This window comes from Siphateles boraxobius, unplaced genomic scaffold (genome assembly GCF_051911475.1).
Source record: "Siphateles boraxobius isolate OS27281-9 unplaced genomic scaffold, OSU_SipBor_1 6, whole genome shotgun sequence".
Lineage (NCBI taxonomy): Eukaryota > Metazoa > Chordata > Actinopteri > Cypriniformes > Leuciscidae > Siphateles > Siphateles boraxobius.
The window spans coordinates 10265389-10320842 of NW_027509186.1; the positions used below are offsets into that span (position 1 = coordinate 10265389).

Consider the following 55454-nt stretch of genomic DNA (forward strand, 5'->3'; position numbering starts at 1 on the left):
CGCACTGCGGGCTCGCCTCGCCGCTTTCGCCGTGAGCGAGCCCATCGCCGCCATCCCTCGTTTCGAGCCGTGCACTAAGAAAAAGCGCCGCTCACAGAGGCTTCCTGAACCTGAGCTCAGTGACGTCACGCCGAGCCAGTCTCCGCGTGCTTCACCGCCGCTCTTGCCTTCCCCACCGCCGGTGCAATCGACGCTGCATCGGACGACTGGCCGGGCTCCACTCTCGACCCCGCCCCGTCGACGCTAGCTAGCGCGAGCGGGGGCTCCACCATGGATAGCGAGATTATCCGCGTTCTCTCTAAGGCCGTGGAACACCTCGGGCTCGATTGGTCTTCTCCCGAAGAACCAACCCGGAGCCGACTGGATGAGTGGTTTCTGCAGGGGCGCCAGCAGGCCCCTCGGCAAAGGCCTTCTCCCTTCTTCCCGGAAGTTCACGACGAACTCACCAAGTCGTGGAAAGCCCCCCACTCTGCGCGCCTAAAGCCTTCTTTTTCTTCCTCGCTCTCCTCTGTGGACGGCGCGAAGGAAAGAGGCTACGAGGGAACACCGCCCCTCGAGGAGGCCGTGGCCAATCATCTCTGCCCGCCCTCCACCACCGGATGGAAAGCCAAAGCTTCCCACCCCTCGAAGCCCTGCCGCACTACTTCAGCTCTCGCCGGTCGCGCCTACGCCGCCGCCGGCCAAGCTGCATCAGCGCTTCACTCTATGGCGGTACTTCAAGTGTTCCAAGCCAAGCTTCTCCGCTCTATGGACGAGTCTGGCCCCGAACCCAAAGCCTTTAAGGACCTACGCAGCGCGACTGACATAGCCCTGCGAGCCACGAAGGCCACCGCCCAGTCTATCGGCCGTGCCATGGCTAATTTGACTGTTCTCGAGCGCCATCTGTGGTTGACTCTGACTGAGATGAAGGACGCGGATAAGGCGCCATTTCTCGACGCGCCTATCTCCACCAGCGGGCTGTTTGGACCGGCGGTTAAGGGTTTCGCCGAACGCTTCACTGAGGCCCAGAATGCTTCACAAGCTATGCGGCATTTCCTGCCCAAGCGCTCCAGCTCATCGCAGAGCAGACAGAGGCCGCCGCAGCCGCAGCGGGCTAGAACAGCCCCCACCGCCTCTCAGCCCGCGCCTCAGGCTGAAGCTCGACGCCGCTCGCGCTCTCACAACCGCAAGCCGCCTTCTGAGCGACGGGGTCCTCGGCCCAAGATTGTGCTGAACCCCGAGCCTCGAAAGCCGTCCTAGCCACAAGAATGAAAAGAGAGAGTGCGTGTCTCGCAAAAGCCGGACCACTCTCTCTGCAAAAGCTCAAGCATTACCCAGTCCCCTTACAGGCGGCTGGATATGTTCATACAGCAGTCAATGGGCCAGTCACAGAGCTCGCTCACCTGCAAACAAACGCCGTTTTTACGGCGACGCACAGAAAACACAAAAAGAGTCTTTTTCTGCCTGTGTCACTAAGGGTTCACATGCCCACAAAGTGTGCATTCCCAGATACTGTCAAAACAGTGCCAAATTCATTCCCAGCTCAAGCTGCGCACCCCATGAATGTAGATCACGTGCCTACGGTCATGTACGCACCACTACACACAAGCACTGTTCACACAGTTATAAATTCATCCCCAGTAAAAGCGGGAAACATTATAAAAGTGACGCGTGTGCCTACCACTGTTTATGCACCCCCACTTATAAACACTGTCCTTACAGTGTCAAACACAACCCCAGCCCAGGCTGCGAGTTTTACAGACACAGCGCGCGCTGCTGTAATCACACACGCGCCCATTCACTCAGCTGCTCAGCGCGCGCCCGCGCCTCTGAGAGCTATGAGCTCAGGCGATTCGCTGGCCGGGTCCCTGCGTCACAGCGGCCCGCCCCTAGCCTGTATTCAGCCCATATCTGTACACGCAGCGGCATGGGAAAATATTCCAGATATGACGAAATGGGTATTGAATATAGTAAAGCACGGATACTCGCTCCAGTTCGCTCGCAGACCACCACGTTTTACGACTGTGGTCGAGACGAAAGTGAGAAAAGAGTGCTCACATGTTCTACGCACCGAGGTGCGCAAACTAATAGAAAAGGGCGCTGTCGAAACTGTTCCCCCCTCTCTGAGCGAGGCAGGTTTTTACAGCCGCTATTTTCTCGTCCCGAAAAAGGATGGCGGTCTCCGCCCCATCCTAGATCTCAGACACCTGAACAAAGCACTAATGATTCGCTCGTTCAGAATGTTAACAACCAAGCATATCCTCGCGCAAGTACGCCCAGGAGATTGGTTTCTCTCAGTGGATCTGAAAGATGCTTACTTTCACATTCCAATAGCGCCTCATCACAGGCCGTTTCTGAGATTCGCTTTCGAGGGACAGTCGTACCAGTACACAGTACTTCCGTTCGGCCTGTCCCTGGCTCCCCGTACATTCACGAAATGTATGGATGCAGCACTTTCCCCCCTAAGGCGAAGGGGAGTGCGAATACTGAATTATCTCGACGATTGGCTGATTTTAGCACAATCAGAGAGTCAGTTAATAACACACGGATCTTGGATTATCAGCCATTTAGAATGCCTGGGTCTAAGAATCAATTTTGCAAAAAGCATACTATCTCCCAGCCAGAGGATTTCTTTCCTGGGAATAGTTCTAGACTCGATGCAAATGACAGCACGTCTCTCATCAGAGCGCGCGCTCACCATCCGGCGCCTTGCAACATCATTCAGAGCGGGCGCGCTCGCCCCCGTCAAGCGGTTTCAGAGGATGCTCGGTCTCATGGCCTCAGCATCGGCCGTACTCCAGCTAGGATTGTTGCATATGCGCCCTCTCCAACGCTGGCTCAAGAGCCGCGTCCCTACTCACGCGTGGCGTTCGGGCCACCTTTTAATCAGAGCGAACCACGGCTGTATAAAAGCCCTGACGCACCGGAAAGCCGCCGACTGGTACCGGTCAGGCGTGAGTCTGGGTGTGAACACAAGGAGAAAGATGATAACGACAGATGCCTCCAAAATAGGTTGGGGGGCCCTTTACGAGGGCAGGCCTGTCTCCGGCTTTTGGTCAAACCCGGAGAAGCGCCTACACATAAACTGTCTGGAAATGAAAGCGGTCGCTTTGGCTCTCAGAGCCCTGCTCCCACAGCTGAGAAACGAACACGTCTTGGTCCGAACGGACAACATGACGATAGTATCGTACATAAATCGCCAGGGTGGACTCAGGTCGAGCTCCATGCATTCAATGGCCAGGAGACTCATTTTATGGTCCCAGCACAACTTGCGCTCGCTGAGAGCAGCGCATGTGCCAGGTGCCCTGAACCAGGGGGCGGACATGCTATCCAGAGACAAAATTCTCCCAGGAGAATGGGCTCTCAACCCGCTGACGATTCACTGGTTATGGAAAACCTTTGGCAAAGCGGAGATCGACCTCTTCGCCTCCAAGGAGAACGCGCACTGCCCTCTTTTCTTCACGAAAAGCATGGATGCGCTCGCCCAGAGCTGGCCGAGCCGTCCCTTATATGCCTTTCCCCCGATCGCGATGCTACCGCAGGTCATCAGTCGGGTCAGAGAGGAGAAAAACGCAGTGCTGCTGATAGCCCCACTCTGGAAGAACCAAACATGGTTTCCAGATCTGATGCAAATGCAATCTGCACCACGGCCGATTCCACTGAGGCCAGACCTCCTCAGTCAGGCCAACGGGATGATATTTCATCCCCGCCCCGATCTGTGGGCCCTTCATGCATGGCCCCTCAACGGGTTCCCAGGAACCTCACGAGCGGAGCACTAAAAACCATCGCTGAGGCGCGGGCGCCCTCCACGAGACGCTTATATGCCCAGAAATGGAAAGTGTTCAGTGTCTGGTGTAATGCCAAGGGCCTGAACCCTGAAACATGCGAGATTACGAACGTACTCGCTTTTCTACAAGGGCTTCTGGAGGCGGGCCGCGCCCCCTCCACGCTCAAAGTATATGTGGCGGCCATCACAGCATCACACGACCCTGTAATGGAACGTCCATTGGGAAGAACCGACCTAATTATTCGTTTCCTAAGGGGCGCTAGGAGGATGAACCCTTCACGCCCCCCCTCAGTGCCGATCTGGGACCTAGCTACTGTCCTAGACGCTCTTAAAGGGCCTCCGTTCGAACCACTCCGAACCGTGCACCTTAAACAGCTCTCGCTCAAGACTGCGCTCTGGCTGGCACTCGCCTCGGTCAAGAGAGTGGGCGACCTGCACGCGCTTTCGACAAGCGCCGCCTGCCTAGAATTCGGACCTAACGACTGCAGGGTCGTCCTTAGACCGAAACATGGGTATATTCCTAAAGTGCTCACCACTCCCTTCAGAGCACAGGTTATCTCCCTAACTGCGCTATCGTCCCCAGCAGACGAACACGACGCTAATCTACTCTGCCCCGTTAGGGCTCTCAGAGTGTATTTGGAGCGTTCTGCCCTATTCAGACAGACAGAACAACTGTTTGTATGCTTTGGCGGCCGTACGAAAGGTTCCGCCGTTTCAAAGCAGAGAATCTCTCACTGGATAGTTGAAGCTATAGCGCTGGCTTATGAAGCTAAGGGACTTCAATGCCCCTGGGGAGTCAAAGCACACTCCACCAGGAGTGTGGCTTCTTCCTGGGCATGGTCGAGCGGGATACCGATCGAGGATATTTGTGCGGCGGCAGGCTGGGCCTCACCGTCCACATTTATCAGGTTCTACAACCTACAGGTCCCGACACTGCATTCCAATGTACTATCAGCATGATGCTAGTTGAACTACGAGTTCGTATCTAGATTATGTATGTGCTTGTGTCACACTGAGCGCCTTCTAGCCGCTCTGTATTCTTTCCCACATATAAAGCTCGCCTCTGCCGGCTAGTTGGATGATAACTTTGCTTTTTTAGCTCAGGCACCTGCCTCTGGCTATCATAAGGCGAAGTTCAGCACGCACGGCGTTTTGCATGGTGTTCCCATAGCGTAAGCTACTTACGCAATAGGAGAGACCTCCCGAAAGGGAACGACTCGGTTACTAACGTAACCTCGGTTCCCTGAGAGGAGGGAACGAGTATTGCGTAAGCTGCCGTGCTTGTGCTTGGTTAGTTCGCTTCAGTCGTTTTAACCTAAAGAACTCTCATGACGGGGCGCCCAATATATAGCTCTTGGCCACGCCCATCTTGGCGGGCTCTGACGCGCGCGGGCGCGAAGCGCGCTCATTGGTCGCGCATTCAGAGTCGCCCCGTCATTGGTTCGAGCAAGTTGCCGCAGCACAGCCAATGACCGAGCTGCCTTCGTTCATTGCTGTCAGCTGTTCAGCTGCAATGCGTTTTACATAAAGACTTCAATATTCTCGAGAAAAGGAGTTTTCCCATAGCGTAAGCTACTTACGCAATACTCGTTCCCTCCTCTCAGGGAACCGAGGTTACGTTAGTAACCGAGTCGTTTTCTTAAACTGCTGATTCAGAGACTGCAACGCAACATACTGTAATGCTTAAACAGTAGGACCGGATAACTCGCTGAACGGTTGTAGCAAAGTGTAAGCAGATTCACGTAACTGCCACAGCGCAGTGGTAATTTATTTTCAGCGTTGTTGATTCCACGCACATAGGGCAGTTCGCAAAATACTAACAACTGCGTTGCCGAACAGAATTAAACAAGTTTAAGAGCAAATTAAATATTAAATAGGCTCTATATATTTTGAGCTCGCGCTCCTCATCTGCTCACTCAACATTGTGAGAGCGCCTTAATTCCATCTTAAAGAAGCAGTAGCCTACCTATCAACTTGTTTAAGCCCTTCTTAAATTCGTTATTGCTTCGGCGTTTATGGAGATCTTTTTGCAAATCACTTCCCAATCACAAAGATCTCTACTTACACCTAGATGATTGCAGACTTCCCAAAAAAAATTAAATAAATAAATAAATCATAAAATGTGAAAAACATGTAAATGCATGACCATATCTTAAAAGAAAGAAGCTGAGCTTAAGAGCAAGTTGGTCATTGGACGTTATTCATGCTTAGTAGATGGTAGCGTATATGTAGGGCTTAATGGGCATGTAGCAGGAGTATATAATACAAAGGAAATAAATTATATATTTACAAGTTCTGATAATTCTCTATAGCAGTTTTACATTATATATATATATATTTATATATATATATATATATATATATATATATATATATATATATATATATATATATATATTTATATATATATTAGTGGCGGCCGTTATCGGCGAGACTCTTATCGGGCTAAAAAAAAAATATTGCCGTTAATCTATTCTCAAAGTTGAGTTGGGATCATAAAATAGCTTTTTCGAATATCGTTATATTTTTCCTGTCAGGGACACAAGGTGTATACTTTTACATATTACGTTGGGCGACGTTCCTCTCGTTACTTTACATGTTGTTAAATGAGTTTATTCCAAGCGCGCTGTATCTTTTTTTTGGGCATGAGCGATGCTCAATTTACAAATGAATCACTCTTTTGGGTCGATTCTGTTCAAAGACTTCATCAAACAAGTTGGCAGTTCTGTCTAAATCGGTTCGCGAATCAGTTCTGTTCGGTTCCTCATGCACTGAATCACTGAAGCGCGTTCAATCACACTCGACACGGAGTCGTAACAGGAAGATTTAAGAACACCAAGAGCTACAGTTTAGTCTAGTGAAAGCAAATCTGCAAATGCATCATATTTTTTGCCAGCGATGAAGATCTTTATTAGTTGAACATCTTCGTAAGCTGTCTGAATGAATGTTTCCACAGGACGATACATTCGATTTCATTTCATTCAGGTAGCCTAATACATTTTATAACCAAACAGATTATTACACCACGATAGCACTACTAAAAAGTATGACATTATCCGTTGGACATATACATTAATTTATAGGCTAAAAAAAAAAAAAAAAAACGCTTCAGAGAGTCGGCGCACTGTCAAAGGTTAACAGGTAAAGCGTACTCGGTTACTAACGTAACCTCGGTTCTCTCTAGAGAGGGAACGAGTACTGCGTAATATCTTACGCTACGGGGGAAAACCTCTTTTCCACGAGATATTGAAGCCAAAAATTATCCTTTAATTTTGATTAATGTAAAACGCTGTGCGGCAGCGTGCAGACATAGGCAAGACGGCTCGCGCGCCTATTGGCTGCCCTGCGGCCACAGCAGCAAGCCTATCGAGAGAGGCCCTGCGTGACGTGACGTCCAATGGGGGTACTTCGCGCCCATTTCGTCGCGTCCCGCCAGAATAGGCGTGGCCTTGGCCTATAAATACGCTCGACAGGCTGATACAAACTGGTTTTCAACGTTGAAGCGAACCAGCGCTGTTGTATGCACGGCAAGATACGCAGTACTCGTTCCCTCTCTAGAGAGAACCTAGGTTACGTTAGTAACCGAGTACGTTCTCTTACGAGAGTATCTCTCGTACTGCGTAATATCTTACGCTATGGGGAACACAATGTAAGACGCCGTGCGTACTGGGATCCGACACCAAAGTCCCAAGGGCAGTAGCCCGGGGCTCATATAGTGCATAATCACCGTAGACTCACAGAGAGTCGGAGAAGAGAGGCTACCAGCATCATTCCCCACGTAATAGCATCCCATAGGAGCTAGTTATGTCAACAATATATCCCGCAGACAGGGTGAACGCGTTCAGCCTGAACTGGGCAAAAATACGGGCCATTCAACACCCATGGAGGTGTTCCATCGATCAGTGAGTGATACTCAATCAAAACTCAGCATTTTGCGCCGGCGCAGCGGGACAGATAGTACTGAATTCTAGACCGACAGCAGCTTGGCCTGTAAGGCGGGAACTTCTAGGTTATAGAACCTTATAAATGTAGACGGCGAGGCCCAGCCTGCCGCCATACAGATATCATGCAAGGAAATCCCACTAGACCACGCCCACGAAGAGGCCACGCCTCTCGTGGAGTGCGCTCTGACACCCAAAGGACACTGCAGGCCCTTAGAGGTGTAAGCCAGCGCTATGGCATCGACTATCCATCTGGATAGGCTCTGTTTTGATGCGGCCAGTCCCTTGGAGCGTCCGCCAAACAAAACAAAGAGCTGCTCGGTCTGCCTGAAGACAGACGAGCGGGACACATAAGCTCTCAGCACCCTGACGGGGCAAAGGAGATTAGCATCCGCTTCCTCATTGTTCACCGGGAGGGCGCACAGGGAAATAACCTGGGCCCTGAACGGTGTGTTGAGGGATTTTGGCACGTACCCGTGCCTTGGTTTGAGTATGACTTTTGAGTCATTAGGCCCAAACTCAATACAGGACGCGCTTACTGAAAGCGCTTGCAAGTCCCCCACGCGCTTCATTGAAGCAAGAGCCACAAGAAATACCGTTTTGAAAGACAGGTGCTTCATGTCTGACAAATGGATTGGCTCGAATGGGGCACCTTTCAGGGCTTCCAGAACCATAGAAAGGTCCCACATAGGGACTGAGGGAGGTCTGGAAGGATTCAGCCTCCGCGCTCCCCTGAGGAATCGCACGACAAGGTCGTTCTTCCCCAGTGACTGGCCAGACGTCGGTTTTGCAAACGCCGCTATGGCCGCCACGTATACTTTGAGCGTGGACGGGGTTCTACCCTTATCCAGCAGCTCCTGAAGGAAGGAGAGCACTTCCGTAACCCCGCAGTCTACGGGTGTAAAGCCCTGAGCTTGACACCAGGTAGAGAACACTGACCATTTCGAGGAGTAGAGCCGTCTAGTAGACGGGGCCCTAGCCTGCGTGATCGTGTTTAACACTCCCTCCGGGAAGTTAGCGGGTACCCGTTGATGGCCCACACATGTAGGGACCATAACTCCGGGCGAGGATGCCAAATCGAGCCCTTTGCCTGAGAGAGGAGGTCTCTCCTCACCGGTATCGGCCACGGGGCAGTGCTGGCCAGCTGCATCAGGACTGGGAACCAGGTTTGGTTCGTCCATAGCGGAGCCACGAGCAGCACTGGGCATCCATTTTCCCTGATTCGTTCCAGCACTTGGGGCAGGAGCGAGACGGGGGGAAAAGCATAGAGGGGGCGTCGGGGCCATACGTGGGCCAGCGCGTCCCTGCTCTTGGAGAAAAAGTCCGGACAGTGAGCGTTTTCCTGGGACGCGAACAGGTCCACCTGCGCTCTGCCGAATGTCTCCCACAGCAGTTGGATCGTCTGCGGGTGCAGCGACCATTCCCCTGCTGGGACATTGTTTCTGGACAGTCTGTCTGGTCCCAGATTCAGGTGACCAGGCACATGCGCTGCTTTCAGTGAAAGCAGGTTGTGCTGAGCCCAGCCCAGGAGGCGTTTCGTCAGCCTGTAAAGGCTTCGGGACCTGGTGCCGCCCTGGTGATTTATGTATGCCACCACTGACATGTTGTCCGACCGGACTAAGACGTGGCGGCCTTTTATCTGGGGACAAAAACGCCTTAGCGCGTTGTCTACTGCCAGCATTTCTAGACAGTTTATGTGTAGGAGCTTCTCCCGTTCTGACCACTGGCCAAAGAACGGTCTGCCCTCGAGCAGTGCTCCCCACCCCGAGGTGGAGGCGTCCGTGGACACCACCATCACACTCGAGGGAGTCCCCAGACTCACGCCTGACTGGTACCAGTCGGCTTTTTTCCAAGGTTTCAGAGCCGAGACGCATTTCCTGTCGACCCTGAGGCGAAACAGACCAGCGGCCCAAGCCCCGGGCGGAACTCGTGCTTTCAGCCATAACTGCAGTGGGCGCATGCGAAGCAGGCCCAGCTGAAGTACTGAAGATGCTGAGGCCATAAGGCCCAGCATTTTCTGAAACCGTTTGAGCTGGACTATAGAGCCGCGGCGGAAGGATTTCACGGCGCGCTGAATGTTCAGTCCTCGCTCCGGCGACAGACGTGCTGTCATAGACAGGGAGTCCATCACTGTTCCCAGGAAGGAGATTTCCTGGCTGGGAGACAGCGAACTCTTCGCCCAATTGACTGTGAGACCCAAATTCTCGAGATGCTCGAGTAATGCGGTCTTGTGTTCTATGAGCTCTGATCGTGATCGAGCTAGAATCAACCAGTCGTCCAAGTAGTTCAAAACTCGCATGCCCTGAAGTCTCAGGGGTGCGAGAGCCGCGTCCATGCACTTCGTGAATATACGGGGTGCTGGAGACAGGCCGAACGGTAGGACTGTGTATTGATATGCCTGGCCCTCGAAGGCGAATCTCAAGAATCGCCTGTGACGTGACGCAATCTGTATTTGGAAATAGGCGTCTTTCAGATCTATTGACATGAACCAGTCTCCCTGGCGCACGTGCGTGAGGATTTTGCTGGTTGTCAGCATTTTGAACTTGCGTTTCAGAAGCGCTTTGTTCAATTGTCGCAGATCTAGAATGGGTCTGAGACCCCCGTCTTTTTTCGGTACCAGAAAATATCTGCTGTATACACCCCCTTCGCTCTGAGCCTGAGATAAAGGTTCTATGGCCCCTTTGCTCAGTAGTTTCGCTATTTCGGTTCGAAGTAGATGAGATACTTCGTTGTCCACCGTGGTTTCGACACGCGCCGTGCAACGGCGGGGACGTCGAGCGAACTGTAGCGAATAGCCTCTCTTTATAGTGTTCAACACCCATTCTGATACCCCGGGAAGCATTGCCCATGCATTCGCGTGAATAGCTATGAATTTCTCTATGACACATTGTGGAGAGAGAACGAGCGGGACAAGCCCCGTAGGGTTCAGCGTGTCTGTGAGTGAATGTGGGCGCGGGACAGCGGGCACATTTACTGCACTGAAAACACCGTCGGCTTGCGCTGACTGAATATGTGTTGGTTTCGTTTTTACAGAAACCGTGGGACACGCACTGTGTAGTGTTTGTGGGCACTGTGTCGTGGGCACATTCACTACGTTTGCACAATCGACATGAGTCGATTTTATTTGTGCTAGCCCTGAACTGTGGCGGGCTGTGTCTGTGTGTGGGAATGGGCACTGTGACGTGGGCATTCTTACAACACTCATAACACCATCGGCTATGGCCGGGACACCAGAAAATACACTCTTTATTGGATTTATCTGGGTAGCCGTAAAAACGGCTGTTGTGTGCAGGCAAGCGGGCAAATGAACCGAGTTGTTGACTGCTAAATACACTGGAACAGTCACATCGCATGGAACTGGACGAGCGAAATGTTTCGGTGAAAATCCGGCCGCAGCGAGATTTGAACACCGTCGCTTTCCTAGGATGGCTAGGAAGGCTTTGAGACCTCGGGCTTGATCTCAATCCTCGGCCGGGGCCCGCGCTGAGGGGGGCGGCGTCCAGCAGAGCGAGAGCGCGGTCTCTGTTCTCGGGCCTGGCGGCGCTGAGAAGCGGCGGCGGGTGGTGCAGGCTGTGGCTGTGAGCTGCGGGCAGACGGCTGTTTCGAGCGACCTGCTGCGGAGCTAGAGCGCTTCGGGAGGAAGTGCTTCATAGCCTGCGATGTCTTCTGAACCTCCTGGAATCTGTCCGCGAAATCTTTGACGGCAGATCCGAAGAGGCCCACTGGCGAAATGGGCGCGTCGAGAAACACAGAGCGCTCCGAATCCGTCATTTCAGACAGCGTTAGCCATAGGTGTCTCTCAGCCACGGTGAGAGAGGCCATGTTCCGCCCAACGGCCTGTGCAGCAGATTTAGCGGCGCGAAGAGCCAGGTCTGTAGCGCTCCTTAAATCCGCAACGCTGATCGATCCCACGCCTTCCTCGTCCATTTTTCGGAGAAGGTCGGCCTGGAAGATCTGCAGGATGGCCATTGTGTGTAGCGCCGACACAGCTTGCCCGACACAGCTTGATTGTGTACAGTTTATGAAATGAGTACATGTGTGTGTATTGCGCAGGGGCATAGTTAGTCACACGAATAGTTTACATTGATTGAAACTAATTTGTTTAAAAAGGAGGAGGCTATTGCCGGTAAAGGCAGGTTCACATAAAATCATTATGACATATGACATTATTTTTTGATCTAAGCATCTGGTTTGGCGATTCAAAAACGGGCTACGCGGTGCTTATTGTTTTTTTCTTCTTCCAATAGCCTACTATGTTAAAAAAAAAAAAAAACGACGAAAACATGTTACTTGTTCAATTAATAAACAGTTTGTTTGATGACAAATCGCTAAAGATGAAATTGGCCCCTTTCTGTCATTGTAATTGTGCGTTTTATTTATTTATTTTATTTTTTATTTATTTTGACCGATATTCGACTTTTGCTCCTCTATTGTCGAATGACATTTTTGGCAGAAATTCACATCCCTATGCGAGGCGAACTATTCTCAAAGACTTACTTTTAGTCATTATTTGGGTAGCACACATATTCTGAATGCCTTCGGCCGAATTTAAATGAGCCATTTTAATCTAGATTAATCTAGAATAATTCCAAGATTCCAGTGAGATTAATCTAGATTTAAAAAATTAATCTATGCCCACCTCTAATATATATATATATATATATATATATATATATATATATATATATATATATATATATATATATTATCATATCATCAATATCTTAATACTTAAGTTTAAGTTCTACAATAACAGAAATACGGTATAATCGCCCTAACACAAATTTTGCTGGCGACTAATTTAATCCATTGATATGTGTTATAGAAATATTTATGTAATATGTATTTGGTATTAAATGTACAGAGAAGGCAGACTAAGGATGCTCAGGTCACAGGTCATATACTTAGCCAAAACATGCTTAACACAGTAGAATTAACAGGAGTGGATTCTACGCTCAAAAGTCAACAACAGAATATCAAGTGTGATTGAGGTAGTATCTTATCGGTATGCCATCACCTTACTTCAGGTAAGTATCGTACTAAACTTAATAAGATTAAGATTTAGCGGTTAGATGATTAACCAAGCCTGTTCAGGCTTCGTTCATCCGCACTTCACAGAAATGACCCTATAGCGGCTGTTAACATCCTTTCGGGTTCGAAGAGATTGCAAAACGTATATGTTGTATGTGCTAACAAGCTCGGTCGAACAAAGTTTCTAATTGCATGATTAAGGTCGCTCACATTCTGGCCACTGCAATACAACAGCTACGGGCATTCGTGCTTTAGTCTTCAGGCTTCAGACAACCTTTGCCCTTCAGCAACCCATATTCATCACCCTGCCCTCTAACAGAGTTCATGTAAATTACTCGCTCTGCTCAATCCAGCTAGACCGTATATCACAGAATGCTTGGCTCCTGACTCCTAAGAAACGTATTTCTGCCTTATTTGTTTATTATGTTCGGTTTTCTTTTCAGATTCTTCTATTTCCATTCTGATCACGGCCTGTTGTTCTCGTGAACAACGATGCGAGATTGGTCTCCGGTGCCCCTAGGGCATGTGGAAGGTTCAACCCTGTATCACATGAAATACGTTCTGAGGAAACTTTTTTTCAAATCGCAATTACGTTACATGCCAACATATAAGCAGTGATATTACGTTGGTCTTTAACCTAATATAAGCAGTGCTATTCAATGGTCCTTAACCTAATATAGCCAATCTATTACAGTGCTATTACGTTTGTCCTGAACATAAAACATCCATAGCAGGTTTCTTTTTACACGTAGTAGCTAATGCTGTTCATTTTGTTTTAATTATTTACTCCCTTTTTTCTCATTGGGCTACAAAATATTATCTATGTCAGCGCGAGTCAAATGGCGGCACCCAGATAATTTTTACCTGGCCCTCCAACTGGTTTTTGATATTTAAAACCCCTCACAATCTGATATCAAAGTCCCCGCAAAGGTGTCGCGGGTTCAGCGGTGAGTTTAACAACGCACGTGATCATTCAGCGGTGAGTTTAGCAACGCAGCAGTGAATTTAACAACACTCAACTGCAGGTAAAACGGCATTCAGAGGTGAGTTTGACCAAAGCAACCCTCAAATGCAGGCAAAACGACATTAAAAGGTGAGTTTAACAACGCTCTAAGACACTTGTGATCACATCTGATAAAATAACAGGCCGTTGGTATATAATTCAGGCAGACATTACTAGTTGCTTGCAGAGGCATGATACAGTAGGGTTGGATTAGGCTTCAATTCCCGGGATATTTGATTTCTAATGGCATCACATATAGTGCATTTTACCTAAAGGAAAATTGAGCACGATTTAGATTAGTCTAAAAACAAAACAATATTAAGGTATCAAGCCGGACTATTCTGCCGTTCCCATTGTGTCATTCCCATTATTTCACAATAGTTATTGGGTAACAGTACTGTCACACAACCTCATCTGTCCTCAAGAATACGGAAGTTCCATTAATTAGAGAAGGAAAGGACTCGTAGTAAGCCAATGCTTCCAAAGTATTACATAGTAATTATTCAATGAGTGCACAATTCCTACATTGATGTAGTACTGTCATAATGCTAATAATTAAAAATTTTGGTTTACACTTTATTTCGATAGTCACTTTAGACATTCTACTAACTATAAGTAACTTTTTAACTACATGTCAACTAACTGTCATTAGAGTATTAGTAGACTGTAGTAGACTGTCAGTAAACTGTTAGGTTAGGGTCAGGTGTTAGGGTTCGGGTTAGTAGAATAAGTTGACTTGTAGTTGTTAAGTTACTTATAGTCAGTTGAATATATTTTGGGGGACCAAAAAAATAAAGTGTTAGTAGATATTAAGCAGACAGCCTACTAATACTCTAATGACAGTTAGTTGACATGTAGCTGCAACATTACTTGTAGTTAGTTGAATGTCTAAAGTGGACTATCGAAATAAAGTGTAACCCAAATTTTTACCAAACATGTACACATTAATATTACAAAAGTTACTTGTCATTACCATAAAATAAGTTACTTTGTGATATTACCCTATAATGTGTGTTCTGTAAACTTCTACCCATACTTATTTTGATATCACACACTTACTTTACCTTGCAGTTCAATATCATTAACATCAATTGGATTACTTAAGTTAATATGCAGTTTGTCTGATGTGCACCCATCCCTAGGTCCAACACAATTTATCCATGTTGGACATAAAGACAAATTTATGTCATTATGTCATTTTTTTTTATCTTCATAGTGACATTGGAAAGGCATACGATATGTTCACATCAGGTCCTCCCACAGAATTAAATATTTTGTTACGTGGCATGTTGATAATTATAATTTATTTTTGTTTTGTTTGTAGTGAAAATGCCAGGTGGATCAACTCTTCGACAGTGCACCCATTGGCTGGAAAAGATAAATTGCGCCAATAGAAGATGCACCAAGGTAAATAATGTATTATAGACTATTGAACTGTCTAACTGCTAACCCCCATTATCATGCATTAAAGCCAGACTCATTAAGTCAAAATTAAAATACACTTTATTGGCATTACATATCTCAGTATTTGTTGTCCATGCAATAGAGTGACAATAAAACAGGAGTTTGCAGTGGAGACATTCAGTTCATCATACAAAATACAGAAAAAAGTTTTGTTCTCTAACAAATTTGCATCACAGTAGGTATTTTTCAAAATGTTACATTTCCCAACTGATGGAAAGGTACCTGTTGTTATTGAATTTTTTGACTATTGGTGCTTTTAAATAACATCCGCTTACAAGGCTACAAATTTGATATTGAATCTGTGTATTACAGACAGTACTTTGTATCGTGGTGAATCTCAACTGTGGTCACTCAGTTCTTTTAGATTATCCAGATTTTAAGAAAATGGAAACATCTCCACTAGTGCATACAATAATGACAACCTTACGGGGATAGTTCACCCAAAAAAAAAAAAAAAAATCATAATTTAGGATACTCACCTTCAAGTTGTTTCTAAACCTGTATGAGTTTTTTTTTTCTTCTGCTCTACACAAAAGAAGATATTTTAAAGAATGCTGGTCTCCAGACAGTTGAAGCACCCATTGACTTCCATTGTAGGAAAAAAATAAAAAATACAATGGAAGTCAACGGGTGCTTCAACTGTTTGATTACCAACGTTCTTTAAAATATCTTCATTTGTGTTGCGCAGAAGAAAGAAACTCATACAGGTTTGGAACAACTTGAAGGTGAGTAAACAATCAAAAAATTGTAATTTTTTGGGTTAACTATCCCTTTAAGTCAGATAATGGACATTTGTATTTTCCATTAAAATATGGATACATATCTTACTAGGTTTTAGCATTATGCCTTTAATATTATTTAAATGCCGGTGCATTGACTCAGCTGCATATATAATCTGTCTGATCAATGAATTGCATAAACCTGGTATCCAAGTTATTATTTAGCCCTTTGTAAATAGAGGGCTAGAAAATCAGCAATGCTTGATCAAATGGACCACAGTTTAGATTTGTTTTTATTTTTTTATTCCCGTGAGTCATACCACTCTCTCCTGTCTCTCTCCCTTACTCAGTGTGGGAAGCTGCTGGACATGAAGTCCAGGCAGACGCCCGTATGAAAGGGTTCCGGACCAGAGCCAAAGAATGGGCAAAAAAAGTAAAAAAGTCCCGCAATCAGGCAAAGATTTTTGACAACAGTGCCCTGCTGGTAATAAACATTTTGTCATTCTCTTTTGGTCAGGCATTTCAAGGTTCCTGTCAACATTACAGAAATATAGAATTGTATTTACATTAAGCAAGGAAGCAGCAACTATGATAATGTCATGCAGTTATGTCATGATGTCATCAACTCAACTGCATTTGCAATATTTCAGATAATAATGAGCTAGTCCATGTACAAATATTAAAACAATACACAGAATTTAGCCTTGCCTACAACTTGTATTCATTCAGCCCCAGTATCCAAGGCCACTTTACACTAAGAGGTTTTTCTTTTGGTTTACTGCACTGTAAAAAACAACTGTGAAATGCATTGCAGCACAGTGTCCCAAATGTTTACCATTAATGAAAATATTGGTTAAAGATCGTTAAAAAAGAAATGGTCAATGACTGGCAGAAGCGTTTGCCAAACAAAAACTGTTAAAAATATCCTAATTCATAAGTGTTTTACAAAAAACAGTTGTTTTACAGGTAGTCCCAAGATGATTTTTGTGAAACATTCTCTATAAAATGTAAATCTCTTGCAGTTAACAATTAGCTAACAACAGCACACACACGAATGAGTGGATCTAACTATCATTCCATCAGCAACTACAGGACAAATCATCTATTTCCTGTAAAAATTTGATTTATTTTTTTATTTTTTTTCAGTGTGGTCATGCAGTAGATTAGGTTAAGTCACTTGCTGATGCAGGGGCAGTACAGAATCTTTTAAAGACAAAGTTTGATTTCTTACAGGAAAAGATACATTTGCATATGCCTCAGTTACTCCAGAAAGGACATTCACCCTTACAAAAACACATACTAACTTTTTTAAAGACAGCGTGTAAGTTTACAATAATAATAACAACGTCTTTCTAGCCTTTGTAACCCTGTCTTAGAAATCTGTGTTTGTTTGCTTATTGTTTTTCTATGTTAAGGTGGAGAAATTGAAGGTCCTTGGGTACTTTCCCCTCCTGCTGTGGGGAAAGTACAGACCACAAAACAAAAAGTGGATGTCCCAGCTCCAGTGCCCCAGTGGCTGCCAGTGGTAGCACATGCGGTCCTGGAGAAGATATTGTGCCTATTTGAAGGTTTGTTAGAAGGTAGGTCACATCACAACATCAGTACATTCATGACTCTCTATTAAGATTGATCCTGTATTGTGTACCTATCCAGTTGGATCAGTTTTATTGTCAGTACAGATAAATCCGGTTCTGTTGGGGATCCGCGTTCACGAGTCCACAGTGACGATGATGACGTAAGACGCTGCTGACGTGTATCTGGTGCGTCCGTGTATTCGGGTTCAAATATATATGGCTGGGCAAAAAAATGCAAGTCTTCCTCTGTGTGGAAATCCTTAGACATGTTTGTGAAGATTGTTTTGTTTCCAGCGTGCGTCTCCCTCAGACTGTAAACGAAGCTCGGGCGCACCAGACAAACGTCAGCAGCGTCTTACGTCAGCAGCGTCACTGAACGCGGATCCCCAACAGAACCGGAAGACAATACAATGCTGAATAAAGTCCTAGTTTTTGTTATTTTTGGACCAAAATGTATTTCTGATGCTTCAAAACATTCTAACTAACCCACTGATGTCACATGGACTACTTTGATGATGTCTTTATTTCCTTTCTGGACAAGGACAGTATACCGTTCATTCATTTTCAATGGAGGGACAGAAAGCTCTCGGACTAAATCTAAAATATCTTAAACTGTGTTCTGAAGATGAGCGGAGGTCTTACGGGCTTGGAGCGACATGAGGGTGAGTCATTAATGACATCATTTTCATTTTTGGGTGAACTAACCCTTTAAATGTCTTGTTTTATTTTTTATCACAGCATGTGATCTTGAAAGACAGGAGGTGGGGCAGCAAGAGAGGAGAATATGAGGCAGAAAGAGAAATAGATGATGAAGACCAGAGAGGACATGGGGGGCAACGTGAAATGGGAGAGACTGAAAGGAGAGACATGCAGGAGATGGAGATGGAGATAGAGGCAGGAAAACAGAGTAGAGAGTGAGAGAGGAGAGATAGAGGTACAGGAAGACCAAGTGGAGAGACGAGAGATGGAGTGACAGGAAGACTTCGAAGAGCTGGGACTGATGGAGACAGACAAGCAGAGAGAACAGGCAGAGGAAATGGGGGAAAAAGAGTTTGAAGTGAAGAAGAAAGTAGTAGCAGCAAACATGTAAGTGTCAATACAGAATAGAAGAGGCAGAGCATTGAGGCCAATCTTGACAATGTAGAATATGAGATACAGTAAAGAATGTGCCCATGTACAAAAAGAAGTAGCACACCACACTAGACTAAGATGTCAGATGGTATTTCACAAGTTGCTCTTTTTCTACTTTTTCTTATAACGTGGAGTTATTTGTATGGCAGCAGTTTGGCATCCGGTCTGCCATAATGCAATGCCATAAGTCATCAGAGAAAGTGTCAACAGATTGTCCTGCATTGCGGTGTACTCGCAAGTATTAACCTGGTTTGCAAGGCAGACACCACACACCTCTATTGCAATTTACACATGTTTTTTGTTTCTCTATACAGAAAGTCAGCTTTCAAAATTTCAGCTAAAAGGAAAAATAAAAGAAGCCAAAACAATGATGATGGTAGGAAAAATGCTATGAAGTATTTTTAATTCAAAATTAATTAAATAATACGTCATAAACTCTTAACTAATCCTAATCTAATAGCTTTTTGGCCCACCATATAAAATCTTCTTATTGCTAGTTTAGTACATTACAGGCCTGATAACAAATGTAAAACTATTAACGTAATATTAGTTGAAAATGTATTTTACTTGCCCAATTGACTCATTTTACATTGGAGTTTTTGGGGCTTCGGAGTAATCCAGGGAAATTATGATGTCCATTTACTTCTGGTCTTATATTTCAAGAGAAATGCATACAATTCCCTTTCTGTGGGTTTATACGGTTCGGTTACATTGCAATGGTTTGTACCTACTTAATTTGTTCATTTTTCTTTACAGCTTGCCAGTATCACAGCACATTGGACATTTTCCCAGTGCAATATGTGTCCAAGACACGTGAAAAAAAGGTGAGCAGCTTTTCGGAGAACATTCTGCACGACTAACTGCAGGTGCTAAATTGATACTGTACTACACCAGGAAAATAGTGCTGAAATTGTTGCCTTTTGTCAGAAAAGTCTAAATAAAAAGTAGTTAACATGTTAAATAATTTGCTGTTAGAGCGTTCTAAATATTAAACCAAAACTTTGTTTTGGTAATTATGGCGATTGATTTTTAGAGGCTGGGAGGAAAATGAAATATTTAATTATGAAATAAAAGTATGACTTTGGTTTGTCTTTTACCCTCTTCCCAAGGGCTGTAAAGAAGTCCTGGTCCATTGGCTCCCGTGTCCGTCATGGTAACATCCGCTTTCTTGTTTAACTGACTTATGAGTTGTCCTTAAAGGGGCAGTTAACCCTTATTAAGAAGCCTGTCTGATTTACCATGAATTTGGAGTTATTTAAGTTTATGTAATAAGCAGCTGGACCAGTGTTACATTTCTTTTTTTGAAGTCAGATGGGCTGCTTAATTCGGATGAACTAAGACCTCTCCACATGTGGCATCTGTTTTTGCCTACAGAGAGATTAAGCTACACAACTACAACATACATGTACAGTTTAAAAATGTCATTATAAAGTGACAATAATATAATTTGGATGTTTATACATTCTCTTCTGCTTTCTCCAACCCATTCTGTCAGGGAAGTATGTAGAAGCCTAACAGAGTTTATAAACCATGTCAGAGGCTATCCTTATATTTAACCTATTTCAGAAATGAAATACATAATTTCTGTATGTTTTATTTTGCCATTTCTTTCAGCCAAAAGGCCTGGCCCCCATCTTGGGAACCGCAGGAGAACATCGGAATGACTGTGTCATAAAGGATGGTCTGCTAAAAATACTGTTGTCACATTGATGGTGCAAAGAAACAAATGTTGTGTCCATTAAACTGGGCCATGTGGACATCAATAAAGTTGTATTGCATTGATTACATGTATGTTGTGAATTAAATAGTATTTGTTTGTAAATCTGTTTCATTATTTGTTCATTAGGGCTGGGTGTTGGGAAGGACCTCATCTCATCCAATATTTCCATCATCCAAAAGGCCAATCGTTGTATTGTGCATTTTGCCTTTTCACAACCTTACTCAGAAAAACTAGTTTGCATTGTCTGGCATTTCACAAAAGTTCTGTTTCAGGTTTTGTTATTGTTTCTCCCTCTCTGAAAACATGGAATTGACATTGTTACTGGAGTATTTGAGGGTGTATAAATATCTTTCATTTTGTCCTATGACAAAGTTTCATTTTCATCTCATTCTGGCCCCATATATTCAAGCTAGTAAATAAAGCACAAGCATGCCTACATGTACAAAAGTAACCCCAACAACTTTTAAATACCAAAATAATAGAACATTACACAAATAGATACCCCCCTATATTCATATTGAGCAAAACATACGAAATAACACTTATTTTTAACATTCACTCTTTTAACTTAGAGGCAAAGCATGCTGGGAATTAGAAGTCTGTTGTAGCCACTGATTGTAACTCATTCCGTGAATGGGTGTATATATGGTGTGTGTATAATATGCTACATTCACATTCATGGGAACAGGTATGTGTACTATATGTACACAAAGGATAACACTTTGTGAAAATTACATTTAATTCTATTTTTGTCTTCATTTATAACTATTTAATATGTATCAATATATAGCCTTACATGGTCAATGCATATAAGTGACCCTGGATCACAAAACCAGTCTTAAGTAGCATGGGTATATTTGTGGGAATAGCCAACAATACAATGTATGGGTCAAAATTATCAAATTTTCTTTTATGCCAAAAATAATTAGGATATTAAGTAAAGATCATGTTCCATGAAAATATTTTGTCAATTTCCTACCATAAATGTATAAAACATTTATTTTTGTGAGTAAATGCAGCACAATCGCGGACATAAATGGACAACTTTAAAGGCGATTTTCGCAATGTTTCGATTTTTTGCACCCTCAGATTCCAAATATTCAAATAGTTGTATCTTGGCCAAATATTGTCCTATCCTAACAAACCATACATCAATGGAAAGCTTATTTATTCAGATTTCATATGTATAAATCTCAATTTCAAAAATTACTGGTTTTGTCATCCAGGGTCACATAATGACAAACATAAGCACTAGTTTCGCATATGTATATGAAAGATATTATGTAATATATTATTATATTTTGCAGTATATTCCCATATATTTTTGTTCCATAAGGGTAACATTTTTTAATCCTTGTAGTACGCAAGGTATATAGCCAGCTCCTGATGTCTGATTTGGTAGCTGAACCAAACCCGACAGTGATGGAAGTGCATAAGACAGACACGATGACGGCTGAGTAGAACTGAATCAGCAGCTCCTGTGGCAGGTTGAACTTCCTCAGCTGGCGAAGGAAGTACAGTCTCTGCTGGGCTTTTCTCACAATGGAGTCAATGTGATTGTCCCACTTCAGGTCCTGAGAGATGGAAGTGCCCAGGAACCTGAATGACTCCACTGCTTTCACAGTGCTGTTCATGATGGTGAGTGGGGGGAGTGCTGGGCTGTTCCTCCTGAAGTCCACGATAATCTCCACTGTTTTGAGCGTGTTCACCTCAAGGTTGTTGTAACTGCACCAGACAGCCAGCTGTTCAACCTCCAGAGCCGGCCCGAGCCTTTTGGGGGCCCTAAGCAGAATTTGATTTTGGGGCCCCCTCCCACTACGCGGAGTCACCTGTGCTTGACGATTATTGACACAAATACCACGCAATAATGATACATTATAAATTAATACAGTGAGGTTATGTCTTATTGATACAAAATAAATACTTAATAAAAAATAGATAGCCTACTTAAATAAAAAAGTTTTAACTTTTACTTTACTCTTTTACTAACTCTCTGAAACTTCTTAAAAGAAACTGTCTCAAAACAAAAATAAAGCTAAAATAATGACAAAACTGAGAAATCAGAAACATAATAAGAGCAAGGTTTCAACAATGACAATTATTGTTGAAAACTGTAAAAATATGATTATTTCTCAACTGTTTCAATACAGTGTAACTGTCCTCAAAATCTCTTTTTTTTTGATTATTATTGTAACAGACTTTGTTGGATTGTACATGACAGAATCCAACAAAGCCTGTTACTATAATACCGGTAATCATGTACTGGCGCTCGTTGTATATGTGTGTGTATGCAATGTATTTTTCCCCTCGGGGCTTGCCGTAGATAGGAATGGGTCAATTGCTGCACAAAACACACCGTAAATAATCATGCAAACATACTTTTATCTTGCTCTTTTTGTCCCCCCCTCTGTCATTTTTGTCTTTCTATTTTCGGCACCAGAGTGATACGTCCTTTTTGTGACATGGCTTAACATTACCGAGACTATGCACAGTTGCGCACGAATTGTCTATGCACGCGCGAGGTGTCTAGATTATGCGCAAGCACACCGTAAATAATCATGCAAACATACTTTTATCTTGCTCTTTTTGTCCCCTCTGTCATTTTTGTCTTTCTATTTTCGGCACCAGAGGGATACGTCCTTTTTGTGACATGGCTTAACATTACCGTGACTATGCACAGTTGCGCACGAATTGTCTATGCCTAGATTATGCGCAAGACTTAAACGCTGGCAAACCCAGCAGCCGTTGTAGGCAGGTATATTGATCATGAAATCAGAATTTACTTGTTTTTAATTATTCATTCATTCATTCATATTAATTCATTCATTTATGTCACTTGTTTAAGCCATCTAAAAATTTTTTTTTGATTTTTCGACTCGATTGGGGGGCCCCCTGGTGGCCAAGGGGCCCCAAGCAGCCGCTTAGTTCGCTTATGCCTCGGGCCGGCCCTGGTGGGGGAGTGCTGGGCTGTTCCTCCTGAAGTCCACGATCATCTCCACTGTTTTGAGCGTGTTCAGCTCAAGGTTGTTATAACTGCACTAGTTATAAAACTCCCAGTTCGCTGTTTTTGTAAGGGATGATGTGTGATGAGACAAAGTCAACTCAATAGTCTGATGACAAATCAAATTTGTATTTCTGTTTCCATACACATATGTACAGGTATCAGCAAATATTTACAGACATTATCAGTTGCAAACATAACCATGATTATTACAATTCCAGTAAAAAAAAAATATATATATATAATCTGAGAGCAACCTGCAGGAACAAACAACTGAGGAGTCACTTTCAATCTAACTCACTTACAAAAACAGGATCTTTTGTCAAGACTTTAGAAACCTTTTCAAGTCATCAAAGTACAAGTCGAAGCAAAAGGGATTGTGAGTCCCAAGTCAAGTGACTTGAGTCCCCACCTCAGCATCATTATCTTCCTCATCATCATCATCATCATCATCATCATCCTCAGAGCTGAGGTCATGTTGCCAGTCCATTTCCTCCATTTCCCCTTCATTTTCGTCCACCAGCCTAGGAGTTGGTTCGAGAATGCCTCTGTATATGCATGCAACAGTCTGCTGCTTGAGTCTGAGGTTATGCAGTCTTCTCTGAAGTAGACTGATGAGGCCCTTGGACGCCTCCTCTGTGAATCCATTGGGATAGCCTATAAGTCCACACATGAAGAGTAAAGGAATTAAAGTCACACTAAACATTTTATCAGAGAGAGCTTTTTTATGTTAGAACAAATGTTAAATACAAAGTCAAATTGGAAAATAATAATTGGATAAAATAATCTTTGAACGCCATGTATCCTTAGTTCTTGATACTAGCATGATTGCTTTTCACTTGAAAATAGTTTGACCTATGACTTTTAAAGTGTATAAAGCCATATAGTTTGATTTACACTTACTTCCTGTTTTTATGCAATCTGAAATGGTGGCTATCTGTGTCTGGACCTTTGCAACAGAGTCCTTAAGGTACTGACAGTGCTGCATCATCTCCTTCACAAGGATCTGCTTTTCTTCTGTCAGCCGTGAGACCAGCATTAGTTTGGACAAAAAGTTGGACAAAAAGCTTCTTCTTGGCGAGAATGTCTATACCATCTGAAGGAATGAAAACATCATACATTAATAAACTAATTTGACGATGATACACTTTAAATAAACACAAAGTTAAATATTAATACAGGACCTGTGTTCTGTTCCTGGCAAGGCCAGATCATGCTCTCTTCAGCTTTGTTGGAGAGTTTCTGCACAACTGAGTGTGTGTACACAGGATCACCATCAGGTTGTTAGTTGTATCTCATCTAGCAAGCGCTTCTTTTCTTGGGCAATCTTCTGAGTAATCTTCTGACGCCTTTTGTTGCGATCTGTAATAAGAGCAAAAACAATGGTATTACAAAAGAGCTGCCATATCATTTAATGAACAGAAACAATATAACTTCCATCTGCATCACTAACATTTTCTAATACATACCATTCTGTCTATAAAGGTAGTGCTTCTTCTGACAAATGCTCACACAGAGTGCTTCGATGGAGATCTGCAAACAACGAGCATCAACAGAACTGGCTGCTGCATTTCCTAAATTCAAGTTAAGAAGAAAGAGAAATGTTTCAAACACCTAAGTTTTTTTAATTGCAAATAGTACAGCAGCAACAGACACAATTTAGGACAACAATTATTAGGGACCAAGCAACATAAGCCAAGAGACAAATGTATCTAATCTGTGTGATATCTTTTTTATCATCACTTTTCAAGAGTCTGTGATTATGAGAGTTCATAGTCCACAGTCTTTCTTTATGAAAGTCATTGATGGGGGATTATGTCCCCTATCCATTCCACACATAGAATTTGGTGACTCCATGACCTTTATTATAGCTCCACCAATAGGCCAAACTTTCAAAGATGAAAAAAAAAAACGATATCCTCTGAACTGACAGAAGTAACATGTGGTGCTCTTGCGGATTAAGAAAAAAAGTGAAATCCTTAGGTTCATAAATTTCTACAGATCTAGTTTCTGTTTCCAATGAGAAGCTAAGATACTTCCACCAAGGATGAGAACCAACAAGTGCCTTTTGAAAATATCAGAACTACAAGCGGAGCATGCATGAATGCTGCTAACATGGAGCCTTAAGGCTGATTTATACTTCTGCGTCGGACCTACGCAGGAGCCTCTATGCTACAGACTACGCGTTGGTTTTCATTTATACTTCTGCGTCGTTGTCTGCATTGACGCACAATTACACATGGAGAGGGAGCATGTGAAATCCGAGGAAGGGGTTCTAGCAGACCAATCACAGCGCTTGCGTCCACGTAGAATTGACGCGTTGTTACATTTTTGGAGAGGTGGACATCAGGGTACGCCAAAGGGTATGCGCGCTACACCGCCAACGACGTAGCTACGGAGGGAATTCGACGAAGAAGTATAAATTGGGCTTTACTTGCACATTGTGCTTGGTCTGTCATTTCCTACCTCAAATAATATTGTTCCATTTTGGTCTGATTTGCATGAACATGCACCAATCATTCTGTTTTCATTGCTAAGATGTTTACTTTATTTAACTCAAAATACTAATTGAAGACTTATGACTTGCAAATAGTGTCCATCCCCACATTATAATTTAACATTAAGCTACAGCTACTTGCATTACAACCAAATTACTCCAACAGTGTTTATGTATAAAACAATATTGCCCTTACCCATACTGGCCCACTGCTTGATATCAACAACCCACTGCTTTAGCATGTCATCACTGCAGTGCAACTGGTCCTGCATCTTTTTCAGGCTCTCTGTTGCATCTAGGGTGTTTTCTACTGTCTGCAAAACAGCAACACACAACACACTGTCATTTCATAAAATACCAAAAAGTATATGTTCCTGCCTGATTTAATATAATGACATATTCGACTACATATACATAGCTGAAGTGATGCATTTTGGGTGGACTTTAAGTTCAAATTTAACAGTTTAAAGTAGTCCATTCTTTTTCAATACGTGAACATACCTTTTTGAATCTGGAAGACAAGGGAATGTGGAGGCCATTCTCTTTACGTTGATTTCACCCAATAGCATGGACAGTAAGCATATCAGTTCTTACTGTAAAGAACAATAGAAAAATCACAATAAATTGTAAACTGTTATTGTGTATATTTGCAGGGGAGCAGGGGGCAAAGAAGCTTACAAACGTCCCGGGTTACGTATGTAACCCTAGTTCCCTGAAGGAACGAGACGCTGCGTGAAACGCTGCGGGATCGCCTCTTGCGTTGTGCGTCATGAAGCACGTATGGAATCAGCCCAATGGCGAGACGGAACGTCACGAGTTACGTCATCGACCAGGAAACTATAAAGCACACCCCTGAACACAATGGCGACAGCTTCTGGAAAAAGTCTGAAGCAAGTCGATCAAGGGAATGCCGGGAGTATGGCAACGACACGACGCGTCTCGTTCCTTCAGGGAACTAGGGTTACATACGTAACCCGGGACGTTCCCTTTCAGGAACGTCGAGCTGTGTGAAACGCTGCAGGAACGCTAATACCCACGTCGCCATAAGAGCAAGTGACCGACTGTGTTAATCAAAGATTAAATTCAGCCGAAAGCACCTGCGCCCCAGGGGTGGAGCTGAGGTCTAGGTCATAAAACCTGACGAAAGTATGCGGTGAGGACCAGCCTGCCGCATCACAAACGTCCTGGAGGGAGACTCCTGACAATAAGGCTTTGGAAGCCGCCATACTCCTGGTAGAGTGAGCTCGGACAGCCAAAGGTGAAGGCTGACCAACCGACTCGTAGGCAAGTAAGATGGCCTCAACCACCCACTTGCTCATCCTCTGCTTAGACACTGGGGACCCCTTCTTAGGTGGTCCAAAACAAACGAACAGCTGTTCTGATTTTTTTCACAAGGCAGCTCTGTGGACGTAATCATCTAAAGCCCGAACAGGGCAGAGCAGATTAAGTTTTTCCTGATCAGATGATGTAAAAGGAGGAGGACAGAAGGCCTGCAGAACTATAGGTCTGGGCACATTGGTAGGAACCTTAGGGACATAACCTGGCCTGGGGTGGAGAAAAGCCTTCACCATCCCAGTTGAAAACTCCAAACACGAAGGAGCAACCGAGAGAGCCTGAATATCTCAGATTCTCTTAAGAGAAGAAATGGCAAGGAGAAAAATAGTCTTCAAAGTAATAAACTTATCAGCAACTTCTTCAATAGGCTCAAGGGTGCTAGGGAAAGACCTTCTAGGGCGATAGCTAAGTCCCATGCTGGCACCCTCGTGCGGACTACAGGCCTCAGCCTCAAAGTACCACGAAGAAAGCGAGTTATAAATGGGTGTCTCCCCAGAGAGACTCCACTGAAAGGGGCATGGTAAGCAGCAAGTGACGCCACATACACCTTTAGTGTGGAGGGGGATAGCCCTGAGGAGAAACGCTCCTGCAGGAACTCCAGCACTGCACCCACTGGGCAGTTAACTGGGTCCAACAGGTGTTCTCCACACCAAGAAGTGAAGAGCCTCCACTTCAAGGCATATAACCTCCTCGTGGAAGGAGCTCTGGAATGAAGGATGGTCGCAACAACCTCGGTTGAGAGACCAGCCCCTACGAGCTGGGCCCCCTCAGAGGCCAAGCCCATAGCTTCCACAACTCTGGGCGGGGGTGAAGTATCAACCCGCTCGCCTGAGAGAGAAGGTCCCTCCTGATCGGAATCTCCAGAGGAGAGCCGTCTATAAGAGACACTAGGTCCGTGAACCATACTTGGGCCGGCCAAAACGGGGCTACCAATAATAGACTGACCCCTTCCCGGCGAACCCTCTCCAGAACTCCTGGGAGCAGAGCAATCGGGGGAAAGGCGTACAGGCGTGACCTCGGCCACGCCTGCACCATAGCGTCCAACCCCAGCGGGGCTGGATGACTGAGAGAAAACCACAGTGGACAGTGTGATGTCTCCCTGGACGCAAATAGGTCTACCTCGGCACGACCATACTGCATCCAAAGGAGCTCCACCACCTCGGGGTGGAGTCTCCATTCCCCGGGCCTCGGCCCCTGCCTCGACAGGATGTCCGCTCCCTGATTTAAATACCCCGGGAGATAAATCGCCCTCAATGAGAGAAGCTTCCCCTGGGACCATAGAAGGATCCGGCGAGCCAGATTGTATAACGGGCGAGAGCGCAGACCCCCCTGATGGTTTATGTAAGAGACCACCGATTTGTTGTCGGACCGGACAAGAACATGATGACCTCTCAGATCTGGCAGGAAGTGCTTCAGAGCCTGAAACACTGCCAACATCTCTAGACAATTTATATGCCAAAATCGATGATGGTCCTGCCACAGACCCTGGGCTGGGCGACCACTCATGATCGCCCCCCAGCCTGTGAGGGAAGCATCTGTCGTTAGCGTTACACGACGACAAAGAGCTCCCAACACAGGTCCCTGGGACAGAAACCAAGGATCCCTCCACATGACCAGAGCACGGAGACAACTCCGTGTAACTTTGATCGGGGAGAACCCCTTGGTCCTGAGCCACCACTGTAATGGTTTCATGTACAGCAGGCCGCAGGGTATAACACTGGACGCTGCTGCCATCAGACCCAGCAGTCTCTGGAACTGCTTTACAGTGAGCAACTGGCCTAGCTTTACTCTTTTTACAGATGAGAGAATCGAAGCAATGCGGGCAGGCGACAGGCGGGCTGCCATAGAACGGCCCATTAGTTTAGCCGATTCCCTGGTGGCACGCAGAGATAAATCTGCAGCCTGACGCAGTTCTCGAACCACGTCAGTGCTGACCTCCTCACTCTCACTCATATCTTTTAAAAGATCGGCTTGGTATGCCTGCAATATTGACATTGTGTGCAGACACGCCGAAGCCTGACCAGCCGCCGAATAAGCCTTACCCACCAGATACGAAGTATTTCTGAGAGGCTTGGTGGGTAAAGCTGGTGCCTTAAGAGACGAGGAAGACTCAGCAGAAAGATGGCTAGCTAGAGTCTCCTCCGCCTTGGGCATCGCCCCATAACCATATAACCTAGCCCCCGATATATTAGAATATGTGGAAGTCTGGGGGCTAAACACACGATAAGAGGAGGTTCTCTTCCACGACCTCGACACCAGCGCGAACCGAACCACTCTCCTCGAAGAGTGATCGGCGGGAGCGGAGCATTCTTAATGGAAAACACTCGCAATGCTCACAATCAGCCCCGTCGAGAGCTGACTGGGCATGCTGCACTCCCAAACAAACAACACACAGATCGTGTGTATCCCCAACCGTGAGAAAACGAGTACAGGGGGAACACACTTTCTGTATTGCTGCTCGCTCGTCATACTGATATATGTGAATATATATATATATATATATATATATATATATATATATATATATATATATATAGTTTTTTTAAGTGAAAAAGTCCTGCCTAGCAATCACTAAGAACAGACAAAAACACAGGGACAGATTCACACACAGAGCGCTTGCTGAAGACAACAGAAGCTGTCGCCATTGTGTTCAGGGGTGTGCTTTATAGTTTCCTGGTCGATGACGTCACTCGTGACGTTCCGTCTCGCCATTGGGCTGATTCCATACGTGCTTCATGACGCACAACGCAAGAGGCGTTCCCGCAGCGTTTCACGCAGCTCGACGTTCCTGAAAGGGAACCTGACTTGGACATATACTTTGTGGTCAGGGCACATCTGGAGAGAAAACTATTGACTTGCTCTACTTCTTCACCAAGATTGGTCCCGACACCTTCCTGGTTCCTTGCATTCCACAGAATCTACAGGAGGCAGTGGACTTGTTAAACAGGGTGGACAACAGGGTGATCAATATTGATGCATATCCCAAGGTCACCAGCTGTAGAGGACAGCACATAGGGCCTCATGTACAACTCAAAACACACTCCTGGGTTGTTGTTTGGGTCACAACATCATTCATTGTGGTACTTTACTTTAATTGTTGACTACATCACTCTGAAATGTAAAAGTAGTTAAAAGCATCACCTCGCATTTTGTATTGTGGGCTTTGGCATCCATCACGGACAAGCAATGTCTCATTTTCTGGAGAGGTTGAAGATGAGTCAGGGCCTCTGACACCTTCTCCAGGTATGGGACATAACGGCAGGTCACATCCATGGCCAAAAATGCAGCACCCTGGAACTCTTTTTGGAGAAACTTTGGATATGCAAAGATTTGTCCTCTATACATATTCAGACCTTTTGGAAAAAAGAAATAAGTAGAGAGCACATTGCACACTGAAGAATAGGCTTCAGATGTTTCATCTACAAAATTTTCCATTGCAATTTATCAAGATCAATGCCAGCCTTTGAGGAGGAATCCATGCCTGCACACAGCAATTTCTACACCTTCTTCATCCAACTTGTTGGCCTGCTTTGATGTATCTCTTGCTGCTGGCCAGTGGGATTCCCCACACATCGCTCTTCCTGCCGTCTACCAAAGTAAAAAGTTAAATAGCAAGGCTGCATGCTCAAACAATAACAGTTTGATTAGATTTTGTCTTTGATTGCCTGACCCATCTTCCATCTGCAACTCCCTGGAGTATAACAAACCAATTGAAATTATTTGCCATTTAGCATGCAGGAGGACAATTGCAATAGTCTAACTTTGTCAGAAATTGTGTCAGACCTACTGTATGTGCGGAAACCAATACTATAGATATACTGTGCTCTCTGGATTAGAATCTAGTTGTATTTTTTTTCATCCAGCCGTGCAACTTCACTCTTTGTGAAAGTTCGATTGCATTGCTAACCTCAGCAACCTGCCATTGCCATCTTAACACCTGATCAAAGATTCGCTCATCTGAACACCTAATAAGGCTACAGTGTTTCCAACTTTACTTCCAATTAGTTATAAAATAAGCCAGAGATACCCACTGCTCAGCCTGACTGAAAACTTACACTCGTGACAGCCCCCTGGACTTCCTCAACAAAACTGGACACCTCAGAGTCTTGGGACAAAAACATTCCATCACAGAACCCTGGCTCTTCAATCCTACAACAAAATGTATTCTGGATAACCACTGTATATGTTAAGAAGTTTAACATAATAATAATATTATTATATACATAATAATTACATAATATAAATTGTATTTATGTGACACTTTAAAAAACCAAAAAAAAAACATGGATATTATATTCAACAGCTACATTATCAACAGCTTAATTTTAAATAACAAAATGAGAACTATATTATTATGATAATGTAAATAGCAAGTACATACATAAACTACATTGGCTGTTTTTAAATGTGTACACAAAACTCACTGGTTTGCTTTCTGGAACCTGTGGAGTTTTCTGTTGCCATCCACTGAAACGGCCACCATTTCAGGGCTACAGGCTGGACAGACAAATGGCTGCTTTTCCAGAAGTTGGTCTTCTTCAGAGTTGCAGTACACATATTGCAGAAAGCTCCTCTAAAAAGCATCTGCATTCACTTTGCCAGTCTGAAAAACAATTTATAGAACAGCTTTAAATGACAATGAACTACAAGGTCACCCCATTTATGTTTTGTCAATGTACCTTTTTAAACCCAAGAAAGGATGCAATTGGCAATTCTGTCTAATATGGTCTTCAGTTCAGTTAATTTCAGTAACCTGAAATATTACAGCCACTTGTGGACCTTGACTTCATATGTGGGTATATTTGAATTGGACTTGAACACCCTTTTTGCCATACTGTCCAGCCTTACAGCTACTTATAATAATAACGAATGCATTTGTCTTTCAGCTTCAAATTTTTACTCACTCTTCCAAACGTCTCGGTTACGTATGTAACCCTCGTTCCCTGAGTAGGGAACGGAGACGTTACGTCGGATGACGACGAATGGGGTTTCGCTTAGAACACCTATCGACTTCGAGTATTACAAAACGAGCCAATGGCAAAGAAATGCCATGGGTCTGCGGAATTTGCATGACGTAACTCCGCCCCACCTCGTGGGTATAAAAGGAGGACGCCGGCAACAGGCAGATATGTTTCTTCGCTGAGGAGCCAAGACTGAGCTCAGGCGATCCCCGCGGTACAGCGGAAAGTGGCAGGCAGACGTAACGTCTCCGTTCCCTACTCAGGGAACGAGGGTTACATACGTAACCGAGACGTTCCCTTTCGTTGTCACTCCGACTTACGTCGGATGACGACGAATGGGGTTACCAGTCTAATCACGCCACCTTCTCAGCTGTCTTCCAGTGCCCTGCGTAAATCTGAGATCCCTGTCGTGAGACTGGCACGGACGAAGGACTCCTATTTAGCACAGGAATACCAAGGTACACTGGGGAGCATATCCCAAGTTCAGGGGAAATATGCAATTACTGCCAACCCAGAGGGGGGGACTTAGATAATACACATGTGACCCGAAGGAGACATGGAGAACACTGGGGTGTCCAGCCGCAGGTGGAATATTTCAACCCCAGGGGTGGCAAGGTGGCTTGCCAAGGGAAAGACACATGCTCGGGAGGCTTACAGTGGAAATACACATGTGGGGGTCGCTCAGGGGAGGGACCATGCACACGGGAGGCACCTAGCCGACGCACAGGCAATAGACACTGGCGCCAACGTCAGGAGTGCTGGAGGAACTCAGGGCTTTTCGGGGAAGCTCACCTGAGGAGAATATCGCACGTATCCAGTCCGTGGAGTGGAATGGCGAGCAAGCGAAGACACCTGAGCGGGTCCAGTACTAGCTGGTTGAAGCGAGTACATGAGAGGACACTGGCTCCACTCGGAGATTGTAGAATCTGGCGAATGTGTTAGGTGTCGCCCAGCCTGCAGCTCTGCAGATGTCTGTTAGCGAGGCGCCATGCGCTAGAGCCCAAGAGGATGCCACACTCCGGGTGGAGTGGGCAGTCACACCAAGGGGGCACGGTCGACCTTGCTGCTGGTATGCCAAGGCAATGGCGTCCACTATCCAGTGAGACAACCTTTGCTTGGAGAGAGCCTTTCCCTTCAGCTTCCCACCATAACAGACAAAGAGCTGGTCTGATGTCCTGAAACACTGCGTCCTGTCTACATAGGCGCAGAGGGCGCGTACTGGACAGAGCAGTGCAAAGGCTGGGTCTGCCTCCTCCGGGGGCAGCGCTTGCAGGTTCACCACCTGGTCCCGGAAGGGAGTGGTAGGAACCTTGGGCACATATCCAGGCCGGGGTCTCAGGATCACGTGAGAGTAAGCCGGCCCAAATTCCAGGCACGCTTCGTCAACGGAGAATGCATGCAAGTTCCCCACCCTTTTGATGGAGGCCAATGCAACCAGGAGCGCTGTCTTCATAGACAGGAACTTAAGCTCCACTGATTGCAAAGGCTTAAAGGGAGCACTCCGCAGGGCAGTTAGAACCACTGAGAGGTCCCAAGAGGGAACGAGAGGAGGGCGAGGAGGATTCAGTCTCCTCGCTCCTCTCAGGAACCTGATGATCAGGTCGTGCCTTCCAACAGACTTACCTTCGACCGGGTCATGGTGTGCGGCAATAGCGGCAACATAGACTTTCAGGGTGGAGGGAGACAGCCCTCGCTCCAGCCTATCTTGAAGGAAGGAAAGCACGACACTAATCGAACATCTCCGGGGGTCTTCTCGGTGAGAAGAGCACCAGTTGACGAAGAGGTTCCACTTCAACGCATAGACGTGTCTCGTGGACGACGCTCTAGCGGAAGTGATGGTAGCCGCCACCGCTGGTGGTAGGGTACTCAAACCTGCCTCGTCCCGTCAAGGAGCCTCACGTGGAGGTTCCAGAGATCGGGACGAGGGTGCCATAGGGTGCCCCGTCCCTGAGAAAGGAGGTCCTTCCTCAGGGGAATCGGCCAAGGAGGTGCTGTCGCGAGGAGTACTAGTTCGGAGAACCAGGTCCGGGCGGGCCAGTATGGCGCGACCAGAATGACCTGCTCCTCGTCCTCCCTGACCTTGCGCAGGGTCTGCGCAAGAAGGCTCACTGGGGAAACGCATATTTGCGGCCCCGCGGCCAGCTGTGCGCCAGTGCATCCGTGCCGAGCGTGCCCTCGGTCAGGGAATAATACAGGTCGCAATGGGTCGAGTCGTGAGAGGCAAACAGATCTAACTGTGCGTCCCCGAACTGGTCCCAAATCAGCTGAACCGACTGGGGATGGAGTCGCCAATCTCCCGGGAGGGGCTGAAGCCGTGAGAGCTCGTCGGCTGCACAGTTCAGGGCTCCGGGGAAATAATGGCATGAAGCGACCTCAGATGCTTCTGACTCCATATGAGGAGGTGGCGGGCGAGTTGCGACATACGGCGGGAGCGTAGACCACCTTGATGGTTGATGTACGCTACAGTGGCAGTATAGTCTGAACGGACTAGTACGTGTTGGTTCTTGAGCACGGCCCGGAAGCGGCGCAAAGCAAGACGTACGGCCAGCAACTCGAGGCAATTGACGTGCCAGAGGCGTCGGGGTCCTGTCCAGGAGCCCGCGGCAGCACGTCCATTGCACATGGCACCCCAGCCCGTGGAGGAGGCATCTGTCGTTACAACAACATGCCGCGAAGCTCGTTCCAGGGGCACTCCGGCCCGTAGAAAACTGAGGTTCGACCACGGGGTGAAGGTCTGACGGCAGGTCGGAGTAACTGGTACTCGGAGGGTGCCGTGTTGCCATGCCCACCTCGGGACTCGGTCGCGGAGCCAAAGCTGAAGCGGTCTCATATGAAGCAATCTGAGCGGCGAACCGCGGCTGCAGATGCCATATGCCCCAGGAGCCTCTGAAGAAACTTCAGTGGAACCGCACTCTTGCGCTTGATAGTCTCAGGCAAGTCAGCAATGGCTGAGTGGAGAAGGCGACCAAGTCCATACCGAGAAAAGAGCTCCTCTGCACGGGGCAAAGTCTACTCCTTCCCCGGTTGACCCGAAGGCCCAGACGAGCTAGGTGCCGGAGCACTGGGTCCCTGTATTCGCAAACCTGGTCTCAGGAGTGAGCTTAAGACAGCCAGTCACCGAGATAGTTCAGGATGCGAACCCCGTGTTCCCATGGAGGAACAAAGGCAGCCTCAACAACCTTGTGAAGGCGCGAAGAGACAGGGCTAGCCCGAATGGGAAAACAGCGTACTGATATGCGCGCGCCCTGACAGCAAACCGTAGGTATGTTCTGAGTCGAGGGAGAACGGAGACATAAAAGTAGGCGTCCTTCAGGTCGATCGCTGCAACCAATCCTGTGGCCGCACACATCCAGAAATGCGTTTGGCCAGGAGCATCTTGAACGGCAGCCTGTGAAGGGAGCGGTTCGGACCAGGATTGGCCGTAACCCACCAGACTTCTCCGGGACAATGAGGTAGGGGCTGTAGACCCGGACTGTTTTGGCGTCCGACCGCGGCCTCCAGAGCCGGCCCGGCTGAGCGGGCGGGGTGGGAGCCGCGGGGGGCGCCCACGGCGGTGGGCAGACCGAGGGACCTGAGCGGACGGCGGGGCCGTCGGGACAGAGTCAACCTCAGTCTGCTCCATCCCCGAGGAGCCCGTCTCAGGAGCGTCGCTTAACCCGGCGTGTAGCGGGGGGCGGGGCTGGAGAGGGGCTGTGGCGTCCGCCTGCGGCCCCCAGAGCCGGCCCGGGTGAACGGGCGGGGTGGGAGCCGTGGGAGGGCGCCTTCGGCGGTGGGCAGACCGAGGGACCTGGGCGGACGGCGGGACGGAATCAACGTCAGTCTGCTCATGAGCGGCTGAGAGCTGTTGGTCAAGCCCTCAACCGCACCGCCGGAGAGGCCGACCTGGGATATGGGAATGTCGGACAGACGGGTCCGCGCGACATCCAGCACATCAGACAGGTTCAGCCACAGAATGGTGAGCATCACCTGACCCAGGGAGCGTACGGCCACTTTCGTCGCTCGGAGAGCAAGGTCAGTGACGGCGCGCAGCTCAGTGAAGAGCCCTGGGTCAGTCCCGCCCTCGTGCAGGTCCATGAGCATCTGGGTCAGGTGGACCAGCAGAATGACCATGGCATGCAGAGAGGCGGCTGCCAGTCCCGCGGCACTATAGGATCTCGCCACAAGCGTAGACGAAAAACTACAGGCCACGGGCGGGTGCTTAGGATTGCGCCGAGAAGAAGCACTCTGAGGACACATAGCATCGCAACAGAGCGTTCAGCCGGGGGAACCCCAGTGTACCCAAGGGCAGCGGCCCCATCGAGGGGAGGAAAGGCGGATGAGATCAGCGAGCGGTCCTGAGAAGACAAGGGGGTCTTCTAGGACTTCGAGATCTCATCATGCACGTCCGGGAAGAGAGGTATTGGGGTTTGCCACGGACGAGGGTCGGCGGCCTTACCCAAAACCAATCGTCCCAGGAAAGCATGGCCGTCATCTCCGGATCAGACTCAGGCACAGCCGTATGCACACCGGAAGGTGGCAGCTGTGACGAGCCCTCACTTCCAGAAGACTCAAGCCCACCTAGTGATGCTGCAACAGACATGGCATCTTCCTCTGTAGCTTCAACTGAAACACGCGGGCCACCAGAGGGTAGACTCGCGGGAATCAGCAGTTCACTAGCGGGCACCGTCATTGAAGAGGGGGGCTGGGGTCACGGACACATAGTCGGCGCCTTGTTCCAGACCGTAACCCTCAGGTCACCCTGGCCACCCGCCGAAGATCGGGGGGTGGATGAGGGGACTCTCACTCTTGCGAGTTCACCGAGTCTCGACCTATTTATGACGCGATGATCACGTTCCCTTGCGAGAACATGAGTCACCCACGAGCGCTGTTCAAGCATGATCAAACACACTAGACAGCGCTCGTGCCCATCAGAGTCCGATACCAGTCCGCTGCAACCAGAAATGCACGGGCGAGCCGTCTTTAAAAAGACGTGCCGCGTGCGAGCTCTTTTATGAGAGGAGAGAAAAAACTCCGCGATGTTGAAGCGCACAGGGAGGCACACACTCACTGGCAGATTACTGCACAGATCAGCAGGCACTGTGAGCTCGCTGCAGATCGCCGTCACACCAACACCGGAGAGAGAAGCTCGTCTCGTAGAGCGAAGTCAGAGATGACTGTGGAGTGAAGAAATGCTCTTGGCTCCGAAGCGAAAACATATCTGCCTGTTGCCGGCGTCCTCCTTTTATACCCACGAGGTGGGGCGGAGTTACGTCATGCAAATTCCGCAGACCCATGGCATTTCTTTGCCATTGGCTCGTTTTGTAATACTCGAAGTCGATAGGTGTTCTAAGCGAAACCCCATTCGTCGTCATCCGACGTAACTCGGATTGACAACGAAAGGGAACCACTTTGTTCTCTGGTCCAACATTGCTGTGAAGCCTTTCACTGACATCCCTGGAGCTGTTGTCTTCATAGCTTCAAAGGAATGGAACAGATCTTGGTGGAAAAGTGTCTGTGCTTTTATGGTAGCGGGCCAGTAACCACTCGTTACAAAGTCACTGACTTCTGGAGCCCATTGCTTATTACAATGTTTGCATGTTAGCACCGGAACGTGAAGATTTTAACGGCCTGAGAGCACATGAAAGACAAATAACTAACAAGGAACTAAAGTAATATGTTAGATAAACAATTTTTTTTTTTACCCAATCCTTCCATTTATGCAAACCAGTCATGATGGATCTACCGACAGATCATCACCAGTGTCACAGGAGCATATATTTTGAGGAAAGGCTGTTGGCAGCCAACAATCTGCAAGAGCAAAGGAAAATCAGGAGGATGACATTAAAGAATGTTTGGATTGTTAGCAAGTACTTGGAAAACATAATGAATAATTTAATGATGTTGTGTGTTGATAAAAAAAGCAGCAAAACAACTGAAAAAGAGACACCAACCTTGTTCACAGATGATGTACTTATCATCATGGCATTTCACAAACTCTGTTGGGGGAATGAATTTATAAAAGCAATACATGGTGGTCTGCCTACTGTGCAGAGTGTGGCGTTTATGTACCAATTGATCACACTCTGCACAAAACCACTCTGAGGGCAAACATTCCCTGCAACGGATGATGGCTTTTCTCTATATCTGGGCAATGTTCTCAGCTGACAACAAGTTATGAATGTTTTGTGGCCTCGCCTGTTCACAACATTGTTGGACCCCTTTCTGTCTTTTACACCAACTGGACAAAGATGGCTGCAGAGCAAAATCTTGCCCATCAATGCTCTCTGAATCCCGTAGAAAGTCCTCAAGCCTCTGCATATTAAAATCTTCAGAGAGAGAAAAAGAAAGAGAAAACTAAAAACATACTAGGAATACAACATTGCAATACCACTACCACTGACTTCTTTTGAGGCATTTCCATTGCTTTTAATACAGGGACACAGTGATAGCAGAGAAGGCAGGGGGTGAAAGGATAGTTTGAAATGGGCAATACAATCCATGACCCTTAAGATTCTGTGTAGGTGCTGGCTGTCAGTAGTGTTGCCCACTTAATTGTGAAACTAAACAACAACCATGTGATTTTGCTGAGAAACAGTGATGCTATTGTCTAAAGTGTTCCTATATCCGTCATGTTAACAGGGCTGGATGCACCATATTGTGGTAACTTTAATATTTGAGGCATGTTAGGGGACTGTGGAAAAGGCATTTAGAAGAGGAGCATCGTTAGATGACTAGTTACTAAGCATAGCAAAAGTGCATGTATAATGAGGTTTCCTTTTTACTTAACTCCTTGTTTTCATTTGAAGCATACCATATTATGGAAAAAGTAGTTTTAAGGTAGTTTTTCTACTTACCAGGATCTTGGTAGCTAGTACAAGAAGTTGTGATGGTGGAAATAGCACATGGAGAAGTACCGGTACCAACTGTTTGGAAGTAAAAATAACAAACCACATAGTTTATGTTCTTATTAGTGAATGTTGAATGTGCAAGCATACAGAATATTGAGTAACAACAGCATTATCAAACCAGCTCCTACTCTAAATCACACATCATCAATCTCCATTTAAAGTATTTGACATAAATTTTATAAGATTTACACTAACCAGCAGATTAACCTTTTTTCCTCCGTTTGCTGGTGGTCAGATGCTGCCCATCACGGTCCCACTTCCACCAGGTCACTTTAGATTGTCCTGTGACTTCATCAGCCTTCCGAGTTTGTAACTCTGTGTTACGTTTCTTTATGCACATGTAACGAAAAGTAGATGGGTGAAACATAGGCATTAACTAACTGGAGTTAATTAATTTCACATTTGTGTATAACAAGAATGACACTTGCCTGTATCTCTTCAACAAATGCATCCCCGAGCTGAAGAACAGCTTCTAGTTTACTCTTATTTTCTCTTGACATTCTGTTTAATCAGATTAAACAAAAAATAAAGGTGTCAGTTAGATCTGAGATCTGCCTGCAACTTAAACTTGCTGACTATTATAATTGAATGGAAAGTTTGGACCATATCAGTGATATGAGGGTAAAGGTTAAAATTTAGCATTTTCCAGTAGAGGATAGTGGTGTCTGACTATTTGCAGGAGAATGCAAATTTTTATTACAACCTTTGGTTGTAACTATAATGATATTTCTGTATTCAATTGTTTATTTTACCAAGGCTACAATTATGTCACCTAACATATTAGCTATTATTATCAACTACAGATTCATGTTTTTTCAAGCGGTTACTTCTTTTCAGCTGGAGAGGTCTAGGGTCTAGTCTAAATCTGGCTTAATTTTCCTTACATTTAATCCTTTAGCAGATGCTTTTATCCAATGCCACTTACAAATGAAGAGGGCAACAGAAGCAATCAGACCAAAAATGTGCAATTTAGGTAAAATGCACTATCTATGATGACATTAGAAATAAAATATCTTGGGGATAGGAGTCTAATCCAACCCTACAGTATCATGCATCTGCAAGCAACTAGTAATGTCTGCGCATGCCTGTATTATTCCATACGCACTTTAGTCCACATTCTTGACCCCTGGGGGGTCCCATAGGCTTAGGCTAACCATGCCACTTTAGCTAAAAACGTTAGCAAACACTAATTCAGTCTTTTGATTTGTAGTTTTGTCATCAGCCATGTCTAAAAGCCGAAGACCCATGTCACAAAATGATTGAAAAAAAACAACTGTTTTTTCAAACTGCAACAGGTCTGACAGATAGAAACAGAAAGAGCGGCCCACTGTTCACCAACGTTAACTACGTTAATTTAAACGCATTCGCAGCAATTTTGACACATGACCCCATGTAACGTTATGCAAAAACACTGTAATAATTAAAATAATACAGTTAACACCGTGATCTGATTACAAAAAAGGACTGGTACCCTTCCCTACCTGTTTAGAGATGTACGCGCATCAGGTGAACTGGACGAACTGACTGAGCTTTGCTGTTGACGTCATTGCCGTTGAAGGTGATGCGTGGTATTTAGGCGCATCTGCTCTCCACCAAAGTTAATTGGAAGGATTGGTGTATCATATGCACGCAAAATTGGACTTTGGCGTATGCATTACACGCAGTTTGAAAGTGTAAAGTCGTAACTTTGCTAGCCTGCACATTTGGTGCAGAAAGCTATATTTTTATAATTTCTTCTATCATTTATCATCATAAGAAATTGCCACTTTACAAATCTAAAGTTTCTAAACACAACTTAGTGTCCTGACTCAACAGTTTTTAATTAAACCTCAGATAAAATACATTATCCAGCTTCTTAAAGCAGTGTCCTACCTATGACAAGAAAACGCTAAAACTGCTTACTTGCAAGCGTCTTAGAGTGTTGTTGAACTCACCTTTTAATGTTGTTTTGCCAGCAGTTCAGGTTTGCTTTGGTCAAACTCACCTCTGAATGCCGTTTTACCTGCAGTTGAGTGTTGTTAAATTCACCGCTGCGTTGTTAAACTCACTGCTGAATGATAACGTGCGTTGTTAAACTCACCGCTGAACGCGCAAAACCTTTGCGGGGACTTTGATATCAGATTGTGAGGGGTTTTAAACATCAAAAACCAGTTGGAGGGCCAGATAAAAATTATCTGGGTGCCGCCATTTGTCTCGCCCTGGCATAGATAATATTTTTTAGCCCAATGAGAAAAAAGGGAGTAAATAATTAAAACAAAATGAACAGCATTAGCTGCTACGTGTGAAAAGAAACCTGCTTTGGATGTATTATGTTCAGGACAAACGTAATAGCACTGCAATAGATTGGCTATATTAGGTTAAGGACCAACGTAATAGCACTGCTTATATTAGGTTAAGGACCAACGTAATAGGACTTCTTATATGTTGGCATGTAACGTAATTGTGATTTGCAAAATAGTTTCCTCAGAACGTATTTCATGTGATACAGGGTTGGAAAGGTTTGGCTCGGAATACCCCACGGATGTTTTCATATGATATGCTGGAATTGTCATTCGAGGGTGAGTAAAGCGCATAGTTTTTGTCTGTCCCTTTGGATGCAGTTGGGCTGCTGCTCCCGACACAGGGGGTGGAATTTCAACAGCTTGTTTGCAGTTTCGATTACCTCTCACAGACAAATTTCAAAACTTTAGCTCACGTTCAAACCAAAGTCAGATTAAGGTGGAGAGACTCAAGAGGTGTCAACATGTAGCAACATTCCGAATGGTTAGTTGACGAATTATGTAGCTTATGCGTAGCTATCTTCTAGTCACTGATTAGCTATTCTGTCTCGATATTCTATAAGTCATACTCCGTGGGCAGGATTAATGTAAAATTAGGATTTGTGATGCACTAACCCAGGAGGAATGTTGTGTAGTTCCTCTCAGTGCTGTTGTAGTCCTTAAAAGCAATTCCTAAATGAAATTCTCACATTGCTCAAACTTTGAGTGTTGTAACTTTGCATATGTTGGTTATGCTTTGCATATGTTGGTAAACAGCAACATTACACATTAAGTAAGTTAGAAAAGCAAATCCATCCAACCAACCTTTTTATTACCTCCCGTCCGCAACAGCCTCTCTTCCTATTTATATTCAGATTGTAACCGTGTTTTGTTTCAGCGTTCATGGCTCATGCATCCAGGGGATTTACTCCGATATTCCACATGGCCTTTTCTGATTTGGTTTCTCACCTAATTTCTTTACTCTTTCTTAAGAACTCTAAGAATGACTCTCAAGGCTCAGGTATCACATTAACATTTTATAAAATGGTAATAAAATCTGTACCTTCTCATCTATGAAAAAAATGTAAAACTCCCCTCTATTTATCCTAACTACTGGAACACCTCTCTCTAAAGCATGGTCCAGGACTCATATAGTCTCTGTCCTCAAAAGCTGCAGCTATCTCCCTCCCAGTATACTGGTCATTCCTTCAGGATCGGGGCAGCCACTACAGCAGCTGAACGTGACATTTCTACTTCAGCTGTCAAGATCCTGGGCAGACGCCTTCTTCTACATTTGAGTCAAATATAAGACCCTATTCAAAAATAATTCTCGAACCTCAGCAACCTCTCCAGTAACGGTTCAGGTAAATACCTACTACTGGTTGTAGTGTTATGCTCTCCCTTTTCTCATATTCTGCAATAGCTCTAGCTCGCATTTTACAAATGGCCAAGGAGTCATCGTCTATGTGTGGCCTAGTGGCCTTGTCTCAGTGTGGCCTTGTCTCTGTGTGGTATTAGTAGCCGTTGTAGTCTTGTACCATGTTGCCTTTATGGTCTCCAAAAAAAAAAAAAAAATGATCATGCAAGAGCATAATTTATATGTTCAGTGTGGTATAAATTATGTGACAGTGTAGCCTAATGTGGCCTTGTCCCGTGGTCTTGTGGCCAGTTATGGCATGGTTCTGTGTGGCCAAGTGGCTGTGTCGCTTTGGCCTTGTATCCGTGTGGCCTTAGCAGCCTTGTGGCCCAGCGGGCCTTGTCTCTGTGCGGGTCTCAAGGCCTTGTGGAATTATGTTGCCTTGCCATATGTGTGGCCTACATGGTCTGTGGCTCTTATGGCCTCGGTTCTGTGTGGCCTAGTGGCCAATGTCCCTGTGTGACATCGTCTCAGTGTGGGCTTACGATATCGCGGCCCTTGCGGCCTCATTCTATGTTCAGTGTGGTCTACTGTGACCGTGTAGCCTAATGTGGCCTTGTCCCTTGGTCATGTGGCCAGTTATGGCATTGGTTCTATGTGGCCTTAGGCCTTGTCTATGAGTGGTTCTGTCTCGCGGCATGGTTCAATGTGGCCTAGTGGCCGTCGTCTGTGTGGCTTGTTTCGTGTGGTCTATAGTGGCCTTGTGGCACAAGTTGCCTTGTACTGTATGTAAAAAATGGCCAGTGGTCTGTGGCCCTTAGCGGCGCGGTTTAATGTGGCCAAGTGGCCGTTGTCTGTGTGGCCAAGCGACCTTGAGTCATTGTTGCCTCGCTAAAAAATGGCCATGTGGTCTCGTGGTCCTTGTGGCCTGGTTTTGTGTGGCCTGCGGCCTTGTCCTGTCTACGTTACTATGATTGTACAGGTGTCATTTGTGTTTTAACAACGTTTAGCTCACGACTTTGAATCTGTGAATATATTGCCAACTTTAATAACCTTGAATTAAGCACTCACTGACCACATTTCTTTCTATTTGAGTCCAAGTTCAAACCCTGAACCGCTCCATTGTTAATGTAACTTGTCTGAAACACTGCCAGCGGAACATTAAACAGGAAGGCTTTGTCCGAGCTTACAACAGTTTTTGCGAGGGAACACAAATTTCTACCAGAAAGACTCGGGAGAATAAATACTGTAACTATAAATACATTTATTGATAGCCCAGCAAGCAATAAAGTTATTTGGCGTAGGCCCTGTCCATAGCTCGCAATCCGAGGGTCCGGGCTCTGCATTTCCTTACTGAAGACGAAGGCGGGGGCGCAGCTGACCCCCTGGGAGGTATAGGAAGGGACCTTCCTGGTGGTGGTGGGGAGGATGGAGGGGAAGGAACCATCTTGGAGGTGGTGGGGAGGATGGAGGTAAATGAAAGCGTCAGCATCTGCGAACTCAAACATGTGTAAGTACCGGTCTTTTATACCGCATGTATTAGACATGATTGGATAGATGAGAAGGTAATAAGTGACGTAGCAATTGAGTCTTCCTGGCAGAACTTAACGCTAAAGCTTCCATTTTTACCAGAAAGACTAGGGAGGATAAATACTTTAACAATAAATACATTTATTGATAGCACAGCAAGCAATAAACTAGCCACATTGGACCATACGGCCATGATAGACCACAGAGACAAGGCCGCAATCAGCCACAACGGCCTCTAATGCCGCACATAGAACAGGGAACTACAGTCCCTACTTAATTGTACCCAAGAAAGGCGGTGGGTTATGACCGATGTCTCTCATGGGTTCTTTGTTCCCATGAGAGACATCGGTCATAACCCACCGCCTTTCTTGGGTACAATTAAGTAGGGACTGTAGTGCCCTGACCTCATATTGGCTGGAGGGACCAGCTCTATCGCGTCCTTCGCCAGTAGGATTGCGATCTCTGCCTCCAAAACATGGGCATCGGCTGCTCTCACTGTAGTGGAGTGGATGGCCCGAAACTTGGGGGGACGCCGGTGGAACTGAATCATCAAACTGAACATAGCCAAGCCTGATGGTCCGAATGAACCAGCGAGACAGACTGGGGAGCGATAACTATGCTCGCAGAGACTGTACAAGCGGGAACAAAGGAACCATAGGCATTCCCGGAGTGGGGCAGCGAGGTGGAACACGGCTTGGGAGGATCTCTTTGGGAGGCGGGCCGTAGCGGGGTCTGAGTGTTTTCTGCAACACTTACCTGACTCCATGGGGCAGCAGGGGCAGGAGGTGCAGGAAGCGGCTTGGTTGCGCTCTCGAACTGCACACTGCTGCCCGCTGGCAATAGAAGAGGCGGATCAGATTTGTGAGGATTCTCTCCTCCCACTGCTCTCCGGGCCCTCTTTGGACCCAGAGATGAAAGAAACTGCTCTTTTATTGAAAATTTGGGTATCGCTGGTTTTTATGCCACTGGCGGAACACAAACAAAAAGAAATAGAAGATTTTCGGGAAAGCATGGCCACCGTCTCCGGGTCCGACTCAGGTACCGCTGGCACACCCGCAGGAGTGTGCAGGAACTCCGCCCCTTTGCAGGAACGAGAGCCTCGACCGCAGCTCAGAGATGGTCAACTACCCACAATGGGTACATGACTCATCCACAAATGCTGTCTCAGCGTGTTTGAGGCCCAGACACACAAGGCAGCGATCGTGACCATCCTGTGACCCCAGGTAACGACCACAACCAGAAACACACAGATAGAAAGTCTTCTTGAAAAAGACGCGATCTATCTGTGTGAGCTCTTTTAGTTCTAACAGAAAGACTCAGGAGATGAATTAAATAATAAGCTTATATTTATTGACAGCTCGGCAAGCGTAAATTTATAAAGTTCTTTGGCGTAGGCCCCGTCCTTAGCGAGCAAAGCGAGGGTAGCCGAATCTGCATGCCCTGCCTGAAGATGAAGGCAGGGGCGCAGCCGACCCCCCTGGAGGTAAGGAAGAGACCATCCTGGTGTTGGTGGGGAGGATGAAGAGGAAGGAACCATCTTGAAGGTGGTTGGGGAGGATGGAGGTAGCTGGTACCGACAGTATCTGCGAACTCAGACAAATGTAAATACCAATTTTATATACTGTGAGTATAAGCACCTTATTGGTTAGAAGAGAGGTAATGCGTGACGCGCTGATTGAGTCTTCCTGACAGAACTTACGCTAAAGCTTTCATGGACTGCTCTCACTGGTGCTGAAGCATGCAGGGGAACAGTCACTGCGAACACAGACAGGAATGTGCACCTGTCTGTGTGCTGTGTCTCTCTCGATGGCAGGTCTTACCAGCTGTAAAAACAACTTTTGAGCGCTCTGGATGGCGCACCTCACCAGCAGTTATAACAGCTTTTTGTTTTTGGCTCGTAGATTCACTCTCTGTAGACAGCATTTGAAGTGCTTGGCTCCGAAGCAAAAAAGCTGAAGTGCAATCGCACCTGCTGCTAATTTTTTTAAACACGTGCACAAAAAAAAGAAAAAAAAGAAACCCAGCTACACTGTCTTGTTGAAACACAGAGATATCAAAAATCTGCATATGTCTCTACAATGGTGGCAATAATTCATTTATTTATTTATATATTCATGCAATTCATAAAAAAAAAAATTGTAGTTTATTCATGCTGGGACTTTTATACTGGAACCCAGCATGCATTGCAACATGAAACTTGTGATTGTCACTATTGTTGAGATTTATGCTGATTGTTAATGTCTGTGTGTCAAGCAGGAGTTCAAAATATTTTAATGCACTATATAATTTCAATATCCTTCAGAATAACATCCAAAAACATTACTGGATTTCCAGTTGAAAATTCAGAGATGTATGATCAATAATAAATAAACATAATATCAAAGCTTATACACTGGAAGAGAGCAGTGAATCAGACAGGCCCAGGATGATTATGGCATCATCACAACAGCCAAAAACAACTTGATCAACTTGAACTTTTTTGTAGTTCTTGTGTTTCTCTTTTTTCTGTTCTTTTTTCTCTGTCTTTCAGTGATTCTGCTTATCAGGTGTTCATCAGTGTCTCAATTTACTCACTTCTTTTCATTCAAGTGGACTATACAGTTGTAGCATTTCAGCGCTCAAATGGGGGGATGTATATTCAATAATTAATAATTTACAATTAACAACTGATCATACGGGTTAGTGAATCTACTACAGTTTATAAAATTATCCCTAACGGAAATATTTCACCAATGTATCTGTATGGGCAATTCAATACAACAAATTATAGTCAATTATCCATACATGGAGGTAAAATTAGATCAATTCTTATATCAATTATCAATCACAACGTGTTATGATTGAATATTAATATATCAACTATTATAGATCTATTTTCAGGATAACCCTTAATGGAATTAATTTGTTATCGAATGGTTTGTTCATCCAGCAAACTGACCATATGATCTTTTATCAAATCACAAAAGGCTATCCTTTTATAGACTTTCAAGAGAGACTGTTCTTCTTGGCCATGAAAAACAGCTCTCTCTCATTCTATAAAATAAAATACTATTTAAGTATCAGCAATTGTAAAGCGTGTAGCTTTCGATCAGACATTAAAGGGACTTCAATATGAGCACAACCAGAATCAATAAATGAGTATATATGGTTTTAATAAAGAAAATACTACATATATCGGTGACTTAGATTACACGGAATGAAATGTATATACAATACAATAAAACAATGAAACAATGAAAGTCAGAGAGTGATAGAAAGAGAGAGAAGAAGGGGTTACAGAATGACAAATTACCTGGACAAAAACCTCTGAGAGACCACAAGAATCAAAACACCTTAAGCAGGGCTAAACAATCTTAGGCGCATCTAAATCTGAATAGAAATACGATGCTTGCAAATACAGCTCTCTTGTGTTGTAGCTTGAAAGTGTGCCTGTGTGTATGGCCTCGGAGTCCTTCGGAGCTGCGCGTTTACGTGAGAGGTGGTCCGTGTTGCAGGTAAAGTTGCCAGATGATTCAGGCTAAGACTTTAAACAGCTTTAAACAGTGTCTGAGTTCCCCTCCCAGGGGTGAAGCTGACCAATCGACTTGGAGTTCTGTGAGTGGGAAAACTTATCTTTTTTACTTGTCAACGCATCTCATTTGCATCATTTATGATGGGTGTTAAAAGATGCATTTCCTAAGCAGACAGCTGTTGCACATAGAATAATACATTTTACTGTATTCTGCTGTACGTGACCAACTCAGTTGGAGCTTTCTGTCGGCCTCCCTGGCATTCCTTTCTCCGCAGAAAGGAGGCGTTAGGAGATAATGATCTCTTTGAGGCTCGGGGAATATCCGTTGTCGTGTTGTCTGTTAACACTAAAAAAAAGTTGTCACCAGAAGTACCATAAAAGTTGTCACCAGAACCATCTATTGCAGACTGGCTGGAGCCTAACACATAATTTTCCTCCATGAGTTCAGAGGCTAAACGCTTTGGGATTTCAGAAAGAATGTGTTCAGAAATAACGATGATTCAGATTACACGAATAGTGATTCAGCCAGACGCATACGCTACACAGTATTAGTGAACTAATGTAGAGAATAGTGAATGAGGGTATAGGGTGTGATTTGGAACACGGTCTCTGAGTGTTGACTTTGAGCGCTGTTAATTCACAGTATATTTCTCCACACTACTTTCTCGAATATGACAAATATTACCCAGAACGCATTGTTTTCTACGTTATATTACTGTTTTAATGGAAAATGGGATGATACTGTCAGAAATTTGCCTTTTTTTTATCCCTTTTAACAGTTTATCCTTTTGTACATAATATCTCAAATTGTACATTACATGCAATGTAAATAACATCTTAAACTGTATAAATAACATATTTGTACATTCATAAAACTATTATATATACATATATTCTCTATATTTCTATTACTGTACTATACTGCATTATTTACATTTTGTTTTCTTTGTAATATTATTGTGTTATAATTCATTTTTGTGTAATTCCTATGTATTACCTTATTTTACCCAGTACTTTCTTAGGTTAGGACGCTTTAAGTACACGTAAGTGCACGTATCAAAAAGTGCAACCAATATGTTTTCAAATATGCATAACATTTTTTGAGCTAATCTGTAAACTTAGACCATAGGTTTGAAGACGAAAAACCTACCAAAAGCTATTTTCTCTAGTCATTCCTGATTTCTAAAACACTCTCACCATGCGTGGTCTTCCGGCTATCAGAGCAGAAACAAAAGCTGATGCTCTCCATAAGTTTTTCCATCGTCTCCATTTGCGTTCAAATGTAAATTGCGAGAGCAGATTTTGCCCACACTTCTTGTAATATTGACACCTAATTTAATAATTTAAATTCTCTGCTCTAGCTTATAGCTAATATTGTTGTCTCCTTATGATTAATGCCTTTCATGTGATTCTAATGAAAATTCTGGAATAATTAAATATTTTCTAACACGAAATTTACAAAGACAATGCATCTTGCATACAAAATAAATAAATACAATGTGAAATATATAATGAGGTTATTACAATTGCTAGACTTTTACATACAGCACAAACAATAAGTACTTCACTGAAAGATCTGAGTTGTAAGATTCAGGGATTTTCCAATAATTAGTAATATAATGTTACACAATGCTATATAATGAAGTGCTCATTTGCATATTACTTTAATGACATGTTTAGTATAGACTGACATATTTAAAAAAAAAAACATTCTCAAGAGAGCTTTTGAAAAGTCTCACAAGTGTTCACAAACAAGACAATTAGCATGAGGATAGTCTCCATATATATCACCAGATCATCCTTTCACAACACTGTCAAACTAACAAAAAGAGATTGTGGTAAGATTTTAATTATTTCATTGCTTGCGTTTTTGAAGAACCAGCATATGCTAACTTTAGAGTACTGAATATTTCCGTTTATATAACAGGAATAAATAGCAGACTATCTGAATGATTATTTTTAAAATGATCCAACTTTTAATTTCAAATCAACTAATTTTTATTATAATGTGGATAATGATATAACTATCACAAGACTCTGCATATCATTCCAGATGCAGCAACCACTAGAGAATGAATCCATTGTCTTGGTGTTTACACTCTCTGGACTAAATGAAATGAAGGGGAAAAGATTTGTGTTTTTTTCATTGACTGCATTGTATTATCCATTAATTGTGTTGTGTAATGTAACCATCATTTACACTGTAATCTCGCATAAGAAGCTTCATGAGCCGATGTATGTCTTTATATGTAATTTGTGTGTAAATGGACTTTTTGGCACTTCTGGATTTTACCCTAAATTCATGTATGATTTATTATCCCAGTATCATGTGATTTCTTATGCTGGATGTTTGATTCAGATATTTGTAATTTATTCATCTGTTCTGTGTGACTTTACAACATTAACCGTGATGGCATATGACAGGTATGTGGCAATATGTAGACCACTGGAGTATAATTCAATAATGACCAATCAGAGGGTTCTTGAATGTATCCTTTTCTGCTGGCTTTCTCCATTTTTTTGCATGTGTGTTGGAATTGTATTAACATCAAGACTAACATTATGTGGCTATACTATTGAAAAGCTATACTGTGAAAATTGGTCAGTTGTTAAACTGTCCTGTTTTTCTACAACAGTAAATAATGTGATTGGGTATGTAATAATTTTGATATATTTTGGACATGCAATTTTAATATTTTGCTCATATATTTACTTGGTTGAAAAATGCAGAAAGTCAATAGAGGGCATGCACAAATTCATACAAACATGTGTACCACATCTTCTTGCGTTGCTCAATGTGACAGCTGCATTGCTGTTTGATGTGCTGTACACTCGTTATGGTTCAAAGAGTTTGCCACAAGATTTGCGTAATTTCATGGCCCTGGAATTCTTACTCATACCACCCATTTTAAACCCACTCATTTATGGACTAAATCTGAAAAGACTCCGGAAGGAAGTCATGAGACTCCTTTTCAAAAAAGAAGTGGAAATATCTGATTGAATATTACTTGGTCACAAACAAAGATTTTATTATCCTAGACATTTCTGGGATTGAACATTTCTAACACTATGGAAATTGTTTTATTGAATTGGACAACACACAAATTGTGATAGCAAGGTTTTCTTTTCAGCCATATTACAAAAAAATGCCATAAACGTTTTTATTATATATATATATATATATATATATATATACACACACACACACACACACACACACATATATATATATATACACATATACACACACACACACATATATATATGAAAACAATAAAGGATGCAGGCTTACACTTGAGTGTAAATTTCAAATGTTTATGATTTTAATGTTCCTTTGATCTAATTTAACCGGCATACACGGATAATAATGCATTTAAAAATTACTGTAATAATGATTTGAAATTAATTTGAAAACTTACTTTAAAGAATGTTTCATTTGCATTTCAAAAGAACGTTTTTTTTTGTGTGTGTGATTTTTTTACTATTATTTTTCAATAGGCTCAGTTTACATTGCATGATAGTCTGACCAAAAAACTATAGTCCATGAACCAATAATTTGTGATGAATGCGATGTAAGCTAAATTCACAGACTAAAAGGGATAATTGAGAACTTTTGGTTCTAGGTGTAAATCATGTAATTCAATTTATTTTACAATAACAACAAAACCTTGAGATCAGAGTGTATGTCCATTTTTTACATAACTTTGGCATTGATGATTGTGGTTAATTTGTTTTTGTGGCAGAGTACTAAAAGCTTAGGTAAGGGTTGATATCGTGCTGGAGATTGAACAGTTGAAGTGATATCCTAAGTGCATCCCAAGATAAAAATGTACTGCCTGCCTATAATGGTCTGCATTTATCCATGAAACAAACATACACATGTTCAAAATTTTCCACACAATTTTACAGTTGCGTATGAGTGTATAATTAAGCATATAAGCAAGCGAGCAGGAGCAATAAATACATCTGTTCTAAATTGTTTGACATTTTACAAGATGAAAATGAAGCAAGGAATAGCAATTAACAACGCATTCTCATCCCAAGGCGTCATTTTATTCACACTTTTGACCGACCATGCTTCCAAATCCGATGCGCATGGCACCCTTTAGCGTCAGGCAGATGACGCATATCCTCGCGCGTCATCTAACGCCTTTAGCGTAAGTTAGATGACGCTTCCGTTTTTAGCGTCAGTTACATGACGCTTCCGTAATGGGTAGGTTTAGGTCTGGGGTAGGGTTAGCGTCTCATATTGACGCTAAAGGGTGCCTTGTGCGTCGGATGTTGAAGCATGGTCAACAGCGTCAGTTAGACGACGCCTTGGGATGAGAATGGGCTGCAATTAAGCATAATCAAAGCTAGCATGAGAACATGCATTTTGAGTCATTAATAACAACAGCAGCAGCAGGAAGAAGACAACCTTGCTGTGAGCATTCATGCTTGCTGGTGGTTGCTGGGAGTTATTTTCATCTCTATCAGCCTGCAATGTTATATCCTTTGTTAAAATCACACATAGTGCACGTTCTAATTAAATAAGTGTGAGCCATATTGGCACATATGGCTCAGTTACATAGGAGGTTTAAGGTTAATAGTTAAACAAACCTAAGGGTATGGCAACCAGGTTCACATTGCTAAAGTAACTAGTTAAATGACTCTGGGCTTCACTAGTCCAGATACACATAAGTCAAGCCACTAGATGTTAAGTCATTCAGCAAAGCAGGCCCAGGCACACATATAGCAAGCATGCTATCCAGATAGCAACATTGTTTCTGCACAGATCCGGCCCACATCTGACACTTGTGGAATACTGATTAGGCCCACATGTAGCGTGGAATGAATGGCACTTGGGTGGAGCGCTTCTGTTTGCCCGATCTGGGCCACAAGCAGGCCATAGCAATGCCACATGTCAGCCAGAGCAAATAAATAAACCAGAACTGGACCTTATCTGAGCCACAAAATATATATTATATATAGAGTCATCTAAGCCTTAATATGCCTGTTAACAAGCAGAATCACTGAAGGAAAGAAGAGCACAGAAAAAGAGAAGAGCAGAAACACAAGAACCAGAGGTGGACAGTAAAGAAGTACATTTACTTGTGTACTGTACTTAAGTACACTTTTTGAGTATCTGTACTTTACTTGAGTATTATTCTTTCGGGAAACTTTTTACTTGAACTTCACTACCTTTGAAAGACAAATATCGTACTTTTTACTCCACTACATTACTGTCAACGTCCTTGAGTTGAAAGTAGTTATGCTAGTCAGGGCATGATTTTTTCCATCTCTAAAACGTGATTGGTTTTTTTTTTGCGGTTGAGAGACAAGCCTATCTGTAATCACTCCTGTAGGCTCACGTGTCGTGAAGTTTGACTATTAGTATGATTTCTCTTTACTAGGGATCTGTGAGAGACAGTATCGTTGTCACAAGTAATGGTTTGAAAGTTTTGTTTTCATGGCAAATAACCATTTATGTTGTGCTGTTTGTTAAAGCAGTATTGCTGTTGGCCATTTATACAGTTATGGTTGTATAGCTAGGTTTTATTTATTTTTTACAGACCACTTGATTCAAATGTGCATGAATGGGTACACATAGATGTGTACTTCTTTTGTTGGGTTGTTAGGAGTGTTAAATAAATAAAAAATGAAGATGATTATGGCTGTCTTTTTTATAAATTCAGTTGTTTAATTTCGTGATTTTTTTGTGACATTCTAAAAGCTCCAAACTACAAAACTACAAACTGGTCAGTGTGTATTCACTAGGTTGCTTCAGAGGCATTCAGAGGTCCTGTAATAATGCAACAATAATATAACAATGCATTGACATGTACTTTGTACTTTGTACTTTTGATACTGAAGTACTTTTAAAAACAAGTACTTCTGTACTTTTACTTAAGTAAGAATCGGTCTTTACTACTTTTACTTGTAACAAAGTAATATTTGACCAGTAGTATCTGTACTTTCACTCAAGTAAGGAAGTTGTGTACTTTGTCCACCTATGATCCTGGTGGAGTGGACTCATTTAGACCGAAATAATCATTTGGTTTAAGCCAGGTTTCAGTAAGGCAGAGTACATCAAAACTATTATCTGTGACCATTTCATTTACAATAACCGCCTTAGGTGTGAGCAATCTAATGTTTAGAAGACCTAGCTTTAGAAATTGTTTTTGTTCACTGATATTGAGATTTTCTGGTTTAATTACAATTCGATTTTTCCTTGATCCTACAGTAAATGTATTATTTGGCCTCACTAAACGAGGAATAGACACAGTTTCTATATAATGTTCTACACTACTTGTGATATCAGTTAAGTTGGGACAGCAAAGACTGTGATTTGGACTTTGACTTACTAGTCATATGGTGTGTAACGTATTGGAGATGTTGTCCGACAGAACAGCCGCTCCAATTCTGCTGGGGTGCAGGCCATCAGCACGGTAGAGCCTAGGTCGCTCCCAGAACAGATTCCAATTATTTACAAAGAGCAGCTTCTGTTCATTACACCATGACATTAACCATTCATTTAGTGCAAATAATATATTGAACCTTTCTTGTCCTTGTCGGTACGTGGGAAGCGGTCCAGACACGATGATCGTTGCTTCAGGCGATGTGCTGCGTACCGTCTTGATCAGGCTCCTGTAGTCCTAGATAACACCAATTTATAATAACAACATTTTTAATGGCATAGTTCTGAATTTTTAAGGAATCCGACATAAGATGAGTGTCTAAACACAGAATAATGCTGCTTTTGAAGGCAAGGGCTAACGTGAAAAATGGTTGCCATTAATTTACTTATGCAGCTTGGCAACAGTCCCGCTCAAGTATTAAAAGTCTGCAGTGAGAATGTCCTGGCTTTAAGGCCATTAAAAAGTTTATTTAGATCTGCTCAAGTCGCAGTAGATGTATTTTTATGCATTTTTGTTGCAAATAGTTTTATAACTAATCACACTTCATGTTGCGGTTATTAATGGCCAGAGATGTTTATGATTAACGGTAGCCTACCGCTGATGAGTCACGTTTGTGTACGCACCATAGACTGTAAGGTATGCACGTTCTGCTCTCTTGTAAATTATCTCATCATTGTCCAAAAATTATGCAAGATTCCTTTCAGTGTAGACAGTGATCAGAGATTCGGAGGTTTTGCATACGTCCGTAACTCATGCTAATGTTAGCCTTTATGTAATTTATTTTTCAAACTGAAATTTGTTTTTCATGCAACTAAAATAATCAGTAGGTCTTGATTTGATAAATAAAACTAATTCATGAACCTTTTAGCATGTTTTGTCTGTGTAGCTAGAATATGAAGTTTCAAGGTTTTTAATTATGTGACATTTATTAATGCTGTTGACTGAGCTAAACTTGTTTTAAACCTTTTTGTGTAAACAGACAGGTGTCAAAAGTTTGTAGTATTTAAGATAATTTAATTAATTTGAAAGTAGGCTATCTAATGCTCACCAAGTCAGCATTTATTTGATAAAAAAAGAGTAAATGTTGTGAAATACGTTTATACTTTAACTGTTTTCTGTTTGAATAAGGCCTATGTTTTAAAATGTAATCAATCCCTGTGATGCAAAGTAGCTTTTTCAGCAACCACAAAAATATGAAGCAGCAGAACTATTTTTATCATTGATAATAATCAGAATTACTGAGCAGCAAATTATTATATTAGAATGATTTCTAAAAGATCATGTGACACTGAAGACTGGAGTAATAATATTTTACAATATATTTAAGTAGAAAATATTTTAAATTGTAAACATATTATCAAACACAATAT

General features: G+C 44.0%; 3 protein-coding genes and 1 pseudogene across 5 annotated transcripts; 2 read left to right on the top strand and 2 right to left on the bottom strand.

The window, feature by feature from the left end:
* The first annotated feature begins 14999 nt into the window (after positions 1 to 14999).
* Positions 15000 to 20599, top strand: LOC143715554 (uncharacterized; annotated as a pseudogene). Its single transcript, XR_013195812.1, has 8 exons — positions 15000 to 15148; positions 16275 to 16408; positions 17340 to 17504; positions 18944 to 19005; positions 19386 to 19453; positions 19739 to 19782; positions 20244 to 20310; positions 20476 to 20599. The product of XR_013195812.1 is annotated as an uncharacterized LOC143715554 (transcript).
* Positions 20600 to 23614: 3015 nt separating this feature from the next.
* On the bottom strand, positions 23615 to 24389 carry LOC143715555 (uncharacterized). Its single transcript, XM_077207355.1, has 2 exons — positions 24254 to 24389; positions 23615 to 24007 (listed from the first exon to the last, which is right to left on the bottom strand). Exons 1-2 carry the CDS (start codon positions 24387 to 24389, stop codon positions 23742 to 23744), a joined length of 402 nt encoding a protein of 133 aa, XP_077063470.1. The 3' UTR covers positions 23615 to 23741.
* Positions 24390 to 29990: 5601 nt separating this feature from the next.
* Positions 29991 to 31726, bottom strand: LOC143715556 (uncharacterized). Of its 2 annotated transcripts, XM_077207356.1 has the most exons (4): positions 31607 to 31726; positions 31227 to 31331; positions 30324 to 30519; positions 29997 to 30177 (listed from the first exon to the last, which is right to left on the bottom strand). In XM_077207356.1, exons 1-4 carry the CDS (start codon positions 31663 to 31665, stop codon positions 30043 to 30045), a joined length of 495 nt encoding a protein of 164 aa, XP_077063471.1. In that variant the 5' UTR covers positions 31666 to 31726; the 3' UTR covers positions 29997 to 30042. The 2 variants fall into 2 exon arrangements, 1 of the variants encoding a protein (XP_077063471.1); XR_013195813.1 differs by lacking the exon at positions 31607 to 31726 and having other exon boundaries at positions 29991 to 30100; positions 31227 to 31315.
* Positions 31727 to 49739: 18013 nt separating this feature from the next.
* Positions 49740 to 50687, top strand: LOC143715557 (olfactory receptor 6N1-like). Its single transcript, XM_077207357.1, has one exon. The coding sequence runs from the start codon at positions 49740 to 49742 to the stop codon at positions 50685 to 50687; it is 948 nt and encodes a 315-aa protein (XP_077063472.1).
* Positions 50688 to 55454: the final 4767 nt, after the last annotated feature.

Excerpts from the sequence above, each read along its gene's own strand:
- LOC143715555 (XM_077207355.1), bottom strand. The coding sequence starts at position 24,389 with ATGCTGGTCTCACGGCTGACAGAAGAAAAGCAGATCCTTGTGAAGGAG. Across the intron at positions 24,008-24,253 it reads AGATTGCATAAAAACAGGAA|GCTATCCCAATGGATTCACA; the intron begins GTAAGTGTAAAT and ends GTGGACTTATAG.
- LOC143715556 (XM_077207356.1), bottom strand. The coding sequence starts at position 31,665 with ATGGTGGCCGTTTCAGTGGATGGCAACAGAAAACTCCACAGGTTCCAG. Across the intron at positions 31,332-31,606 it reads AGGTTCCAGAAAGCAAACCA|GATTGAAGAGCCAGGGTTCT; the intron begins GTGAGTTTTGTG and ends ATTTTGTTGTAG. Across the intron at positions 30,520-31,226 it reads GTCACGAGTGTAAGTTTTCA|AGGACAAATCTTTGCATATC; the intron begins GTCAGGCTGAGC and ends GAATATGTATAG.
- LOC143715557 (XM_077207357.1), top strand. The coding sequence starts at position 49,740 with ATGCAGCAACCACTAGAGAATGAATCCATTGTCTTGGTGTTTACACTC.